This window comes from Triticum urartu, chromosome 4, assembly GCF_003073215.2.
Source record: "Triticum urartu cultivar G1812 chromosome 4, Tu2.1, whole genome shotgun sequence".
In the NCBI taxonomy this organism is placed as follows: Eukaryota; Viridiplantae; Streptophyta; class Magnoliopsida; order Poales; family Poaceae; genus Triticum; species Triticum urartu.
The window spans coordinates 613,328,133-613,400,221 of NC_053025.1; the positions used below are offsets into that span (position 1 = coordinate 613,328,133).

The window sequence follows — 72,089 nt, forward strand, 5'->3', positions numbered from 1 at the left end:
GGCATACTAGTGACACTCTGTTTGTCTATTTATTCACACATGTATTATGTTTCCGGTTAATACAATTCTAGCATGAATAATAAACATTTATCATGATATAAGGAAATTAATAATAACTTTATTATTGCCTCTAGGGCATATTTCCTTCACTTTAATTTGTAAATCTACAGTTCTAGCCACATTTAGGATAAGTTGTTGTATATATTGTCATAAAGTTCAGCAAAGGTCGTGATGATTTGTAAAGCTGGGTTTTATCTCCGACCATCGTGTCGTGATGATTTTGTAGGTACCCTGAGAGGCCCTTGAGTTTGCTGGAATGTCGATTAACTTCCGTTCCGGCATATTCGGGTACTCCATATGTCCTATTTTCAGCAAAGGTCATGCTGAAATTTTCCATGAATTTTAGCATGACTTTGCTAAAAATATGACATATGGGGTACTTGTGACTAATGCATGGGCCGGGGTCTTAGTACTTAATTAAGTAGGATCAACTGCCCCTTTATTCTTGCTGCATTAAACCATAGGTTTTGGGGTGCCTCAGTGTCAATAAGAACCTAAATGATGAAAGCTTAGGCTTTTAGGGTGCCTCGGCATCGACAAACCCTAAATGATAAAAGCTTAGCTTTTAGGATGCCTCGGTGTCGACAAACCCTAAATGATGAGACCATGATCTTGTTCCTTGACAATAACCAACTTTTTGACCAAACTTTTTTCCTATTTAGAGTGAAACATGGCCCACAACGATGAGGTCAGCGGTTCGGGCGACAAGCAATTCTGGGAGCTGTCCCAGGAGATGGAGGAACAACCTCACCTCTATGAGGACGCCGCGGAAGACACCGATCCTGACTACACAACCCCTAGTGGCGTCGAGGATGACACCACTGATGGTGCCATCGAGGATGCCACCACTGATGATGGCAGCGCACGCACATATGGCAGCCAATCGAAGAGGCAACGGAAGGACCGGCGCCAGAACATGCTCCGCACCGTCAAGGAGGAATTTACTCAAGTGAACTCCGACGGGCATCCAACGGCGCCCAAAGAATTAGTAAAGGGGTACTCGCTTCAGGTCGGGTGCATTCTCCGGAGCACCGTCTCGATCAACACCGAGAACCTAAGGCATAAGGACCGAGGGAATTTGCGCAACCTCCTCTTCACAAAGCTGCACGAACGATACAAGTTCCCCGCTGACTTTGTAAACACATGCCTCTCAGGGAATAAAGTGAACAGTGCCGCACTCACGACGATGAGCACGGCCATGTCTACTTGGAGAAGCGCGGTGAAGAGAATGATTGACAAAGGTGATAGTTATGAGAAGATCAAGGAGAAAAATCCTTCGATCAGCGAAGATGACTACAAGGAGTTCAAGATCAAGTGCGAGAGCAGCGCAACCTCCGAATCAAGTCAGTGGGGGAAAGAAATGCGGGAGTTGAACTTAGGGGAACACAAACTCGGTCCCGGCGGTTACAGAGTGGCGGAGCCTATATGGGACAAGGAGGACGCGGAGCGTGCCGAGCAAGGCCTACCGCCCCGCTTCGAGAAATACCGTGACAAGAAGACCAGGAACTATGTCAGGGCCCGGTACAAGGAGGGCCCGGTAGCAAAGGAGCTTTCCACGGATCCGAAGACCAGGGCGCTTGAGCTTGTTCTGGCGCAGGAGACTGAAAGCAGTAGCATGGGGTCGTCTCAGAGCACCCCTTGGGACAACACTCTAAATAGGGCGTTGAACGTAATGAAAAACAAGGATAAGCTCAGTAAGCCGTCGTCAGCTGGTCGTGTGGCCGGCAAAGGCTTGTCCACAAAATGGTCGTCATACTATAACGCTGGTGGGCGAAAGGAGAGAAAGACCAGCTCGGAAAGCCAGTCGCACGAGGTTCAAGAACTCAAGGCACAAGTGGCACGGATTCCAGAGATTGTCCAAGAGCAAGTGCAACAACAACTGGGATCGACGCTCACTGGCATTATGCCTACCTTGATTCATGGGCTGACGACGTGGATTGCAGGCGGCCCCCGATTCCCAGCTTCACGGCCAGCAACTCGCACAACGTGCAGGCGGCGCCATTGGTGTCTCCGGTGGAGGCGGTATTGGTGTCTCCGACGCCGGCACGGGCATTGGAGCTTAATGCACCCGGTGTACGCCGGCTGGCACCTCGGCAGCAAGCGGCCCCTCCGTCAGTTGCACGCCCGTCGTTGGTGGTGCCTCAACATTAGCCGAGCTCGACGCCATCATCACAGTAACTAATTAAGCCTCTTGGCCGAGGACTTCATCTCCTTGCCTTTGACTAGGCATCCCTGACGCCCTACATGTTTTTGCAGGGCGCCGCCGACATTCCGTGCACTCTCCTGCACTTCGTGAACGACGAGTTGATCGATGTCGCCAAGGGCAAAATCATTCAACCGGGCAACCCCGTGTTCCACAGTAATCTGATGCCACCCAACATGTATAGGGTTCAACTGGTTCGGGTGCTGCCAGGCTGCGACGAGTTGTTACCTCCGATTCGACCCACCGGGGCCTACGAAGATGATGTGATGACCCTCAGCGCCTGCCTAAGCTGGCCCCTGCTTTGGGCGAAGAGCTAGATTTGTTTGGGGGCAGGGGACACCACCCCAAAGACAACACGGCCAGTCGTGCCGGCGCCAAGCCATGGCAAGACCGCCGCAACGCTACCGGACATGCCGGACATCCCTATGGCACAGGATCCGAACATGCATATGGCACAGGATCCGGACGACGACGGTACATTTACCAACGTCGATAAGTACTTGCCGAACATGGGTACGATGAAAAATTCTTGGGGCCTCCTTCTCAAGGACCCAACCCTACAAAAGACGATCGCGATCTAGCTGGTACCGCAGAGAAACCCAATTGCAACAGGCGTCGGCTGGCGTTCAGTTCTTAGGAGACGCCTCCAGCTGCCGACTTCACCGAGCCTCAGATAGCCGAGGTGCGAAATATTATCAGCCCCAACACACTCAAGAAGGCGGTCTGTGAGCAGAACTCGGTCCCATTACAACAAAAGAAGAAGAAGGCACGGAAAATAAAGAGTAACAAGGGTGCGAGCCAGCCAACACCGAGTACGATCCGTGCTCAGGCGGGCCACCTTCACCTAAGGATATCTCGAGGAGGGTGCATGTGGCGGGTAGGCTGATGCTACCGACTAATATGCTCAATGCTGCAACCGGTGCTATGCGGAGTCTGCATGACAGTGTTCTTTCTTTGGAGAAGCGGCGTCTCAGAGAGAATGACATGGCATACCCGGTTTTCATGGCCAAGGTGCCAGAGGGCAAGGGCTTTGTGGATAACTCCACCGGGGGTACGATCGTCCTGCGGTTTGATGACATCTTCGCTATGTTTAACCTTCATCAGCTGCACTACACCTTCGTTCGCCTATTTCCGCTGAGTATGGAGATGCGGATCATTAGAGACAAGACCCTGGACATCGTGATAGTCGACCCATTCTACATGCGTGCCAAGATCTTGGGCAGCACTGGGGACTCGCAAGTCGCGAGTTCTTACCTCGAAGGCATCATTCTGGCAAACCCAGATAAGGATAACTTCCTTGTGCCTTACTTTCCCGAGTAAGTCGTCCCCTCAACCGCCCCATAACATATGATTTCTTAGATTTCGATCATTTTTTTCTAACATTCCGTGTTTTGTGCAGTGACACACATTGCACACTCATCCTCTTAAGCCCGAAATATTCCATGGCCACGTATTTCAACTCGGACCGTTAGTCGAAGAAAGACTACACAAATATCAAGAAAGTTCTTGATGATGTTCTCCCTGGCTACGCCAAATCTGGAGGCACCTTCACCAGGCCAGTTCGTAAGTACGGCAAGCATGCGTTCGCCCACAATACGATGTTCTGCTGCGTCAGGCAGCCGCCTGGCGGTCAGAAGGATGCCTACTACGCCCTCCATCACATGCGGGCGATCGTACGGGACCATAATCACCTTCTTCTACCAAATAATCTCAAAGATTGGGCCGCGAGCTTGTCGGCAATCCAGGACGCAGACATCAGACAAGAATTCTTTCGCATCCAGTCGGAGTTTCCGGAAATCATCCATCAAGATGTCCTTCGTACCTCGGGGCAGTTAAACCTCAGAAATCAACCGTCCAACAGTGAGATAGACACAACGCTACAAATGCAGGCTGACAACGCCCGCGATTTCATGACCATCACAAGAGACGGCGGCTTCATCCATGCTCCGGTCCCTTGAGTCGAGTCGAAAGTAGTGATGCTATGTGTAGTTCTGAAACATCGATTGGCTCATGTTGTAATTAAACTTTACTTGTATGTCTCTTTGGTTTGGACAGTCGTTCAACTTAGATGTAATCGATGCTATTAATGTGTTGCTTTTCTCTTTCGATCCTTTTGTTGCATACTTATATATTGCTTATGTATTGTCTGTGAATTGTTACTAACATTTTGTTTGGCAAGTGCATAGAGATGACGTCGTATGTCGTGTACAAGGGTATGGTTCCCGGAGTCTACGACGACTTGGAGGAGTGTCGGAGACAGGTTCACCGTTTCAGCGGTAACAGTTACAAAGGGTACACCACTAGGGCGGAGGCGGAAGTTAGATACGCTCCCTATCTAGCGGGAGAGAGGAGGGAGCGTTGGAGGAACCGGATGAAGACCAGTTTCATCGCGATTATGCTCAACGTGATGACCGCAGCTCTCTTCTATGTGATGGTAGTTTAGATCATCGATATCGACTTGTAATGTGAAGACAAACTCGCTACTCGCGGTTTTGAGACTTGTAATGTTCTAACTTTGTTCGGTATTTTAAATTCGGAGACTAATATGATGAATTGTATTCAGAGACTAATCTTCTATTGTATTCGATGAATCTGCTGTTGCTGTGTGGTGCTAGCTATATTCTGTCCAATAATATATTTTGTAACCTGTGAAAATATCAGAAAAGAAAAAATCCCTAATATTCATACTAGTGGCGCACCACCACATAGTGCGCCATTAGTAAGCCAGAGGATACTAATGGCACATCATCCACCAGTGCGCCATTAGTATGCCAAAACACATGGGTAAATATGGCCCCCTGGGAGGCATACTAATGGCGCACCATGGGCTATACTAATGGCGCACTGCATGGTGCGCCATTAGTATACCAGATACTAATGGCGCACCACAGGTGCGCCATTAGTAAAAAATACTAATGGCGTGATACTAGTGGCTCACCTGTAGTGCGCCATTAGTAGGCAAAACAGGTGCGCCACTAGTAGGCCTTTTCCTAGTAGTGTAAATCATACAAATAAGATTTTTTTTTTACAAAAAGGATAAGAACAAGAGGCTCAACAAGGTGGTGCCGGCGATGGGACTGCGCGGGCGATCGACGGCGGTGAGGACGGGGACGGGAAGGCACTAAGTAAACCACACTTACACATATGCAAACTAAGAAGTTAATTTAAACTCAAATTGCATATAAATCAAATAAACTCCCACATAATTACTCCCAAAATAAAACCTACAAATCACTATACTTATAGAGCATGAAACGAGCTAAACTAGCAATGAGAGATGGAAGGATGAAGTTGCTAACCTTCTAGTGCCGTTGGATAGATGGGTTGCCTCCAATCTTGACAAATCTTGGCAAAAATGGAGGAGAGCTCGAGCTAGGGGGAGGAAACAGAGAGAAGAGAAAGGAGTGCTTGCGCTCGGGCTGGACAAAGCATCTATATATAGGGAAATCTTTAGTCCCGGTTGGGGAAACTAACCGGGACTAAAGGTCCATCTCTTGTCCCGGTTGGTGATGCCAACTGGGACTAAAGGTGGTCGTAGGGGGCCCATCCTGCTGCCACCCCTTTAGTCCCGGTTGGTATCACCAATCGGGACTAGAGGTCCCATTTGAACCGGGACTAGAGGTGGTCGTGCCCCCGTCCGCTCCTAGCCGTTGGAACCGGGACTAATGATCACATTAGTCCCAGGCCCAAACCTGGCCAGGACTAACGCTCCGGATCAAAGGTATGTTTTCTACTAGTGATCAGATGGGCATGGTGGAAAATTAAGTAGGCATCAAATTAGCAATGTGTGATTTTTAACTAAATACCAATGAAAAAAATAGCATGCTATAAGATTTAGTGCCGCCCTTCTCCAAATGATATACAAGTTATAGCGTGCTAATAACATGCTATATTTCAAAATAGCAACATAAAAATATCAAAAATATCATAAAATTTAAGGCTTTTCGCATAATTTGCAAGGAAATGGAACACTCCAAATTAAACATAGAAGCATAGAGAGCTAGGTTCGGGGCATGTGCACTCCTAATTTGTAAGAAAGAGAACACTCCTAATTAAACAGAGAAGGATCGGTGGCTCACTTGTCAGCGTCGATGGCATGGATGACTTCAGTGCTGCCTTGCTGGAGTTGAAGCTATGGCCGACGCCGCTACTTGGAGGGAGGGAGGGGGAGAGAAGCTGCTGTCACTCACGAACTGCCACCGCTGCCTTCGCTCACAGGTTACGATCGCCCTCATCATCGCTGCACTCTGTCACGAGTTGGCGGGAAATTGATGACAAGTTGGCTAGGTTAATTGGGTTGTATGCATTACGTTTGCGTCTAAAAGAGTGAGTGTGAGTTCGGCCAATGCAATGTGGCGATGGCTAATGCGTTATTGTGTGGTACATGCTAAAACGCTACAACGTTATTTTGTTTAGCGTCAAAATAGGGTGCTATAGCGCGAATAGCACCATAGTAAGGAAATTAGCTAAAACGTAATGTAGCCATTCCAAATATGCTATAGCGATGCTATAACATCGAAATGGTGTGCTATTTTTTCATTGCTAAATACAGTAGACAGCAGCAACAACGATAATAGCTGTCTTGAGATAAAAATGATGGCAGAATCAGCAATGTAAATTAAAAAAGGTGATACAGACAGAAGGAACGATGAGGACGATGGCAGAAGGATGGGGGAAACCACGTGACACATTTGGTAAGAAATTAAAACTATTTATGAAAAAAGAAGGGTGGGGGAAAAGGGGACCTGGCTACCCGGGACACACGCCGGCGGACGACGGGACAGGGTACTAAGAGCATCTCCAGCTGGTTGCCCCCCAGGAGGCATAAAAATCGCCCCCTGGGGGCGAGCTGGCGATACAATCGGCGCTGGGGCGTTTGGGCATCCAGTCGTCGCCCCCAGGCGCCGAGTGATAACCCATAATTATAGGGGATCGCCACAGTTTTCGAGGGTAGAGTATTCAACCCAAATTTATTGATTCGACACAAGGGGAGCCAAAGAATATTCTTAAGTATTAGCAGCTAAGTTGCCAATTCAACCACACCTGGAAACTTAATATCTGCAGCAAAGCGTTTAGTAGCAAAGTAATATGATAGTAGTGGTAACGATAGAAAAAGGTAACAATAGTGAAAGTAATGTTTTTGGCATTTTGTAATGATGATAGCAATAGCAACGGGAAAGTAAATAAACGAAGAATAATATATGGAAAGCTCGTAGGAAATGGATCAGTGATGGATAATTATGCCGGATGCGGTTCATCATGTAACAGTCATAACCTAGGGTGACACAGAACTAGCTCCAGTTCATTGATATAATGTAGGCATGTATTCCGAACATAGTCATACGTGCTTATGGAAAAGAACTTGCATGACATCTTTTGTCCTACCCTCCCATGGCAGCGGGGTCCTTACGGAAACTAAGGGATATTAAGGCCTCCTTTTAATAGAGTACCGGAACAAAGCATTAATACATAGTGAATACATGAACTCCTCAAACTACGGTCATCATCGGTAAGTATCCCGATTATTGTCACTTCGGGGTTAACGGATCATAACACATAATAGGTGACTATAGACTTGCAAGATAGGATCAAGAACACTCATATATTGATGAAAACAAAATAGGTTCAGATCTCAAATCATGGCACTTGGGCCCTAGTGACAAGCATTAAGCATAGCAAAGTCATAGCAACATCAATCTCAGAACATAGTGGATACTAGGGATCAAACCCTAACAAAACTAACTCAATTACATGATAGATCCCATCTAGCCCATCACTGTCCAGCAAGCCTACGATGGAATTACTCACGCACGGCGGTGAGCATCATGAAATTGGTTGATGATGACGATGGCGATGGATTCCCCTCTTCGGAGCCCCGAACGGACTCCAGATCAGCCCTCCCGAGAGGTTTTAGGGCTTGGCGGTGGCTCCGTATCGTAAAACGTGATGATTTCTTCTCTCTGATTTTTTCTCTCCCCAAAACACAATATATAGAGTTGGAGTTGGAGTCGAAGAGGCAACAGGGGGCCCACGAGGTAGGGGGGCGCGCCCTAGGGGGGCAGGCGCGCCCCCCACCCTCGTGGAGAGGTGGAGGGCCCCCTGGCCTTCATCTTTTGCAGGTATTTTTCATATTTTCTGAAAAGTTGCTCCGTGAAGTTTCAGGTCATTTCGAGAACGTTTGCTCCTGCACATAAATAACACCATGGTAATTCTGCTGAAAACAGCGTCAGTACGGGTTAGCTCCATTCAAATCATGCAAGTTAGAGTCCAAAACAAGGGCAAAAGTATTTGGAAAAGTAGATACGACCGAGGCGTATCAACTCCCCCAAGCTTAAACCTTTGCTTGTCCTCAAGCAATTCAGTTGACAAACTGAAAGTGATAAAGAAAAACTTTTACAAACTTTGTTTGCTCTTGTTGTTGTAAATATGTAAAGCCAGCATTCAAGTTTTCAGCAAAGATTATAACTAACCACATTCGCAATAACGCTTAGGTCTCAAGTTTACTCATATCAATAGCATAATCAACTAGCCAGCCATAATAATAAATCTCAGATGACAACACTTTCTCAAAACAATCATAATATGATATAACAAGGTGGTATCTCGCTAGCCCTTTCTGAGACCGCCAAACATAAATGCAGAGCACCTTTAAAGACCAAGGACTGACTAGACATTGTAATTCATGGTAAAAGAGATCCAGTCAAGTCATACTTGATGTAAACTAACAGTAATGAATGCAAATGACAGCGGAGCTCTCCAACTGGTGCTTTTTTATAAGAGGATGATGACTCAGCATAAAAGTAAATAGATAGGCCCTTCGCAGAGGGAAGTAGGGATTTGTAGAGGTGCCAGAGCTCGGTTTTGAAATAGAGGTGAATAATATTTTGAGTGGTATACTTTCATTGTCAACATAACAACCAAGAGATGGCGATATCTTCCATGCTACACACATTATAGGCGGTTCCCAAACAGAATGGTAAAGTTTATACTCCCCCTTCCACCAACAAGCATCAATCCATGGCTTGCTCGAAACAACGAGTGCCTCCAACTAACAAGAGTCCCAGGGGGAGTTTTGTTTGCAATTATTTTGATTTAGTTTGCATAAAGCATGGGACTGGGCATCCCAGTGACCAGCCATTTATCTCGTGAGTGAGGAGCGGAGTCCACTCCTCTTGAGAATAACCCGCCTAACATGGAAGATACAGACAGCCCTAGTTGATACATGAGCTATTCGAGCATACAAAACAGGATATTTGTTTGAAGGTTTAGAGTTTGGCACATACAAATTTACTTGGAACGGCAGGTAGATACCGTATATAGGTAGGTATAGTGGACTCATGTGGAATAACTTTGGGGTTTAAGGTGTTTGGATACAGAAGCAGCATTCCCGCTTAGTACAAGTGAAGGCTAGCAAAAGACTAGGAAGCGACCAGCTAGAGAGCGACAACAGTCATGAACATGCATTAAAATTAATCAACACCGAATGCAAGCATGAGTAGGATATAATCCACCATGAACATAAATATCATGAAGGCTATGTTGATTTTGTTTCAACTACATGCGTGAACATGTGCCAAGTCAAGTCACTTAAATCATTCAGAGGAGGATACCACCCTATCATACCACATCATAACTATCTCAGTAGCATGTTGGCACGCAAGGTAAATCATTATAACTCATAGATAATCAAGCATGGCACAAGAAACTATGATCTCTAGTTGTCATTGCAAACATGTTTATTCATAATAGCCTGAATCATGAATGATGAACTAATCATATTTACAAAAACAAAATAGGTCGAGTTCATACCAGCTTTTCTCATCTCAGTCAGTCCATCATATATCGTCATAATTGCCTTTCACTTACACGACCGAATAGTGTGAATAATAATAATAGTGCACGTGCATTGGACTAAGCTGGAATCTGCAGGCATTCAATAAACGGGAGAAGACAAGGCAATATGGGCTCTTTTGTCAGATCAACAAGTATGCATATAAGAGCCACTTCAACAATTTAATTATGGTCTTCTCCTATCGACCCCCAAAGAAAAGAAAAGAAAAGAAATAAAACTATTTACACGGGAAAGCTCCCAACAAGCAAAAGAAGAACATGAAATCTTTTTGGGTTTTTTTTAATTACTACTACAAGCATGGAAATTAAACTGATTAAAAGCTACAACTAATTTTTTTGTTTTTTCTTAAGATTTATTAAACACACAAGAAGAAAGCATAAAAAGGGAAATAAACTAGCATGGATGATACAATGAAAAAGTATGAGCACCGACATCTAGCAATGAGTGTGTGAACATAAATGTAATGTCGGTGAGAAATACGTACTCCCCCAAGCTTAGGATTTTGGCCTAAGTTGGTCTATGGCCACGGATGGCCTGGCGGATATCCATAATAGTAGTTGGGGTCGTACTGAGAAGATGAAGAGGAAGACTCCGATTGCCACTGGCTGACAATCATCTTCGGACCCCACTGGTAATTAGACTGTCGTGAAGGATCAACTTGTGGTTCTAGCTCTGGCTCCACGGCTGGTGCAGGGTTCCGGTAGGCGTGAATAGCCTTCAACGGAACAAGGTACGTGCCTGAAGATATATCAAACAAAGGAGGAGCAGGCAGGGTAATAATCTCAGGATGATGTTTATTAAAGAACAATTGGTATTTAAGCTCTCCTTCCCTATTCTTAACAATAAAATCATGTGCCACCATGCTTTTATAATCTATATAAGCACGAGGCAGCACCTTTTCTTCCTTCTCATAATGCCTAACAGGTATGTTAAAATGTGCAGCTAGGCGTGAAGCATAGATGCCTCCAAAGATGGGGCCCTTGGTACGGTTCAAACTTACCCGCTTAGCAATAGTGCCGCCCATACTAAAAGTGTTATCACTGTATAAACCATGGAGCAAAATAATAATATCAGGGATACTAAGGTTTCCACAGTTCTCACGACCAATTAAACAACGACAAGCAAATAATGCAAAATAGCGTAAAACAGGAAAATGTATGCTAGTGATTCGTGCATCGGAAACCTTCCTTGTTTCCCCTACAGTGATAGTATCAATAAACCCATCCACATCATCGCGATGTGGTTCTTCTGTCTTGCCCTCAAAAGGGACTAAACAAATCCAACAAAAATCATAAAGTGACATCTCCTTATGATCATCATATAAATGAAACTCCACCGTAGGTGGCGAGTTCCTAGAATGGAAATGAAAGTTTTGCACAAAGGTATTTGTGAGTAAGAGATATTGATCGCATTGGTCGTGGAGGAAAGCGGTGAGGCCTGCATTCTTAGCCAACTCATGAAAATCTTCATAAATACCGGCTGCTCTCAAGAAATCATCGGAAGGCCATTCACACACCCGAACCTTCGTGGTGCGCGGCAGATTATACTTAGGCTTTGGTGCCTTTTCCTTCGAGCTTTGGCTCGATGAGCCCCTCAAAAGCCTCCACATCATTTTCTGAAAAAATCTGAAATTTTTAGTAACTTCAAAATAAAAGTAAACCAAACTCAATAATATTGATAGCAACTACTCCTACAAGTGCCTAGGGCCTCTATCATGCATCAAAACTACTTTTGACCATATAAATTTGACATGCAAGCTCAAGAATAGCGTCACCTAAGCAGCAAAAATTTGCAATGAATAAAGCACTAGAACAAAAACTAATTGGACCAATGGAGGAGTCACATACCAAGGAACAATCTCCCCAAGCAGTTTTGTGAGAGGTGATTTGAGCAAGGAGATCGAAAATGGCAGCAAAACGAGCTTGCGCTCGGGTTTGAGCTGGTTATTCGTGTTTGTGGGAGGAAGAAGAAGTGTGTGGGTGAAAGAATAAGTGGAGGAGGGACACCATGGGCCCACGAGGCAGGGGGCGCGCCCAGGGGGGTAGGGTGCGCCCTCCACCCTCGTGGGTAGGTGGTTGAACCCCCCCTGTTGTGTTCTCAGTGCCAAATATTCTCAAATATTCTAGAAAAAATCATATTTAAATTTCAGGGCATTTGGAGAACTTTTATTTTCGAGGTATTTTTATATTGCACGGATAATCAGATAACAGACAGAAAAATATTTATTTTTATTTTATTTAATATAACTAACAGAAAGTAAAAGTGGGGTACAGAGGGTTGTGTCTTCTAGTTTCACCCATCTCATGATCATCAAAAGGAATCCACTAACAAGGTTGATCAAGTCTTGTTAACGAACTCATTCCGAATAACATGGAACCGGAGAAATTTCGAATGACACTATGTTACCTCAACGGGGATATGCACATCCCCAATAATAAGGATATCATATTTCTTCTTGATAGTAGGAAGAGGAAATTCAAAACCTCCAAATATAATCGATGGAATTTTTCCAATAGAGTTGACACTATGAACTTGAGGTTGTTTCCTCGGAAAGTGTACCGTATGCTCATTGCCATTAACATGAAAAGTGACATTGCTTTAGTGCAATCAATAACAGCCCCTAGAGTATTCAAAAAGGGTCTTCCAAGAATGATATACATACTATCGTCCTCGGGAATATCAAGAATAACAACGTCTGTTAAAATAGTAACGTTTGCAACTATAACAGGCACATCCTCACAAATACCGACAGGTATAGCAGTTGATTTATCAGCCATTTGCAAAGATATTTCAGTAGGTGTCAACTTATTCAAATCAAGTCTACGATATAAAGAGAGGCATAACACTAACACCGGCTCCAAGATCATATAAAGCAGTTTTAACATAGTTTCTTTTAATAGAGCATGGTATAGTGGGTACTCCTGGATCTCCAGGTTTCTTTGGTATTCCACCCTTAAAAGTAAAATTAGCAAGCATGGTGGAAATTTCAGCTTCCGGTATCTTTCTTTTATTTGTAATAATATCTTTCATGTACTTAGCATAAGGATTGGTTTTGAGCATATCAGTTAATCGCATACGCAAAAAGATAGGTCTAATCATTTCAGCAAAGCGCTCAAAATCCTCATCATCCTTTTTCTTGGATGGTTTGGGAGGAAAAGGCATGGGTTTCTGAACCCATGGCTCTCTTTCTTTACCATGTTTCCTAGCAACAAAGTCCTTTTTATCATAACGTTGATTCTTTGATTATGGGTTATCAAGATCAACAGCTGGTTCAATTTCTATGTCATTATCATTACTAGGTTGAGCATCATTATGAACATTATCATTAACATTACCACTAGTTTCAGGTTCATTACCAGATTGTGTTTCAGCATCAGAAATAGAAATATGATTTGGATTCTCAGGTGTTTCAACAATAGGATCACTAGAAGCATGCAAAGTCCAATCATTTTTCTTTTTCTTCTTTTTAGAAGAACTAGGTACATCTATATTATTTCTCTGAGAATCTTGCTCAATTCTCTTAGGGTGGCCTTCAGGATACAAAGGTTCCTGAGTCATTCTACCAGTTCTAGTAGCCACTATAACAGCATTATCATTATCTTTACTATTCACTTCATTGAGGAAATCATTTTGAGCTTTAAGTACTTGTTCTACTTGAGTGGTAACCATAGAAGCATGTTTACTAATAATTTTAAGTTCACTTTTAACATTAGCCATATAATCACCCAAGTGTTCAAGCATATTTGAATTGTATTTCAATTGTCTACCAAAATAAGCATTAAAGTCTTCTTGCTTAGCCATAAATTTATCAAACTCATCTAAGCATGGGCTAGCAAATTTAGTAAATGGGATTTCAGCTTTATCATATCTATAGAGAGAATTTACATTTACTGCCTGTGTCGGGTTATCAAGACCATGAGTTTCTTCAATAGGAGAAGGATTTGGATTATATGTTTCTTCAACAGGCGGTAAATTAAGACCATGTATTTCTTCAATAGGAGGTAAATTCTTAACATCTTCAGCTTTAATACCCTTTTCTTTCATAGATTTCTTTGCCTCTTGCCTATCTTCAGGACTGAGAAATAGAATACCCCTCTTCTTCGGAGTTGCTTTAGGAATAGGCTCAAGAATTAGCTCTAGAGGTGTCCAATCATTTTCATTTGTCAACACATTATTCAATAAAATTTCAGCTTCATCCGGTGTTCTTTCCCTGAAAACAGAACCAGCACAATTATCCAGATAATCTCTGGAGGCATCGGTTTGTCCATTATAAAAGATATCAAGTATTTCATTTTTCTTAAGAGGATGATCAGGCAAAGCATTAAGTAATTGGAGAAGCCTCCCCCAAGCTTGTGGGAGACTCTCTTCTTCAATTTGCACAAAATTATATATATCCCTTAAAGCAGCTTGTTTCTTATGAGCAGGGAAATATTTACGAGAGAAGTAATAAATCATATCCTAGGTACTACGCACACAACCAGGATCAAGAGAATTAAACCATATCTTAGCATCACCCTTTAATGAGAACGGAAATATTTTAAGAATGTAAAAGTAACGAGTTCTCTCATCTTTAGTGAACAGGGTGGCTATATCATTCAACTTAGTAAGATGTGCCACAATAGTTTCCGATTCATAACCATGAAAAGGATCAGATTCAACCAAAGTAATTATATCAGGGTCAACAGAGAATTCATAATCCTTATCAGTAACAAAGATAGGTGAAGTAGCAAAAGCAGGGTCAGGTTTCATTCTAGCATTTAGAGATTGCTTACTCCATTTAGCTAATAACCTTTTGAGTTCATTTCTATTTTTGCAAGCTAAAATAGCGAAAGAAGCTTCTTGATCAAAAACATAACCCTTAGGAAAACAAGTGATTCTTCATCATCACTTTCATCAGTATCATCAGATTCAATATTTTTAATTTCTCTAGCCCTAGCAAGTTGTTCATCAAGAAAATCACTAAGTGGCATAGTAGTATCAGGCATAGAGGTAGTTTCATCATAAGTATCATGCATAGCAGAAGTGGCATCATCAATAACATGCGACATATCAGAACGAATAGCAGAAGCAGGTGTAGGTGTCGCAAGCTTACTCAAAACAGAAGGTGAATCAAGTGCAGAGCTAGATGGCAGTTCCTTACCTCCCCTCGTAGTTGAGGGATAGATCTTGGTTTTTGAATCTCTTAAGTTCTTCATAATGATAAGCAGATATATATCCCAAGTGACTCAAAGAATAGAGCTATGCTCCCCGGCAACGGCGCCAGAAAATAGTCTTGATAACCCACAAGTATAGGGGATCGCAACAGTTTTCGATGGTAGAGTATTCAACCCAAATTTATTGATCCGACACATGGGGAGCCAAAGAATATTCTCAAGTATTAGCAGTTGAGTTGTCAATTCAACCACACCTGAAAACTTAATATCTGTAGAAAAGTGTTTAGTAGCAAAGTAATATGATAGTAGTGGTAACGGTAGCAAAAGGTAACAATAGTGAAAGTAATGTTTTGGGTATTTTGTAATGATGATAGCAATAGCAACAGGAAAGTAAATAAGCGAAGAACAATATATGGAAAGCTCGTAGAAAATGGGTCAGTGATGGAGAATTATGCCGGATGCGGTTCATCATGTAACAGTCATAACCTAGGGTGACACAGAACTAGCTCCAGTTCATTGATATAATGTAGGCATGTATTCCGAACAGTCATACGTGCTTATGAAAAAGAACTTGCATGACATCTTTTATCCTACCCTCCCGTGGCAGCGGGATCCTTACGGAAACTAAGGGATATTAAGGCCTCCTTTTAATAGAGAACCGGAACAAAGCATTAACACATAGTGAATACATGAACTCCTCAAACTACGGTCATCACCGGTAAGTATCCCGATTATTGTCACTTCGGGGTTAACGGATCATAACACATAATAGGTGACTATAGACTTGCAAGATAGGATCAAGAACACTCATATATTGATGAAAACATAATATGTTCATATCTGAAATCATGGCACTCGGGCCCTAGTGACAAGCATTAAGCATAGTAAAGTCATAGCAACATCAATCTCAGAACATAGTGGATATTAGGGACCAAACCCTAACAAAACTAACTCGATTACATGATAGATCCCATCCAACACATCACCGTCCAGCAAGGCTACAATGGAATTACTCACGTACGGCGGTGAGCATCATGAAATTGGTGATGGAGAATGGTTGATGATGACGATGGCGACGAATTCCCCTCTCCGGAGCCCCGAACGGACTCCAGATCAGCCCTCCCGAGAGGTTTTAGGGCTTGGCGGCGGCTCCGTATCGTAAAATGCGATGATTTCTTCTCTCTAATTTTTTTCTCCTCGAAACACAATATATAGAGTTGGAGTTAGAGTCGGAGAGGCAACAGGGGGCCCACGAGGTAGGGGGGCGCGCCCCCCACCCTCGTGGAGAGGTGGTGGGCCTCCTGGCCTTCATCTTTTGCAGGTATTTTTCATATTTTCTGAAAAGTTGCTCCGTGAAGTTTCAGGTCATTCCGAGAACGTTTGCTCCTGCACATAAATAACACCATGGTAATTCTACTGAAAACAACGTCAGTTCGGATTAGTTCCATTCAAATCATGCAAGTTAGAGTTCAAAACAAGGGCGAAAGTGTTTGAAAAAGTAGATACGACGGAGGCGTATCACCAAGATTGGCCCAGTTTTCGGGCCACTTTCGGCGAATAAAGGCTCCATATGGGCGAAAATCGGCCCATGTTCGGCGTGGTTCATCGTGGCTCGGCGTTCAATTATGAACATAAATATTTTTTATCACATAGTTAATCACAGAAAATCAAATAGTTCAACAAAATAGTGCAACAACAAATAGTTCAATACAAATTATATAGTTCAACAAATAAAAACTCATATTTCGTCACACATCGAGCCCGATGTCGCCCTTGAGCCTCCATAGGTGCTCAACCAGATCCTGCTGCGGTTTATGATGCACCTGCGGGTTTCGGATCTCCTGACGCATACTAAGGTAGGCAGTCCAGGTTGCCGGTTGTTCGACGAGTTTATGTGCAATATTGCATAAAATATATATATATATATATTGATGCAGGCTATGCGAGGAAAGACAAGTTATAATCCAAAGACAAATTTTATTATCGTGGCGCATGCACGCATGGCAAATGCCCACGTACTCAGCACATAGCTTATGCATGCACGTTAAAAAAAGGGTTTTTCATGCCCGTGACAAGCTTTGCCTTGCCTTGGTATGTGTACATTATGTGTGCGTATTCGGGTGTCTCGGCCGGCAAGCTAGCGTGCGTATATACCCAAATACCTGCAAACTGAAATATATACGTACATGAAATATAGGCATGTATTAGCATTGGGTGTGAGCTACACCTACACACGTACGAGCCTGGGAGCTGGCAAGTAAACCCCATCAGGTATGTTTCCTTTTGTTGGTTTTGTTTTGCAGGCCTTCCAGATCAAGTAGTCGATCAACCAGGACGAGGCGCAATATCAAATTGGAAAAAATTGTAACCAACCGGCAAGCATTAAACTTGGAAAGAAATACAACACATAATAGGCAAGTATCAAGATTGGAAAGAGATGCAACCGTCGTTGGATCCAGAATCAACTTGGAGGAGGGGTTGATGCGTGACCAGGCTCCCCTATATAAATACATGAGACCACGCACCGAAAGAACAGAGGAAGGGGGCCAGGCAAAGACCGGAGGCAGACGAAACGAGGATAGCCGACGCAACAACAAACACAGCCGAGGAGACGACGGCGCGTCCACGACCGCGCGTTTGCAAACCATGCACCAGATGTGATGAGCCCAGAAGGAAGAGACGCCGGTCACAGTGGCGGCCTGCCCACGGCGAGGATGCAGGCGCCCGAGGAGATAAAGAAACACGAGCTGATCAAGCCTCACTGACTAATTTTATTTGCTATTGTGTATTTTATCTATCAGGTGATGAACATCCATCCAAGGACCTCACGCACGAAGGAGAGCCGCCCTTGGTGGCTGCTTCAAGAAAAAGACGACGCGCCTAGTGGTGCAAACCAGGGGAGCGCGACGGCGCCCTCGCACACACGCGTATGGATGAGGAGGAAGCAGCCCGTCCTTTTCTTCTTTTTTATGTACAGGTGTGGAGGTGGTGGACAACACATCCAACAGAGATGGCAGCGGACGACGCGATGATCGTCTTCTACCAAGTGCAACGGAGGCGGTGGATGGCGCGCCCAGTGGAGATAACTCGGGAGCAGCCGGAGCTTGCCAACAACATAGCCCAGCCTCTAGCTCCTTTGCAGGTCTACGATGTAAGTGCACAGGACCACGACGAACAGGTCCATGGTGAACAGGTTCATGGTGAACGGGACGCCGGCGTATAGGTTTTGCACCATGCTTCTAGGAGGAGACGACGTGGCGGAACCGGAGCTCGCGATGATGTAGCCCGAGTCAAGTCCATGGCGAACAAGTCTTCCGGTGCACAAGTCCTTGGCGTCCCGATCGCGGCGAACAGGTCATTGGTCTTGCTTATTGAAGGAGACGGCGTAGCAGAACCGGAGCTCGCGACGATGTAGCCCGAGTCAAGTCCATGGCGAACAAGTCTCTCCGGTGCACAAGTCCTTGGCGTCCCGATCACGGCGAATAGGTCATTGGTCTTGCTTACTGAAGGAGACGGCGTGGCGGAACCGGAGCTCGCGACGACGTAGCCCGAGTCAAGTCCATGGCGAACAGGTCTCTTCGGTGCACAAGTCCTTGGCGTCCTGATCATGGCAAACAGGTCTCTTCGGTGTAGTCTTTGGCATCCCGATCGCAACGAATAGGTCTCTTTGATGCACAACTCTTTGGCGTCCCGATCGCGGCGAACAGGTCGGTGGTCTTGCTTACCGGAGGAGACGGCGCGGAGTAGTCAGAGTTCACCAACGACGCAGCCCAACCGCTGGCCCCGGTGCTCTACCACGGCGGCCTACATGCCCCCGACGAACAGGTCGCGACGCACAGGTCATGGCGAACATGTCTCTGATGCACAGGTCTATGATGTTCCAATCATGGTGCACAGGTCACGACGCACAGGTCCTTGGCGAAAAGGGTCCAGTCTACAGGTCCATCGGTCGCTGGCGTACAGGTCACCCCTTTTGGTGTTGCACCCACACAAGGTGATGCGGCCACCATTCGTTGACCCCTTAGGGGGGGTGCCCTTGTCCTAGCAGACCAACCAATACGGGGTCCAACTGATACAAGGCGCCGCAACCAGTTTGATCATCTATCCACAAGTTCGCCAAGTGGTGCCCTCGGATATAGCAAACTGTCATAAACTTGGCGTTCAATCAAGTGAGGCGCACTTATCACGGCGGCCAGATTCTTGGCGTACGGTCCATGGCGTCGCCGGCGTTCAAGTCACCCTTTGGCATAACACCAACCAAGGCGACGCGGTCTCCGCGACACCACTTTCCACGGTCCTCTGAGGCGGCGCCATTGTCTTGGCGGACCGTCGTAAACTCGGCGTCTAGCCGGGACGAGGCGCTAACCACACCGGTCATGCCGATGTGAGCGTGCGACGGTTTTACACCGACGCCGGTCTCCTAAACAACTTACTCCCGCGAGGCATACCCCTTGCATACCCCGACGAGTCCGCTAGGTCGTCTAGAACTCCAAGTCGAGCAGGACCCATGCAAATTCAACCCCAACTACATCATTGCCGCCAAGATCGGCGAGGCGTGACGGCGAGGGAAGATGTGGCTAGCACAAAGCCATGTTTTGAGCGGCGCGTGTACCGACGAGGACACGGGCTCTGCCGCTACCCACACACCACTATCATCATGCATGGAGAACGCAAAGCGAAGATGAAGAAAACGACCACACGGCTTAATCGGAGGTATCCCGTGGAGTAGCCCACAGGAGTAATTAACCGGGAGCCTTCCGAGGCCCTGGGAACTAGAGACCGCAATCGTTACAGTCAGGCTGGCCGCGCTAGTAGGCCACGGAGCGCGTATGTAAAGGGAACTTGTACTACTATTTTGTTTCTCCGATGAGAGATTAACACTGGTAGAAAAAGGGCCTTTAGTCCCGGTTCTGGAACCGGGACTAAAGGGTCGGTACTAATGCCCTGACCCTTTAGTCCCGGTTCAATCCACAACCGGGACTAAAGGAAATTTTTTGATTTTTTTTTTTGAAATTTTTTTTTGAATTTTTTTATTTTCAAATTTCTGAATTATTTTAACCTCTAATCTCTAATCACCCCTCATCACTGCTCAATTTAATCTCTAATCACTCCTCATCATTCCAAATCATCTAACTTCCCGAACGGTCACCCATCCTCTCACTACTCCAGCCTGAGCACGCTTAACTTCCGGGTTTTATTCTCCCTTGTTTCCAAGTCTGCACTTGTTGTTTTCCTGACAATAGTAAGATTTCAATCCTATTAACCATCAGGAATTTAGCTTGAGCATGAAGTCACATATTTCACTGTTTGAGTTTGAAACTATTGTTCTAAAAAATAATAATTTTTTAGTAACACTAATATTTCTTGAATAAGTAGTTTGACCATTGTTTGACCACAGTTTGACCATAGTTTGACCAGATTTGACCAAAATTCAAAAAAGATGAAATAATTATTTAATAACACTAATATTCTTGAATAATTATTTAGTAACACTAATACTTCTTGAATAAGTAGTTTGACCATAGTTTGACCAGATTTACTGAAAATTTAAAAAAACTGAAATTTGAGCATAACTTTTTTCCTTTTGGAATTTGAGGATTCTACAAATTTGCAAACAGGCCGTAGGCGGTCTCCATCGGATGTAACTTTTTGACTAGATGATTTTTCATATAAAAAACTTTTTAATCCGAGTTCGTATGCAAAAGTTATGCCCATTTTACAAATTCTAGAGAGATTTTGTAAATAAAGTCAAAATTCATATTTGTAAATTTTCCCAACAACTAGACCACATATCACATGGGAAACTTATTTTATTTTATTTTTATTGACATTTCCATCATTTTATTTTGTTTTTTTTAAAACTGAAAAGGTGGTCCACGGTGGGGGGTGGGGGGGGGGGGGGGAGAGTTTGAAAATGGGACCTTTAGTACCGGTTCGTGCCATGAACCGGTACTAATGCCTCAAAGCCCATTAGTCCCGGTTGGTGGCACCAACCGGGACTAAAGGTCTAACCTTTAGTACCGGTTGGTGCCATCAACCGGGACCAATGGGCATCGCACCCTTTAGTCCCGGTTCGTGGCACGAACCGGGACTAAAGGGCCCAGGTGAACCGGGACTAATGCCTTAGCCGCAAAACCGGGATAAATGCACCAATTGGTCCCGGTTCTGGACTGAACCGGGACTAATGGGCTTACCCGGCCTGGACCAAAGCCCCCTTTTCTACTAGTGTAATAAAACTAGTCGTCAACCCGTGCGTCTGCACGGGCTAGCATTAAAAAAGATGCATAATAGTTAGACTTCAAGTATGTTCCTTTTTACAAATGTTTTTCCGTAAGAATATAGGAAAATATATTCAAACATTTATTATTGAGACATATTAAGTTATCAAGTACTTTCCATGGGACAAAATGACTATAGTCTTTCACGAAGTTCCTTATTACCGACATTATATAGCGTAACTTGGTGACCTTTGAATTACATTGTACTATGCACAAATTGACAAAAATAGCGGTTACACTTTAGTATTTATGACAAACTACAACTTGACAACTTACTGATTTGACGTTGATAGAAATATATGAAAATTTGGATCCTAAAATACAATACTAAAAGTTAAGTATTGGCCGATAAACAAATAATTTTCATAAGTGTTAGAACTTATTACCACTTTGCTCCTGCAGATATGTTTTCAAATTTATAATTAACAATATGTAAATATATGAATATTATTTAAAACCATCACAACCTCAAGGCTTTTGATTTCTTCTACGATCACAAAAATACATATAGCCATAAATGAAATCCATGTACAGATATATTAATGTGAGATATAACACGTACAATTGTACTTACAAAACAAAAACAAATATGTGTATAGTTTTGCCTTGTCATATTTAGTTATAACGGTGAACCATCAAGCAAAAGGTAGTGTGATTTTATTTGCTCTGCACTATTCTTCTCACATGTGATAATTTCTTATTTTGAACCAAATACAATTCCATTCCACAAACAGCAAGAGCAGATGGGTGCTGAAGAAGCAAAACATGTTGTATGAAGTTACATTAGATGGCATGTACGGCATGAAATGTTTGATCACATCGAAAATAGTATGTTGGAGAAGCTAAGCAACCTCTAGTTGTGGTAATGACAAAAAAATAAATTATTAAAGACGTATTATAATGAATATGCAAAGATGACATATAGTGTTGTACGCTTATGAGGATTATTACAATTTGGCAGAGTATAGATTTGTGTCCTCTTAGTGAAGTATGACTAGGAAAATAGTAGTACATGAACTATTTGTCATAGCTAGGTCTGAACATTAGGATTTCCACAGATTTTCTCGAAATGGATAGAACAGTATAAAACCCGAGGCATAGGGCATGAAGATTTAATTTACGTAGTTGACAAAATCAACCTATAAGATATAGGAGAAAGAAGCATGGTCCTTTCTGGAACAAAGTTCTTGTCAAGATTCTAAAGATTTCTTATATTGCATTAGATATGTATAATATACGTATATAATGAATGACACACGTATGCAGAGAACATGATTAATTAGTTGTTCCTAGTTCGATCAAACTTTCATTAAGAAAAGTATATATTAGGCCTAAAAGTTGCAGGTTTCCACCTGAAATATACATATAGAGAAATATTCTTTCATATATCTAAGATGAAGTTTTCACAAAAGCGGTACATTCCTCAGATTAAAGCTAGTAGTTGGCAAAAAATTCAGTGGCTGCCATGGCCTTTCCCCATTTTGTCTGTTCTCCACAAAGGAAATAATATTTTCAAGTACTGTAGGCTTATCACTTCATTTTATCCCCAATAAAATGGCTGTAAAGCTCTAATGGTACAAAGACAAACCAGTGATTAGGCACATACTCCAATTCGGAAAATAGTCAATATGTTATGACCGGCTTGGTCTATTTTAGGAAGAGGCCCACCGGGCATTAGTATTAGGGGCTTGGCCCACAAGTTATTTTAGGCAAGTTATCTTAGAAAAGTTATCTTAGGCTAAAATTATAAATACTCATGTAAGACATCGTTTTGAGGCAAGCAATAAAGACTATTATTATCTTTTGTTGCCCGGCTCCTAGAGGAGCCGGAAACCCTAGCCGCCGCAGCCAAGCCGCCGCCGCCCTCAACCCTAGCCGTGACGGCGCCCTGCCGCCGGCGTGCCCGTTCCTCGCCGCGTCCACTCCCTCCTTGCCCCTACAACCTACGCAGTAGAGCCGGTAGGAACCCTAGTCCTACCAATTTGGTATCCAGAGACACCAGGTCGATCATGTCACAATCTCAAAACCGCCGCCACTACCATCCACCTCCACCCCGCTCTCGCTGCCGCCGGCCACTTCCACCGCGATGGCGGAGATCGCATCCGGCACCACCATCACCACCGCGACAGCGCCCATCACCATCACGGCGGACCCGCCTCCGCTCCTCTCGCCCGAGGAGGTGTCGGGCACCCTACGGGAGCTTGTCCAGGCAGTCAGGGCTATTACCCTCTACCTCGCCGGGAACCAGCCCCCACCACCGAGGCCGGCACCACCGCCTACGGACCGCCGCCGCTACAGTGGCCCGCCCCGGCCTTCTAGGCGCCCTACGGAGGGGCGTCCCAGCCGCCGCACTACTCGGTTGCGGGACAGCCGTGGCCAGCATGGCCGTCCTCCACCGCGCCGCTGGGGGGCCCGATCCAGCAGCTTCTTCCGGCGCCCCGCCGGCCCCCACGCCACAGGCGCCGGTGCAGCAGCTCCACCAGGCGCCGCCGCCATCGACAGTACCACCACCCGCGCCTAGGGCTACGGGTCGGCCCCTGCACCAGGTGCAGTTTCCACCGTCACCATCGCCGATCCCCGCTTGGGCGACCGGCTCGTCTCCGGGCCCGGTCTACTCCACGGCGCCGGAACACCCGACGCCCTCCCTGCGGTTTGATCACCCCTCCAGCTCGGCGAACTACGCCCCGGCGCTTCCCGACCCAGCATACGCGCCGGCGGCGACTGCGGCCGCCCCCGGGCACGGCGGGCCGACACCCCCTCGCTTCGCCAAACTGGACTTCGCCACCTACGAGGGCACGGAGGACCCCCTCAACTGGCTCAACCAGTGCGAGCAATTCTTTCGAGGGCAGCGGACGCTCGCTTCAGATCATACCTGGCTTGCGTCCTATCATCTTCAGGCGCAACGCAGACCTGGTACTACGCCCTCGAGCGGGACGAGGGCGGCATGCCACCTTGGGAGCGCTTCCGGGAGCTCTGTCTCCTCCGTTTTGGGCCTCCTATCCGCGGGAGCCGACTGGCGGCCCTCGGCCGTTTACCGTTCACATCTATGGTGCAGGACTACGCCGACCGCTTCCAGGCCCTGGCGTGCCACGCGCCGGGCGTCTCCGCGACCCAGCGCGCCGAGCTCTTTGTGCGCGGTCTGCCGGACCATATCCGCGTGGACGTCGAGCTCCAGGATCCCCCCGACCTCCAGACGGCCATGTACTACGCCCGGGCCTTCGAGCAGCGGGCCCAGGCACTGCAGCAGCCACTCGGACGGAGCAGCCGCCAGCCCATTCGGCCAGCACCGACTTCCTCAACCCCGGGTCGGCCTCTTCCAGCCGCGACGGCCACACCCCCGGCCGCCACACGACCCTTCCGTCGGCTGTCACCGGCCGAGCAGCAGGAGCGTCACCGTCAGGGTCTCTGCTTCAACTGCGATGAGCCCTACACGCCGACCCATGTCTGCCCCCGCCTCTTTTATTTAGAGACGGTCGACTACATCGAGGAGGACGACTCGCACGACCCGTTACATCCGCCTGCGGCAACCGAGGACGCGGCCGCGGATTCCGCAGCGACGACGTGTGTCGTCTCCCTTCACGCCCTGGCCGGCATCCGGGGCGAGCGGACCATGCTGCTGCCCGTGACGATCCATGGCGAGCGACTGGTGGCCCTGCTAGATATGGGCTCCACACACAACTTTCTGCCCGAGTCGACCATGTGTCGGCTAGCCCTCCCGACGACGGGCGGGGAGCGCCTGCGGATCACAGTGGCGAACGGCGATCTCCTCCGGTGCCATGGGCTAGCCCGCGACGTTCCCATCTCCATCGGCGGCGAACACTTTTCCATCACCTGTGCAGGGATCGATCTGGGCTGCTTCGACTTCATCCTCAGGGTGGAATTTCTCCGGACCCTCGGCCCCATCCTGTGGGATTTCGACGCGCTAACGATGACATTCTGGCGGCAGGGCCGCCGCATCCGGTGGGAGGGCATTGGGGGCGCCGCGCCTGCCGTGCCACACCTCCAGCTGGCTGCCGCGTCCTTGGAGGCCGAGCACCCCCTGCTGGATTCTCTTCTGCAGTAGCACAGCGACATCTTCGACGATCCGCGGGGTGTTCCGCCTGCCCGGGTGTACGACCATCATATTCACCTCGTACCAGGTTCCACTCCGGTGGCGGTGCGGCCCTACCGCTACCCCCAGCTGCAGAAGGATGAGTTGGAGCGCCAGTGTTCCCTGATGCTCGCCGCAGGCATCATCCGGATCTCCACGTCGCCCTTCACGGCGCCGGTGCTTCTCGTCCGTAAGTCAGACGACACATGGCGCTTCTGCATCGACTACCGCGCCCTCAACGCACTCACGCTCAAGGACAAGTTCCCTATACCGGTGGTCGATGAGCTCTTGGATGAGCTCCATGGGGCACGCTTCTTCACCAAGCTCGATCTCCGGTCGGGCTATCATCAGGTGCGCATGCATCCGGACGACATCGCCAAGACGGTGTTTCGCACCCACCATGGCCACTTCGAGTTCTTGGTGATGCCTTTCGGCCTCGCCAACGCCCCAGCGACGTTCCAGGCCCTGATGAACGACGTCCTTCGACCCTACTTATGGCGGATTGTGCTTGTTTTCTTTGATGACATTCTTATCTACAGCGCCACCTGGGCCGAACATCTCCAGCACATCGCCATCGTCTTCAACGAGCTTCGGGCGCACCACCTCCACCTTAAGCGCTCGAAGTGCTCGTTCGGGACACCTATCGTCGCCTACCTCGGCCATGTCATATCGGCCGACGGGGTGGCTATGGACGCCGATAAGGTGGCGGCCATCTCCGCCTGTCCGACGCCTCACTCGCCGCGGGCTCTCCGCGGGTTCCTCGGACTCGCCGGCTACTACCAGAAATTTATCCGGGAGTTCGGACTCATCGCGGCGCCCCTCACGCGGTTGCTTCGCCGCGACGCCTTCGCCTGGGACGACGAGGCGACGACGGCGTTCGAGGCCCTCAAGGGGGCCCTCACGACAGGCCCCGTCCTCCAGATGCCCGACTTCGACCGCCCGATCGTGGTGGACTGCGACGCCTCGGGCGCCGGGTTCGGCACCGTACTTCATCAGGGCGATGGGCCCCTCCCTTTATTCAACCGGCCTTTCGCTCCGCGCCATCTTAAGTTGGCAGCTTACGAGCGGGAGCTCATTGGCCTCGTCTAGGCCGTGCGTCATTGGCGGCCATACTTGTGGGGGCGGACCTTCCACATTCGCACGGACCACTACAGCCTGAAGTTCTTGCTGTATCAACGGCTGTCGACCGTCCCGCAGCACTAGTGGATCAGCAAGCTCTTCGGCTTCGACTTCTCTGTCGAGTATCGGCCAGGCCGTCTTAACACCGTGGCCGACACGCTGTCCCGTCGCGATTCCGACCTCGCGCCACCCGCCGACGCGTCCGCCAGGACGGCCCTGTGCATCCGCTCCGGGCCATCGTTCGGTCTCTTCACCGACATTCGATGCGCCACTGCGACGGCAGATGACGCCGCACTTCTTCAGCAGCAGCTCGCGGCCGGCGACTTGGAGGAGCCCTGGCGCTTCTCTGACGGACTGCTCCTCCATGGGCGCCGGATCTTTGTTCCGGCGCATGATGATCTCCGTCACCAGGTGTTGCAGCTCGCCCACTCGGCGGGCCATGAGGGTGTGCAGAAAACCCTCCATCGTCTTCGCGCCGACTTCTACATCCCTGGCGATCGTGCCCTGGTCCGCGACTGGGTTCGGTCTTGTCAGACTTGCCAGCGCAACAAGACAGAGACCCTGAGGCCGGCGGGGCTCCTTCAGCCCTTGGAGGTGCCGTCTCAGGTTTGGGCGGATATCTCCTTGGACTTCATCGAGGGCCTTCCCAAGGTGGGGGGCAAGTCGGTCATCCTCACGGTGGTCGATCGCTTCTCTAAGTACGCCCACTTCATCACGCTGGGCCATCCGTACACGGCGACGTCCGTGGCCCGGGCCTTCTTCGACGGCATAGTCCGTCTACACGGGTTCCCGACATCGATCGTCAATGATCGGGACCCAGTCTTCACGGGCCATGTCTGGCGCGACCTCTTCAGGATGGCGGGTGTCCAGCTCCGCCTGAGTATGGCGTTCCATCCTCAGACGAACGGTCAGTCTGAGGTGGTTAACAAGGTCATTGCCATGTATTTGTGTTGTGTGACAGGTGATCGGCCTCGCGCTTGGGTGGACTGGCTCTCTTGGGCGGAGTACTGCTACAACACTTCTTATCACTCCGCCCTGCGCGCGACGCCATTTGAGGTGGTCTATGGTCGACCACCCCCTCCTATACTTCCGGTCGACCCGGAGACGGCTCGGACGGCGGTTGTGGGTGACCTTATCCGCACCCGTGATGAGATGCTGGCTGAGGTCCGTCAGCGTCTCCTTCAGGCCCAGCAGACGGCCAAGCACTACTACGACGATCATCATCGTGAGGCGGAGTTCGCAGTGGGTGACTGGGTGTGGCTGCGTCTTCTCCACCGCTCTACGCAGTGACTGGACCCGCGCGCGAAGCACAAGCTTGGCCCTCGCTACGCCGGGCCCTTCCCTGTCGTGGAGCGCATTGGGAAGGTGGCCTATCGTCTTCAGCTTCCAGCCCGCGCCCGCATCCACGACGTGTTCCATGTGGGGCTGCTCAAGCCTTTCCGTGGCGAGCCACCAGCGGCTCCTCCGGCGCTTCCTCCAACCGCCGATGGTCGCATTCTTCCAGAGCCAGCAAAGGTGTTGCAGGCCCAGCTCCGTCGTGCTGTCTGGTTCGTCCTAATTCAGTGGGCGGGCCTTCCGGAGGCCCACCAGGCATTAGTATTAGGGGCTTGGCCCACAAGTTATCTTAGGCAAGTTATCTTAGGAAAGTTATCTTAGGCTAAAATTATAAATACTCATGTAAGACATCGTTTTGAGACAAGCAATAAAGACTATTATTATCTTTTGTTGCCCGGCTCCTAGAGGAGCCGGAAACCATAGCCGCCGCAGCCAAGCCGCCGCCGCCCTCAACCCTAGCCGCGACGGCGCCCTGCCGCCGGCGCGCCCGTTCCTCGCCGCGTCCACTCCCTCCTTGCCCCTACAACCTACGCAGTAGAGCCGGTAGGAACCCTAGTCCTACAATAGCAGGGAATTGATGAGTTTCTGTTACAATGATCAGAATAAATTTCCAATAGTCACCTCATATTTTCTACCAACAACCCTGATCTCTGATGAAGCATCCCCTTGTAGCCGTAACCCCACAACAAAGTGTGCCTGACCCAAGTAAATCCATCCTTATATCCACATAGAATATGAAGTCGGTAACTCCACATGCCAAATAAAAAAGGTAAAGAATAGGATCCATGCACTTCTGATATATTCTTTTTATAGAGCTTAAAATTCATCTTGTAGCTGTCATGGTTTTGCCTAGCAACCTAATACATGAGAAAGGAAATGTTGTGGTGTAAACCCATAGTTTGACGATGTGATGAATGTACCGTTTCATAAAAAAAGTGCAGTTAAAATGCAAAGACTATAGTAGAAAGTAAAGAAACAGTGGAAGAAGAAACAGTTCAGTTCTTTCTAATTGGTAAGAAATTGTTAGCTAATCACTATGTTGAAATGCAAAGACAATCAAGAAAAGTTGGTGGGTTGAAAGCCATACAACATTCGCATTATCTCGTGATGTTCAGGACATAGTACACAGATTTATCCGCTGGAGGAAGCATTCTCAGCCGAAAAATAAATGCTATTTAGTGTGCTTACCAAGTTCTGTCATCAACGAAAGGCGAGGATGCCAATAGTAAGCACACTATGATTTCTGTACAAATTATGTAATGGAAGCTTTTTTTTATGACTTCAGCAGAAGTACTATGATATTTCTACACATTATGCAATGGACGGGAAGCAATTTTCAACCAAAGAAGAAAACACATTGAATACCATAGTGGATTATTAGATGCTATCGTATTTCTCTTCAATGTAGTAACAATTGAACTCCAGAAGTAATTCACTTGTGTGTAGGAAGTTGATCCTGCAAGGCATGAGATATATTCAATATAAAGGAAAAATTTATCTGAACATAAGGTACATTTGATACTTGGAAGTGGAACTACCCCTCTACAATATGCTACAAATAGGCATACTTCTAATTTCAGTCATTTACTGAACAACATTTTCAAATGCTCTGTACACAGAATGATTATGATCAACTTCAGTTATAAAGATCACATAATTTGAACTAACACTATGAAATTTAGAAATCATCTTAAGGGCTTGAACTTACTCGACGGCAAAAAATCTGTGTGCTGGCCCGTAACATATATATACATAGCAGCCAACTCTTGCAGATCGCTCCTCTCTAGTGAAGTACCTAAATAAAAAAATCTCAGCTAAAAAACAAACAGTAGAGACCTTTTGGAAATAGGAAGCAAACAAACCGAAGGATACTCTTTGGAAATTTTTAATGATTAGGACAACTGTTGCATATATCATACTGCACTATATTATTAAGATAAGTAGAGTTCTACTTCATCTTCCTGGTGGAATGCGAACAACATAAAAACTTATGGTGAAATAACTCATTTTTAGATGAGAGGGTAGAGTTAGAAGAAAGACACAATTTGAAACTTGAAATTGTGTTATACTTCGACTGTCCACGTGCAATTAGTATGCAGTTTAGTTGCAAACCGTACCTCATACAACGAAAGCGCCAGTGCTGGTTCAAAATATGAATGTCCTTAGTGAATACAAATGCAGTTTTGGAACACAGTACATGAAAGACTTAACAAATTCGTTAGGAAAAGTCTTCTATATGAATTCAACTATTGGCAACTTAACAATTCATCAAACACTTCCAACGCATTGTAAAATAGAAAGAAATAATTCAGATTCAGACTCGTGGAGGAAAGGCCATGCGAAGAGAAAAGACATTGTTTGCTGGACAGAGTTCCATAACACCAGTTCGATCTCACCATTGTCGACCGATACGCCTAGGTCCGGCCACTTGCAGGACATGTGTGTGCTGCTTGTCTCACAATGTAGCTCCTCATTGATCGGCACCGCCCCAACACCGCATCTGTTTGACTATTTCCTCTAAAGAATAAACGACCTCGCATTTAGAGAAAGAAGTGGTGACAATCTTAGAAGAAAGACACAATTTGAAACTTGAAATTGTGTTATACTTCGACTGTCCAGGTGCAATCAGTATGCAGTTTAGTTACAAACCGTACGTCATACAACTAAAGCGCTAGTGCTGGTTGAAAACATGAATGTCCTTAGTGAATACAAATGCAGTTTTGAAACACAGTACATGAAAGACTTAACAAATTCGTTAGTAAGACTCTTCTATATGAATTCAACTATTGGCAACTTAACAATTCATCAAACACTTCCAACGCATTGTAAAATAGAAAGACATAATTCAGATGCGAAGAGAAAATACGTTGTTTGCTGGACAGAGTTCCATAACACCAGTTTGATCTCACCATTGTCGACCGATACGCATAGGTCCGGTCACTTGCAGGACATGTGTGTGCTGCGTGTCTCACACCATGTAGCTCCTCATTGATCAGCACCGCCCCAACACCGCATCTGTTTGACTATTTCCTCTAAAGAATAAACGACCTCGCATTTAGAGAAAGAAGTGGCGACAATCACGCGACGGAGAAGCAAAATAGGTCACGGTACATGAAGCTACCAGGCACTCTCCCAGGATTTCCATCCAAACACGCTTGGGCTGTTGGACCTCCAAAATATCAGAAGGTCTCAATAGATTGAACGTGGAGTTTGTTATGTGAGAATAAAATAGATTGGACGTGCGGGCCGTAAATTGAACATGTAGTTCTCCCTTGATTGAACGTGGAGAAGTTTTCCATAGATTTAACATGGAGTTTGTAAGAAAAAAAAAAGGTTGGATCTTGCGGGCGATAAATTGGACGTCGAGTTCTCCCTGGACGTGGGGAACTTTTTTATAGATTGAACGTGGACTTTTTCTAAAAAAACAAAAGATTGGGCATGATTTAACATGGAGTTTGTAAGAAAAAAAAAAGGTTGGATCTTGCGGGCCATAAATTGGACGTGGAGTTCTCCCTAGACGTGGGGAACTTTTTTATAGATTGAACGTGGAGTTTTTCTAAAAAAACAAAAGATTGGGCATGCGGGTCATAAATTGAACGTGGAGTCATCCTGAGATTGAACGTGGAGTTTGTCAAAAAAAGATTATACATGGAGTTTGTGTAAAAAAAAGATTCTACATGGAGTTTGTTCCAAAAAAAATATTGAACCTGGAGTTAATCTACACCGTAATTATTAGGTCCCACCAGATTAACGGCTTGTAAAATCTAATTAGCGTGGGAATTTTTAGGAAGTCTAGAATTAGTATAGGTATAGGTATAGATAGATAGATATAGATAGATAGATAGATAGATAGATAGATAGATATAGATATAGATAGATAGATAGATAGATGCATGTTTCCCTATGTTTATTCGTGTACTTAGTACACTGGCACGCCCGCAATATTTTATTTTCCCTGGTGCGTAGAGAGATAATAATACAATAACCTACGTTATTTTTATTATTTCTCGTGTCAAACAAATTGGCACGCCCGGTGGGACATGGTTCTCCTCCCATCTCTGCTTAACTGTGGTCGTCAGAATCGTCTTCGCCCGTCTCCCAGTCCACACAGCATGCTGCATGACAAGGCATCGATGAGGATTTCCGTTGATCGAGATCCCTTTCTTGGAGGTGGACTCTCACACGGAAGCAACTCGGAGCTAGCGATGATCCATTTTGGATCATTCCCGCCCCTAGTCGTCATCGAGCTTGGTGACAAGGTTTACATGCACGAAGCTCAAGATCATGCGCAGTTCCAAACTATGCAGTCGAAGAAGGCGCAAAGGCGGGAGGCCGCCAAGGCGAAGAAGGAGCGTCGCGAGCTAATGCTCGAGGCATGTGCCCTGTTGAAGGAGTCAACAAGGGCGGATATGAAAGGAGACGTGGAAGCTGCTCAACGTCTTCGCGCTAAGGGCGCCAACAGACACGAAGGAGCGGCGTCCCATCACGCCCCTACCCCATTTCCGCACCCTGAGCCTTCACGACCAACTCCATGACGCACTGAGGTTGAGTTGCTCGAGGGTTTGGAGGCCATCTCCCAGAACCTGCAGAAGCTCATGGCGAACTCGCGTTTGCCGGAAAGCCCACATCCTCTTCGGAACTACAGGAGGAAGTATCGCAAGGTACAACTACTCCACCAATAGATTACCTCCCACATTGCACAGAGCACGATGCCGGAGGAGGATTGGTCCCTTGGGGCATGGGAGTTCACTTACCGGAGCACCTTGACCTCTCCATATGACTTGTTCCCCAACGATTGGGCATACGAGCCAACCAAGGTCAAGCTCCTGGTGAGGCGAGCTATTATGAAGGATTTTTGGAAGCGGCGTTCACACAAGGAGCCTGTTCTACAAAGCCCTACGTTCTCCATCAACCTTGAAGATACTCGGTGGGGTGTGTGGGCTCCATGCCTTCATACTTCAGCGGTCGACGACCGGTCTCTCCCCAACGACAGCAGGTTTTTTGTCCTTCGCCATGAAGCACCCGCCCCACATGATGAAGACCTGCGGCGAGAATTTCGTCAACTCCAAGAGCAGATGAACAACATCTAGAGGCGGCTGCATGATCCATTGGCGCCAAGTACATCATCAACACAAGCTTCATGTAGGATGAAGCATCAAGCCCCAAATCATCGTCCTAAACATGGGCGCCAGACTTTGGCGCCTCGTCGAAAAACTTCACCAACCCGACACTTCCAGCAATGGGGGCATCCTAACATGCCTCACATTGGAACTGGTGGTCAAGACAGCAAGACGAAGAAAGGAACCCTCGGCCTACTCAACGGTGGTGACCATGGGAGCCACCATGGCCGACACTTCACCCAACATTTCTTGTTAACAACACTCTGTGAACAGCAAGCCAAGTGAGTAGAAGAGCTCGTCAACATGTCAGCATCACAAGAGCTAGAAGACGGGGGGATGGACCAAGCCAGGAGAGGACGCGCCTGCGGTGTGGCAGCGTCAAGCAAGGGAAATCGAGGAGGCGATAGTGCGCCAGCTACGACGTGCACGACGCGTGCGCCCGAGACGGCAACACAAGCGATGAGGTGGAGAACTCCCTCGTGGCCGTTCTAAGGATGCCAAGTCTGGTGCAAGACGCTCGCAGAAGCACCGTGCCAGAGCCGTCGCTGGCCACGTCCTGGATGGGTGCTTGAAGACACGCCTGTGTCGGTAGCAAGGACACAAATACACTATGGCACCACAGAAGAAGAGCGCGCTGGTTGTAACCGTGCCGGCGACAGCAAGTTGCCGATGATCCGACGTTGGCCTGCGCAAGGCAAGCAGACGCCCGGCGAGCCCAAGAAAGGGGAGCAATGCAAGCCCCACTAACTAACTTTTCATGATATATGTATATCTTCCATCTATCAGGAGACAAAATTCAATGCGTAAGGGAAGGGCCACCCAGCCAAGAGAAGATGCGCCTGCGGCGGCAGTGTTGAGGACGGTGACGAAAGCCATACACAAGGGCAGAGGGGGCACCCGCTCGGCCAGGGGACCGAGGTAGAAGGAAGGACGCACCCTTGACGGTGGCGCACTCACCGTTCAGCACACGCGTGCTCTGTCCTGTCCGGCGGCTGCGCTTGCACCAAGGAGGACGTGCAGCATCAAGGCAGAACATGCTAGTGGCGTCCCGGCATGCGTGCAGTAACGCCAGCATGCACCACCAGTTTCGTGGAGCCAAGCATGCATCACTAGCTTCATGGAGATGAGCATACTATCGTAGGTCAGCACAATATTTAACATCCATCCATCTCTCGTGTGTATCCTGGCATGATAATTACAAGTATCATGAGCATCCGGGAGCATCATCATCCGGTACATGGAGAAGGTAAACGCGTGGGCGCCATTGCAGCAGCGCCTCCATCCTACGAGTCTAGTCCAGCCGACCGGTGGGCTGGTCACAAAAACGATACGTGAGAACTCACACACATAGAAGACCCGAAGGGCCTGTGAGATGCAAGACGCAGATCATCTGGCCGGAGCCGTGGGCGGCGGCGACGGCGACTCACTTGAAGCAAATCCATCCAACAAGGCCACATATCCATAAAACTCCCAAGCCCGAGCGAGGAGGAGAGACCCAGGTGGAGACGCACCCACGGCGGTAGTGTCAACGAGGAAAGGGAGCCGCACTCGCACTTGGTGCACTTGCACCCAAGGCAGCCGTGGACGACGTGCCGATGATTGCAACTCCATGGACGTATCACGACAGCAACGACCGGTCACCGGACAGCTCGCCAGTGGTGTCTTCTTCCATTTATGCTTCCATGATGACAGCGGCGAGGCTGCAGGTGAGTAGCACGGCACCAAACTCCGCCTTGGCGATGACATCGGAAGGGTTGCCGGCGTGCGGCCCCAGTGCCATCTACACCGCCGCGACAACGTCGGAGCTGCTAGCCTGCAGCCCGGCGCCATCTTCGCCATGCCGGTGTGCGGCCCGACGCCATCTACACCACTTACGGCCATGTTGGAGCCGTCGCCCTCGACCTCCGGCTCGACCAGGAAGACTGCTTCGTCGATAGGATGCCAAGACCTTCATCGGCTTCTCACCCGGCAAGGTAGCTAACTACCTCGACCACGCTGATGCCATCGCCACCAATCTCCGGCTCGGCAAGGAAGCTGCTTCATCGAGACAATGTCGACACCTTCATCGACTTCACATCCGCTCGCGGGTGCTAACTACCTCGACAAGCCACCTTGTACCTACATGGACATAACGTCGACACCTTCATCAACTTCTCATCCGGCAAGGACGCTGACCACCTCGGTGCACCGCACCTACACCGACATGGGATCGCCGACTTCATCAACTCTTCATCTGCCGAGGACGCGGTCTATAGCATCTCTTCCGAACGCCTACATGATTTCGCCATCTTCACTGGCTTATTACCCGGCAACGACACAGACTGCACCGGCACACCGCCATTCTTCTACATCAACTGTCTACACCGAGCGAAGGTTGTCCCTGTAACTGTGACGCCCCAAGGTCTACATCGACGAGATAGTATTATCGTCATCTTTAAGCACCGCTATCATGCGGCGACACGCAAGTCTTCTCCAACTTTTACATCAACACGCTTCCCCGACATCGTCCAAGCTCCGACGAGGCAAAGCTATACTCTATCGGCATGTCTTTTTCCAATGAAGCAATCCATATCTTGTCAGGCACCGACGAGGCGAAGGCAAGTCATCCAGTCCGACACCGACAAGGCGGACACCACCAGGCCAGGCACCGATGAGGCGAAGGCCGCCCACTTCATCAAGGACAATTGATAAGACGAAAGTATATGGCTAAGCATGGCCGGAGCGATGGGCGTACCGCTCTCCCCTTCACTTCATCACCACATCCCCACCATCTACACCAAGCCAACGGTGCAATCGGAGCCTTCGACAAGACACTCGGCAGATACTCAAGAAGACGGTGACAAGGCACAAGGGAGACTCACATGATCGTTTCTTCGAGTCCTTATAGGCGTAATGTGTTACAGTCTGTACCCCCAACAAAGGCGACTTGGTTTTCTCTCGTTTACGGGAGTGAGGCGGTCCTTCCACTGGAGGTCCAGCTACCCTCTTTGAGGGTGGCTATCCAAGATGAGATCGCCCAAGACGAACAGGTGCAACTGCAGTTTCAGGAGCTCGACACCCTTGAAGAGGGGCGACTTCGTGCCCTACAGAACCTAGAGCTTTACCGCCAGAATATGGTGAGAGCTTACGACAAGCTCATCAAGCAACGCGTCTTCTGAAAAGGAGAGTTGGTTCTCGTGCTCAGGCGACCCATCTTCGTGACGCACAAGACGAAGGGCAAGTTCGATCAAAAGTGGGAAGGGCCATACGTCATCGAGCAAGTCTACGACGGGGGAGCATACCGTCTTGTAGATTCCCAGGAGTCCGACCTATGCCCCCAATCAACGGAAGGTTCCCCAAAAAATATTTTTCTTAAAATTTTGCCTCTTTTGTTGCCTTTTGGTTCTTCATTGGGGAAATTTTTCCCGTGGGCTTTTGGATCCATGATGCATTATCCTTTGCATTTCCGGGATATATCTAGTTTTCCCCAATTTTTACGGACTAAGTCCAACAAAAAAATGGCTTTCCCCTATCGCACTACGCTGTTGGTTGAAATTTCGGCTACCCTAGGACTTGTTGGAGGGCGGCACAATGTGTCGATTTGCAGGTGGAGCGGCTCCTACACCCACAATGCACGACACGTACCAGGTGTATGCTTCCGGAGGCAGCTGAGATGATTACTTGGGCACTTCTGAGTATTGAGACCCCGCACTCTTCATGTTTCCCGGCGTGCCTCGTGTTCACAGAGGCTCGCACTCCAGGGAAGACTATAGGAAAAGATCATGGAGGGCTACCTGACCCAACACAAGTTGGTTTGGTGCATAGTCACATGGCAACCCTGGGGTGCGCTACCAGAAGCCCCAGATAAAGTGCTAGAGGGTTTTTCCTAGTCCATAGAGGTGAACAGTTCCCTTCCAAGTTCCCAAGGTGGTGTTGGAAATATGCCCCTAGAGGCAATAAGAAATTGGTTATTATTATATTTCCTTGTTCATGATAATCGTTTATTATCCATGCTAGAATTGTATTGATAGGAAACTCAGATACATGTGTGGATACATAGACAACACCATGTACCTAGTAAGCCTCTAGTTGACTAGCTCGTTAATCAATAGATGGTAACGCTTTCCTGACCATGGACATTGGATGTCGTTGATAACGGGATCACATCATTAGGAGAATGATGTGATGGACAAGACCCAATCCTAAGCCTAGCACAAGATCATGTAGTTCGTATGCTAAAGCTTTTCTAATGCCAAGTATCATTTCCTTAAACCATGAGATTGTGCAACTCCCGGATACCGTAGGAGTGCTTTGGGTGTGCCAAACGTCACAACGTAACTGGGTGGCTATAAAGGTACACTACAGGTATCTCCGAAAGTGTCTGTTGGGTTGGCACGAATCGAGACTGGGATTTGTCACTCCGTGTAAACGGAGAGGTATCTCTGGGCCCACTCGGTAGGACATCATCATAATGTGCACAGTGTGATCAAGGAGTTGATCACGGGATGATGTGTTACGAAATGAGTAAAGAGACTTGCCGGTAACGAGATTGAACAAGGTATCGGGATACCGACGATCGAATCTCGGGCAAGTATCGTACCGCTAGACAAAGGGAATTGTATACAGGATTGATTAAGTCCTTGACATCGTGGTTCATCCGATGAGATCATCGTGGAACATGTGGGAGCCAACATGGGTATCCAGATCCCGCTGTTGGTTATTGACCGGAGAGTCATCTCGGTCATGTCTGCATGTCTCCCGAACCCGTAGGGTCTACACACTTAACGTTCGGTGACGCTAGGGTTAAAGAGATATTAGTATGCGGTAACCTGAAAGTTGTTCGGAGTCCCGGATGAGATCCCGGACGTCAGAGGAGTTCCGGAATGGTCCGGAGGTAAAGATTTATATATAGGAAGTGCTATTTCGGCTATCGGGACAAGTTTCGGGGTCACCAGTATTGTACCGGGACCACCGGAAGGGTCCCGGGGGTCCACCGGGTGGGGCCACCTACCCCGGGGGGGCACATGGGCTGTAGGGGGTGCGCCTTGGCCTGTATGGGCCAAGGGCACCAGCCCCAAGAGGCCCATGCGCCAAGAGATAAGGGAAAGAAAGAGTCCTAAAGGGGGAAGGCACCTCCTAGGTGCCTTGGGGAGGATGGACTCCTCCCTGGCCGCACCCTTCCTTGGAGGAAGGGCCAAGGCTGCGCCCCCCCTCCTCTCCCTTGGCCCTATATATAGTGGGGGGAAGGGAGGGCAGCAACACCTAAGCCCTGGCGCCTCCCTCTCCCTCCCATGACACATCTCCCTCCTCCCGCAGCGCTTGGCGAAGCCCTGTTGGAATCCCGCTACTTCCACCACCACGCCGTCGTGCTGCTGGATCTCCATCAACCTCTCCTTCCCCTTGCTGGATCAAGAAGGAGGAGACGTCACTGCTCCGTACGTGTGTTGAACGCGGAGGTGCCGTCCGTTCGGCGCTAGGATCATCGGTGATTTGGATCACGACGAGTACGACTCCATCAACCCCGTTCTCTTGAACGCTTCCGCGCGTGATCTACAAGGGTATGTAGATCCACTCCTCCCTCGTTGCTAGATGACTCCATAGATTGATCTTGGTGATACGTAGAAAATTTTGAATTATTGCTACGTTCCCCTACAGTGGCATCATGATCTAGGTCTATGCGTAGTTTCTATGCACGAGTAGAACACAAAGTAGTTATGGGCATTGATTTTGTTCAATATCCTTACCGTTACTAGTCCAATCCTGATTCGGCGGCATTGTGGGATGAAGCGGCCCGGACCGACCTTACACGTACTCTTACGTGAGACTGGTTCCACCGACTGACATGCACTAGTTGCATAAGGTGGCTAGCGGGTGTCTGTCTCTCCCACTTTAGTCGGATCGGATTCGATGAAAAGGGTCCTTATGAAGGGTAAATAGCAATTGGCATATCACGTTGTGGTTTTTGCGTAGGTAAGAAACGTTCTTGCTAGAAACCCATAGCAGCCACGTAAAACATGCAAACAACAATTAGAGGACGTCTAACTTGTTTTTGCAGGGTACGCTATGTGATGTGATATGGCCAAAAGGATGTGATGAATGATATATGTGATGTATGAGATTGATCATGTTCTTGTAATAGGAATCACGACTTGCATGTCGATGAGTATGACAACCGGCAGGAGCCATAGGAGTTGTCTTAATTTATTTATGACCTGCGTGTCAACATAAACGTCATGTAATTACTTTACTTTATTGCTAACCGTTAGCTGTAGTAGTAGAAGTAATAGTTGACGAGACAACTTCATGAAGACACGATGATAGAGATCATGATGATGGAGATCATGGTGTCATGCCGGTGACGATGATGATCATGGAGCCCCGAAGATGGAGATCAAGAGGAGCAAAGTGATGATGGCCATATCATGTCACTATTTGATTGCATGTGATGTTTATCATGTTTATGCATCTTGTTTACTTAGAACGACGGTAGTAAATAAGATGATCCCTCATAATAATTTCAAGAAAGTGTTCCCCCTAACTGTGCACCGTTGCGACAGTTCGTTGTTTCGAAGCACCACGTGATGATCGGGTGTTAGATTCTAACGTTCACATGCAACGGGTGTAAGACAGATTTACACACGCGAAATACTTAGGTTGACTTGACGAGCCTAGCATGTACAGACATGGCCTCAGAACACAAGAGACCGAAAGGTTGAGCATGAGTCGTATGGTAGATACGATCAATATGAAGATGTTCACCGATGATGACTAGTCCGTCTCACGTGATGATCGGACACGGCCTAGTTGACTCGGATGATGTAATCACTTAGATGACTAGAGGGATGTCTATCTGAGTGGGAGTTCACAAGATGAACTTAATTATCCTGAACATAGTCAAAAGGTCTTCGCAAATTATGTCGTAGCTCGCGCTTCAGTTCTACTGTTTAGATATGTTCCTAGAGAAAATTTAGTTGAAAGTTGATAGTAGTAATTATGCGGACTAGGTCCGTAAACTGAGGTTTGTCCTCATTGCTTCATAGAAGGCTTATGTCCTTAATGCACCGCTCAGTGTGCTGAACCTCGAACGTCGTCTGTGGATGTTACGAACATATGACATACACGTTTTGATGACTACATGATAGTTCAGTGCGTAATGCTAAATGGTTTAGAATTGAGGCACCAAAGACGTTTTTGAAACATCGCAGAACATATGAGATGTTCCAAGGACTGAAATTGGGATTTCAGGCTCGTGCCCACGTCAAGAGGTATAAGACCTCTGACGATTTTCTTAGCCTGCAAACTAATGGAGAAAAGCTCAATTGTTGAGCTTCTGCTCAGATTGTCTGAGTACAACAATCATTTGAATCGAGTGGGAGTTGATCTTCCAGATGAGATAGTGATGTTTCTCCGAAGTCATTACCACCAAGCTGCTAGAGCTTCGTGATGAACTATAATATATCAGGGACATATATGATGATCCTTGAGATATTCGCGATGTTTGACACCACAAAAGTAGAAATCAAGAAGGAGCATCAATTGTTGATGGTTGGTGAAACCACTAGTTTCAAGAAGGGCAAGGGCAAGAAGGGATACTTCATGAAACGGCAAATCAGCTGCTGCTCTAGTGAAGAAACCCAAGGTTGAACCCAAACCCGAGACTAAGTACTTCTGTAATAAGGGGAACAGCCACTGGAGCAGAATTACCCTAGATACTTGGTAGATGAGAAGGCTGGCAAGGTCGATAGAAGTATATTGGATATACATTGTGTTAATGTGTACTTTACTAGTACTCCTAGTAGCACCAGGGTATTAGATACTGGTTCGTTTGCTAAGTGTTAGTAACTCGAAATAAAAGCTACGGAATAAATGGAGACTAGCTAAAGGTGAGATGACGATATGTGTTGGAAGTATTTCCAAGGTTGATCAAATATCGTACGTTCCCTCTACCATCGAGATTGGTGTTTGCGTTGACCATAGACATGATTGGATTATGTCTATCGCAATACGGTTATTCATTTAAAGAGAATAATGGTTATTCTGTTTATTTGAATAATACCTTCAATGGTCTTACACCTGAAATGAATGGTTTATTGAATCTCGATCGTAGTGATACACATGTTCATGCCAAAAGATAGTAATGATAGTACCACCTACTTGTGGCACTACCACGTAAGTCATATCGGTATAAAACGCATGAAGAAGCTCCATGTTGATGGATCTTTGGGCTCACTTGTTTTGAAAGGTTTGAGACATGCGAACCATGTCTATTGGTGTATATGCATGAAGAAACTCCATGCAAATGGACCGTTTGGACTCACTTGATTTTGAATCACTTGAGACATGCAAATCATACCACATGGGCAAGATGACTGAAAGCCTCGTTTTCAGTAAAATGGAACTAGAAAGCAACTTGTTGGAAGTAATACATTTTGATGTGTGCAATCCAATGAGTGCTGAGGCATGTAGTGGATATCGTTATCTTCTTACTTCACAGATGATTTTGAGTAGTTGTTGAGTATATTTACTTGATGAATCACGAGTCTGAATTATTGAAAGGTTCAAGTAATTTCAGGGTGAAGTTGAAAGATCGTCGTGACAGGAGGATAAAATATCTATGATATGATCATAGAGATGAATATCTGAATTACGAGTTTGGCACAGAATTAAGACATTGCGGAAATTGTTTCACAACTAATACAGCCTGGAACAGCATAGTGTGATGGTGTGTCCAAACATCATAACTGCACCCTATTGGATATGATGCATACCATGATGTCTCTTATCGAATTACCACGATAGTTTATGGGTTAGGCATTAAAGACAACCACATTCACTTTAAATAGGGCACCACGTAATTCCAATGAGATGACACTGTATGAACTATGGTTTAGAGAAACCTAAGCTGTCATTTCTTAAAAGTTTGGGGCTGCGACGCTTATGTGAAAAAGTTTCAGGCTGATAAGCTCGAACCCAAAGCGGATAAATGCATCTTCATAGGACACCCAAAACAGTTGGGTATACCTCCTGTCTCAGATCCGAAAGCAATAAGGGATTGTTTCTAGAATCGGGTCCTTTCTCGAGGAAAAGTTTCTCTCGAAAGAATTGAGTGGGAGGATGGTGGAGACTTGATGAGGTTATTGAACCGTCTCTTCAACTAGTGTGTGGCAGGGCACAGGAGTTGTTCCTGTGGCACCCACACCAATTGAAGTGGAAGCTTATGATAGTGATCATGAAACTTCAGATCAAGTCACTACCAAACCTCGTGGGATGACAAGACTGCGTACTACTTCAGAGTGGTACGTAATCCTGTCTTGGAAGTCATGTTGCTGGACAACAATGAACCTACGAGCCATGGAGAAGCGATGGTGGGCCCGGATTCCGATAAATGGCTCGAGGCCATAAAATCCGAGATAGGATCCATGTATGAAAACAAAGTGTAGACTTTGGAAGAACTACTTGATGGTCGTAAGGCTGTTAGGTACATATGGATTTTAAAAGGAAGACGGACAATGATGGTAAGTATCACCATTAAGAAAGCTCGACTTGTCGTTAAGATGTTTTCCGACAAGTTCAAGGAGTTGACTACGATGAGACTTTCTCACTCGTAGCGATGCTAAGAGTCAGTTGGAATTATATTAGCGATTACTGCATTATTTATGAAATCTTGCAGATAGGATGTCAAAACATTGTTTCCTAGACGTTTTTTTGAGGAAAGGTTGTATGTGATACAAACCGGAAGGTTTTGTCAATCCTGAAAGATGCTAATAAGTATGCAAAGCTCCAGCAATCCTTCTAAGGACTGGAGTAAGCATCTCGGAGTTGGAATGTACGCTTTGATGAGATGATCAAAGATTTTGGGTTTATACAAAGTTTATGAGAAACTTGTATTTCCAAAGAAGTGAGTGGGAGCACTATAGAATTTCTGATGAGTATATGTTGTTGACATATTATGGATCAGAAATGACGTAGAATTTCTGGAAAGCATATAGGGTTATTTGGAAAGTGTTTTTCAATGGAAAGCCTGGATTAAGCTACTTGAACATTGAGCATCAAGATCTATAAGGATAGATCAAAACGCTTAATGGTACTTTCAAATGAGCACATACCTTGACATGATCTTGAAGGTGTTCAAGATGGATCAGTCAAAGAAGGAGTTCTTGCCTGAGTTGTAAGGTATGAAGTTAAGACTTAAAGCTCGACCACGGCAGAATAGAGAGAAAGGACGAAGGTCGTCCCCTATGCTTAAGACATAGGCCCTACAGTATGCTATGCTGTGTACCGCACCTGAAATGTGCCTTGCCATGAGTCAGTCAAGGGGTACAAGAGTGATCCAAGAATGGATCACAAGACAGCGGTCAAAGTTATCCTTAGTAACTAGTGGACTAAGGAATTTTCTCGATTATGGAGGTGGTAAAAGAGTTCGTCGTAAAGGGTTACGCCGATGCAAACTTTGACACTAATCCAGATTATTCTGAGTAGTAAACTGGATTCGTATAGTAGAACAGTTATTTGGAATAGCTCCAAATGTAGCGTAGTAGTTGCATCTACAAGATGACATAGAAATTTGTGAAGTACATACAGATCTGAAAGATTCAGACCCGTTGACTATAACATCTCTCACAAGCATAACATGATCAAACCCAGAACTCATCGAGTGTTAATCACATGGTAATGTGAACTAGATTATTGATTCTAGTAAACTCTTTGGGTGTTAGTCACATGGGGATGTGACCTTGAGTGTTAGTCACATAGCGATGTGAACTGGATTATTGACTCTAGTGCAAGTGGGAGACTGTTGGAAATATGCCCTAGAGGCAATAATAAATTGGTTATTATTATATTTCCTTGTTCATGATAATCGTTTATTATCCATGCTAGAATTGTATTGATAGGAAACTCAGATACATGTGTGGATACATGGACAACACCATGTCCCTAGTAAGCCTCTAGTTGACTAGCTCATTGATCAATAGATGGTTACGGTTTCCTGACCATGGACATTGGATGTCGTTGATAACGGGATCACATCATTAGGAGAATGATGTGATGGACAAGACCCAATCCTAAGCCTAGCACAATATCATGTAGTTCGTATGCTAAAGCTTTTCTAATGTCAAGTATCATTTCCTTAGACCATAAGATTGTGCAACTCCCGGATACCGTAGGAGTGCTTTGGGTGTGCCAAACGTCACAACATAACTGGGTGGCTATAAAGGTACACTACAGGTATCTCCGAAAGTGTCTGTTGGGTTGGCACGAATCGAGACTGGGATTTGTCACTCCGTGTAAACGGAGAGGTATCTCTGGGCCCACTCGGTAGGACATCATCATAATGTGCACAGTGTGATCAAGGAGTTGATCACGGGATGATGTGTTACGAAACGAGTAAGAAATGAGTAAAGAGACTTGCTGCTAACGAGATTGAACAAGGTATCGGGATACCGACGATCGAATCTCGGGCAAGTATCGTACCGCTAGACAAAGGGAATTGTATACGGGATTGATTAAGTCCTTGACATCGTGGTTCATCCGATGAGATCATCGTGGAACATGTGGGAGCCAACATGGGTATCCAGATCCCGCTGTTGGTTATTGACCGGAGAGTCATCTCGGTCATGTCTGCATGTCTCCCGAACCCGTAGGGTCTACACACTTGAGGTTCGGTGACGCTAGGGTTATAGAGATATTAGTATGCGGTAACCCGAAAGTTGTTGGGAGTCCCGGATGAGATCCTGGACGTCACGAGGAGTTCCGGAATGGTCCGGAGGTAAAGATTTATATATAGGAAGTGCTATTTCGGCTATCGGGACAAGTTTCGGGGTCACCGGTATTGTACCGGGACCACCGGAAGGGTCCCGGGGGTCCACCGGGTGGGGCCACCTGCCCCGGGGGGCCACATGGGCTGTAGGGGGTGCGCCTTGGCCTGTATGGTCCAAGGGCACCAGCCCCAAGAGGCCCATGCGCCAAGAGATAAGGGAAAGAAAGAGTCCTAAAGGGGGAAGGCACCTCCTAGGTGCCTTGGGGAGGATGGACTCCTCCCTGGCCGCACCCTTCCTTGGAGGAAGGGCCAAGGCTGCGCCCCCCCCCTCTCCCTTGGCCCTATATATAGTGGGGGAAAGGGAGGGCAGCAACACCTAAGCCCTGGCGCCTCCCTCTCCCTCCCATGACACATCTCCCTCCTCCCGCAGCGCTTGGCGAAGCCCTGTTGGAATCCCGCTACTTCCACCACCACGCCGTCGTGCTGCTGGATCTCCATCAACCTCTTCTTCCCCTTGCTAGATCAAGAAGGAGGAGACGCCGCTGCTCCGTACGTGTGTTGAACGCGGAGGTGCCGTCCGTTCGGCGCTAGGATCATCGGTGATTTGGATCACGACGAGTACGACTCCATCAACCCCGTTCTCTTGAACGCTTCCGCGCGCGATCTACAAGGGTATGTAGATCCACTCCTCCCTCGTTGCTATATGACTCCATAGATTGATCTTGGTGATACGTAGAAAATTTTGAATTATTGCTACGTTCCCCTATCAGCATCATCGTTAGCCCTTTCCATGTGCGCGACAGGTCTCATGGGCAACGAACGCATTCTTGGTGGCAAGATTTCGAGTGCGATTAACATCCACCAAGAGGCTTTTCATCTGACCGCTTCAGCCAGCATGATGCCTATCTTGTTTCTGATGTAGGGCCACAAGAAGCTCTCGGTCGTGAGAACTCGAGTGCGCTTCTTGGGTCTTGAAGAATGGCACTGTCAGTGGCTTCAGTTGAAGCAGGGTGTGGTGCACGTGTAGTGCCAGCCAAAGGATACACCCGAGAAACTGCTTGAACGCCTTCAACGTTCTGTGTAAAACTCTGATGTTCTGCATTGAAGACTTAGAGGTTGCTTGGCAGGCTCAGAATATATGGCTTCAGTTGACATGTCCACGTCAGGCAAGAAAGATCCGATGGTTGCGGGCTGAGGGCTGATAAGAGAGCGGAGTGTAGCTTGATCAGCCGCATGACCCAAGGGGCGTAGAACTTCAAACCAAACAGATCCAATGCCTGATGCAGCAAGTTGGCGTATGAAGAAGTCCTGTGCATTGAAGCATTTGCCATGAAGTATATAGAAGACCAAAGTCTTCATTGCACCCTGAAGCTTGGCATTTGGAGAGTGCCCTTTGATAGGCCAAAGATTTCGCCTGATGATGTGATAGATGGTTCTGGGCAGGTACTCTAGGTCTTCAACGAAGAACTCTGTGGGATACGCAGCATCTTGAGGCAAAGGCTTCATCATGCTGAGCATTTGACTCATATTAGGTTCTGGTCGCTGAAAGATGCTCTTAGTAGCTTCAGCATGCAGCTGACAGCCTTGCTCGAAGAGATCGCCAGGAGTGGGCAAGCCAGTGAGCTCAATGATGTCAAATGCATTGGCTTCGTGATGAACGTTGCCAGTCATCCACTCCAGGACCCAAGTCTTCGGATCTCTGCTATACCCTTTGATGTGAAGTGTGGCATAGAATTGTAGCAGCAGCTCTTCATTCCAATGCTCTTCATCAGTAACAAACTGCAGCAGACCCACTTGCTTGAAGCAATCCAACGCTTCTTCTAGACAGGGCAGACCAGCTATAGCTTCAACGTCAAGGCGCTTGTGTGGGAAGATGCGACCTTGGTTGTAAAGAATGCAAGAGTAATAGCTTCGCTGAGGATAGCTCCAGAACCGATCAGATGATATCCTTTCCCTTGAGTAGGGGTTCCTGGAGCTATCGAAGAATGTGTTGTCTGCCCTGAAGCCATTGATGTTGAAGGAGCCAGGTGCTGATGCAGGACCTGGAAACCTTGGCAGTCTTGGGATTGGCTTCTGGACCTGAGGCCTGTGCTGAACATGATAATTAAATTGGGGACCGGGAGCTGACTCAGGAACAGAAGTGGCGGGATCAGTGGCTTCGTTGTCTTCTGAAGCTTTTGCTGGGGAGGGCTCCTCATTAGCTTCGTTGTTGGTTGTGGCAGCCTCAAGATTTGCATCCTCCACTTGACGAGCTGGAGGGTCGGTCACAGGCACGTTCTCCTGGAGAACTGCTTCTTGGTGGAGCAGAGGAGTGGGATCTTGTGGTACTTCTTCTGCGGCTGATGCAGCCGGAATGTCTTCAGCAGAGACTTGAGGCCTTGGACCTTTGCGAAGCCTACGGAATGCAGACGACGCCTGTGGAGTTGAAGTGGGCTAGGCCTCATAGTCTTCTTCCTCTTGTGGGCGATCCGCCCATGAAGCATCCTATGCAATTGGCGTCAGTGGACGGCCAATGCTGATGAGTTTGCTGTTTTCTAACTAAGGAAGGACTGCATCATCTTCTACATTGTCATGATGACCAATGTCTTCAGCAGCGATGGGATCAGCTGCTGGAATGTCTTCAGCTTCAGGAGGCTCTGTGGAAGCAGGCTCATGAACTGTCAGTTGACGTTCTGCATCAGGATGAACCATAGAAATGGGTTCAACTATCAAGGGCTCTGTGGGAGCAGCCCGAGCTTTCTTGATCTTTCTCTTTTTCTTGGTGGGGGCAGTAGGAGAGGCTTCAGAGTGTTTCCTCTTCCTGGCTTCAGCCTCAGCAGTTCTTGTCTTCTTGAGCTCTGAAGCTGTTGACCGGCTCTTTGGCTTCGATCCAGTCATCCTTGTTGGGAAGACAATCGGAACTGCTTCTTGCCTTGGTGCATCAGATTCAGCCTTAGCAGGCTTCTTCTTCTTCTTTGCGGCCATCCTGGGGTCGATGCTAGGACGCCCAAGTGCCTTGTGCTTCTCAGCCTCATTATAGGCTTGCACACATCTGTCAGCCAGAGTCTTCATGCGCTCACGCGAACCCTGAGCTTCTGCACGCTTCTTCACAAAGGCTTCCTTGAGCTCGTGCATCATTGTCTTGAAGTTCTTCACTTCTTGCACGCTGAGCTTGGCCATATGCTTCTTGAACTGAGCCTTTTCATAGTCAATCTTCTGCTTCAGCTCAACAATGCGCTGGGCAATAGCAAGTTCTGAAGTAATGGCGCCTTGGAAGGCGACACTGAGGCCAATAGGAAGCTGCAGATCTTCAAAGCTGATGTTTGGCGTGTCAAACCACTCGTCAATGAAGTTGTGGATGATGGTGACATCAAACAGAGGCAGATCATTGAATATTTCTTCTTCTTCTTTGCTCTTGATCAGTTGCTCAAGAGCGTCATCTACAAGATCTTCATCACTTGACAGATCAATGTCGTCATTGCGCAGTATGGCAGCAGCTGTTAGCTCTTTGCCAGTGTGAGACAGAGGCATCTTGGCCTTCTGGGGCTTGGAGACGCGTGATAAGTCTTCAAACTGCACACTGTCTTCAGGAGGTGCAGTTGCCAATGGCTTTGCCTTTGAGATTTTTGGTGAAGGGGCCGGCTTTTAAGCTTTTGGCTTCTTCAACTGCTTTGGCTTCGGCACTGCAGGCGCGTCATCAAACTCAGTGTCAGCTGCAGGCTCATTCACTGCAGTCCCTTGAACCAAGATGTAGGTGATGAGGCCTTCAAGGTTGGCATACAGACCGATGACATTGGGTTCTGCTTCTCGTGTGCCATCTGCCCTTGGTGCTGAGGGACCAGTTGAAGTCTAACCCAAATTTCTTCTTGTTCTGCTTCGGTGAGTTTTGGGCAAACTGGAAGTTGCGCTTGAACAGATTGTCGTTCACGACACCAGAGTAGTGACGACGGATGTGCATCATCAGGCTGTGGCCCACGGACCATGCATGGATAGAAGCTTTGGGCAATAGCTTCATCTCTGGACCTGGGTTGAAGATTCTTGTATAAGATGTCTTCCCACGGCCTTTTGATGGCACTTTTCTCAGCATACTCTTGGGTTGTGAAGTGGTATTTGAACCATTGTTCTTCCCAATAGCGTCGAATCCATTGGATTCGGGTCTTGCGCTGACCATAATCCTCTTCAGGATCTGTCTTATACATTTCTGCGAGTTCATCAGGCAGATCTCTGGATGTTCCGCCACGACGTTGTCTGCCCCCCTTCCTTGCTGCTTTCTCTGAAGCCATAAACTTTAACTTGAAAGGCTTCAAGACGTTCAAAGGCTTCAAAGGCTTTCTCTTGCTGGACCAACAGGAACTGGCTTCAGGAGAATTGATGTGATGCTGTAAGAATTCTGCAAATGAATGCAGACTATGAGAACCAAAGGATTCTCCCACGGACATGTACCTGTGACAACATTAAGGTGCGAGGGAAGGGGAAGAGGTCATATGCATTCTCAGAAGATTTTGAAGATAAATCAGTTTAGAAGACATTGACCTCATTGTGCGAAGACATTCACTCATAGATAAGAAGTTGGTTCCAGATTTGTACGAACCCACATATCAGTACAAGTGAGTAATCTAACTACTTTGTGAACATAAGTGAATATACTAGGCATGTTATGAGATGCAGTATGAGAGAGATCTATCTTGTGTGAACAAAAAGCTTGTGGTAGAAAGTGACAGATCAATAGGATCAACGTGCTGTAAAAGAAGTTTTATTTACCACACTAAGAACTGCTAGACGGAGTGGGAGATGAGGCCGAGCAGTTCACTCTTCCGTCCCTAACTTGGCGACGGAGGATACCTACGCGACGGCGGAGAGGACGATGTTCGTCGGCGTGAAGACGGCGTCGGAGAGGTTGCGGCAGCGAAGCGCTTCGTCGTCGGCGTCGTCGAAAGCTAGCAGTAGCGCTAGGGTTCGTGCGAGGGTGGAAGAAGAGATAATTACCGCTGTGAGTGTGTATTTATAGACACAGGGGCGGCACTATGCTATTACATAGGTGCCCCTGGTGATTCGCATCTGAGGAACACGTGGCCAGTATGCGGAATTTTGGGGTTTGTTCCACGTCCCACACACGCCTGGATTGTCGGGTGGTCGTTCCTACTTCTTTGGATTTCATGTGGAGGAATGAGCATTGAAAACGGACTTAATGGTTGTCTCTGTATCTTCTGCTGACAAGGACGCAGAGAAGACATTCGACAGTTTCAATAGAATGCATATGACTTGGAGAGATGGAGTTTGAGATAGAAAGCATAGAGAAGTTGGGGTCCGATCACATTCACTTAGTTCAAAAGATTCAACACGAAGACATAGCTATAAGTGAATGCTGTAGAGGACAGAACAATAGCATATATATATATGTATATATCTATAATCAACATAGTGAAGATAATCATGAAAATATGTTGAGTTCAAAGCCAAACCAAATGTGAATACATTGCAAGGTAACGCCATGAGTGAAACACTTCAAAATAGAACGTTTGGTGGTGGCGTTACCCACCGTATAGGAAGTATTAGACCCAGACACGGCGCACAATTATCGTGGCGCTCCGAAGTCAAATTCCACATTAATGTATTCACACTTAGAATGTATGTCTTCATTGATTGAAGATATACTTCACTTCGTGTGTTGCACATCTAAGTCATCAATATGCATAAGGGTTAGGATGTGTGCCTGATCACAGGACATTTGAGGATTCCAGGATATTTAGCTCACACCGTAACTTGCAAAACCTTTTCTCATCCAAGGGCTTGGTGAAGATATCTGCCAATTGCTCTTCAGTGTTGACATGTATGATATCAATGTCTTCCTTCACAACATGATCTCTGAGAAAGTGATGACGAATTTCAATGTGCTTTGTCTTCGAGTGCTGAACTGGGTTGTTGGCAATCTTGATGGCGCTTTCGTTGTCGCAGTAAAGTGGCACTTGCTTCAGATGAATGCCATAGTCCTTGAGTGTTTGCTTCATCCACAGAAGCTGAGCGCAGCAAGATCCAGCAGCAATGTATTCAGATTCAGCAGTGGAGAGAGATACACAGTTCTGCTTCTTTGAAGACCAACATACAAGTGATCGTCCCAGAAAGTGACATGTGCCTGATGTAGACTTGCGATCACCTTTGTCACCAGCATAATCAGCATCCGAGAATCCAACCAAATCAAACTCTGAACCCTTTGGATACCATAATCCTAGAGTTGGGGTGTGAGCCAAATATCGAAGAATTCGCTTCACAGCTAAGTGATGCGACTCCTTTGGTGCCGCTTGAAATCGAGCACACATGCAAAAACTAAGCATAATATATGGCCTAGATGCACATAGATAAATTAAAGAACCAATCATGGAGCGGTATACCTTTTGATCGAACTCTTTACCATTGTCGTCAGGACCCAGATGATGTTTGGCTGGCATTGGTGTTGTGAAGCCTTTGCAGTCTTGCATACCGAACTTCTTCAGGCAATCTTTGAGATACTTCTCTTGAGATATGAAGATGCCATTGCGTTGTTGTCGTATTTGAAGACCAAGGAAGAACTTCAACTCCTCCATCATGGACATCTGATATTGCTCTTGCATCATATATCCAAACTATTCACTGTACTTCTGATTGGTGCAGCCGAAGATAATTGTTGGGAACGTAGTAATTTCAAAAAAATTCCTACGCACACGCAAGATCATGGTGATGTATAGCAACAAGAGGGGAGAGTGTTGATCTACGTACCCTTGTAGATCGACAACGGAAGCGTTAGCACAACGTGGTGATGTAGTCGTACGTCTTCACGGTTCGACCGATCCAAGCACCGTTACTCCGGCACCTCCGAGTTCTTGGCACACGTTCAGCTCGATGAAGATCCCCGGGCTCCGATCCAGCAAAGCGTCGGGGAGGAGTTCCGTCAGCACGACGGCGTGGTGACGATCTTGATGTTCTACCGTCGCAGGGCTTCGCCTAAGCACCGCTACAATATGACCGAGGTGGAATATGGTGGAGGGGGGCACCGCACACGGCTAAGGAACGATCACGAAGATCAACTTGTGTGTCTATGGGGTGCCCCCTGCCCCCGTATATAAAGGAGTGGAGGAGGGGAGGGCCGGCCCTCTCTATGGCGCACCCTAGGGAGTCCTACTCCCACCGGGAGTAGGATTCCCCCTTTCCTAGTCCAACTAGGAGTCCTTCCATGTAGTAGGAGTAGGAAACAAGGAAGGGGTGCAGCCCCTCCCCCTAGTCCAATTCGGACTAGGCCTTGGGGGGGGGCGCGGCCTGCCCTAGGCAGCCCCTCTCTCTTTCCCGTATGGCCCAATAAGGCCCAATACTTCTCCCAGCAATTCCCGTAACTCTCCGGTACTCCGAAAAATACCCGAATCACTCGGAACCTTTCCGAAGTCCGAATATAGTCGTCCAATATATCGATCTTTACGTCTCGACCATTTCGAGACTCCTCGTCATGTCCCCGATCTCATCCGGGACTCCGAACTCCTTCGGTACATCAAAACTCATAAACTCAATAATATAACTGTCATCGAAACTTAAGCGTGCGGACCCTACGGTTCGAGAAAATGTAGACATGACCGAGACACGTCTCCGGTCAATAACCAATAGCGGAACCTGGATGCTCATATTGGCTCCTACATATTCTACGAAGATCTTTATCGGTCAGACCGCATAACAACATACGTTGTTCCCTTTGTCATCGGTATGTTACTTGCCCGAGATTCGATCGTCGGTATCCAATACCTAGTTCAATCTCGTTACCGGCAAGTCTCTTTACTCGTTCTGTAATACATCATCTCACAACTAACATATTAGTTGTAATGCTTGCAAGGCTTATGTGATGTGTATTACCGAGAGGGCCCAGGGATACCTCTCCGACAATCGGAGTGACAAATCCTAATCTCGAAATACGCCAACCCAACATCTACCTTTGGAGACACCTGTAATGCTCCTTTATAATCACCCAATTACGTTGTGACATTTGGTAGCACCCAAAGTGTTCCTCCGGCAAACGGGAGTTGCATAATCTCATAGTCATAGGAACATGTATAAGTCATGAAGAAAGCAATTAGCAACATACTAAACGATCGGGTGCTAAGCTAATGGAATGGGTCATGTCAATCAGATCATTCAACTAATGATGTGACCTCGTTAATCAAATAACAACTCTTTGTTCATGGTTAGGAAACATAACCATCTTTGATTAACGAGCTAGTCAAGTAGAGGCATACTAGTGACACTCTGTTTGTCTATGTATTCACACATGTATTATGTTTCCGTTAATACAATTCTAGCATGAATAATAAACATTTATCATGAATAAGGAAATAAATAATAACTTTATTATTGCCTCTAGGGCATATTTCCTTCAGTCTCCCACTTGCACTAGAGTCAATAATCTAGATCACATCGCCATGTGATTTAACATTAATAGTTCACATCATCATATGATTAACACCCATAGTTCACATTATCATGTGACCAACACCCAAAGGGTTTACTAGAGTCAGTAATAGTTCACATCGCTATGTGATTAACACCCAAAGAGTACTAAGGTGTGATCATGTTTTGCTTGTGAGATAATTTCAGTCAACGGGTCTGTCACATTCAGATCCGTAAGTATTTTGCAAATTCTATGTCTACAATGCTCTGTACGGAGCTACTCTAGCTAATAGCTCCCACTTTCAATATGTATCCAGTTTGAGACTTAGAGTTATCTGGATCAGTGCTAAAACTTGTATCGACGTAACCCTTTTACGACGAACCTTTTGTCACCTCCATAATCGAGAAACATATCCTTATTCTACTAAGGATAATTTTGACCGCTGTCCAGTGATCTACTCCCAGATCACTATTGTACTCCCTTGCCAAACTCAGTGATAGGGTATGCAATAGATCTGGTATACAGCATGGCATACTTTATAGAACCTATGGCTGAGGCATAGGGAATGACTTTCATTCTCTTTCTATCTTCTGCCGTGGTCGGGCTTTGAGTCTTACTCAATTTCAAACCTTGTAACACAGGCAAAAACTCTTTCTTTGACTGTTCCATTTTGAACTACTTCAAAATCTTGTCAAGGTATGTACTCATTGAAAACTTATCAAGCGTCTTGATCTATCTCTATAGATCTTGATGCTCAATATGTAAGCAGCTTCACTGAGGTCTTTCTTTGAAAAACTCCTTTCAAATACTCCTTTATGCTTTGCAGAATAATTCTACATTATTTCCGATCAACAATATGTCATTCACATATACTTATCAGAAATGCTGTAGTGCTCCCACTCACTTTCTTGTAAATACATGCTTCACGGCAAGTCTGTATAAAACTATATGCTTTGATCAACTTATCAAAGCGTATATTCCAACTCCGAGATGCTTGCACCAGTCCATAGATGGATCGCTGGAGCTTGTGTATTTTGTTAGCGCCTTTAGGATTGACAAAACCTTCTAGTTGCATCATATACAACTCTTCTTTAATAAATCCATTAAGGAATGCAGTTTTGTTTATCCATTTGCCAGATTTCATAAAATGCGGCAAATGCTAACATGATTCGGACAGACTTAAGCATAGATACGAGTGAGAAAATCTCATCGTAGTCAACACCTTGAACTTGTCAAAAACCTTTTGCGACAATTCTAGCTTTGTAGATAGTAACACTACTATCAGCGTCCGTCTTCCTCTTGAAGATCCATTTTTTCTATGGCTTGCCGATCATCGGGCAAGTCAATCAAAGTCCATACTTTGTTCTCATACATGGATCATATCTCAGATTTCATGGCCTCAAACCATTTCGCGGAATCTGGGCTCATCATCGCTTCCTCATAGTTCGCAAGTTCGTCATGGTCTAGTAACATGACTTCCAGAACAGGATTACCGTACCACTCTGTGCGGATCTCACTCTGGTTTACCTACGAGATTTAGTAACTTGATCTGAAGTTACATGATCATCATCATTAGCTTCCTCACTAATTGGTGTAGTAGTCACAGGAACAGATTTCTGTGATGAACTACTTTCCAATAAGGGAGCAGGTACAGTTACCTCATCAAGTTCTACTTTCCTCCCACTCACTTCTTTCGAGAGAAACTCCTTCTCTAGAAAAACTCCGAATTTAGCAACAAAAGTCTTGCCTTCGGATTTGTGATAGAAGGTGTACCCAACAGTCTCCTTTGGGTATCCTATGAAGACATATTTCTCCGATTTGGGTTTGAGCTTATTAGGATGAAACTTTTTCATATAAGCATCACAACCCCAAACTTTAAGAAACGATAACTTTGGTTTCTTGCCAAACCACAGTTCAGATTGTGTCGTCTCAACGGACTTAGATGGTGCCCTATTTAACGTGAATGCAGCTGTCTCTAATGCATAACCCCAAAACGATAGTGGTAGATCGGTAAGAGACATCATAGATTGCACTATATCCAATAAAGTACGGTTATAACGTTCGGACACACCATTATGCTGTGGTGTTCCATGTGGCATGAGTTTGTGAAACTATTCCACATTGTTTTAATGGAAGACCAAACTCGTAACTCAAATATTTGTCTCCGGGATCAGATCGTAGAAACTTTATTTTCTTGTCACGATGATTTTCCACTTCACTCTGAAATTCTTTGAACTTTTCAAATGTTTCAGACTTATGTTTCATCAAGTAGATATACCCATATCTGCTCGAATCATCTGTGAAGTTCAGAAAATAATGATACTTGCCGTGAGCCTTAACACTCATCGGACCGCATACATCAGTATGTATTATTTCCAATAAGTCAGTTGCTTGCTCCGGAGAACGGAGTCTTAGTCATCTTGCCCATGAGGCATGGTTCGCTAGCATCAAGTGATTCATAATCAAGTGATTCCAAAATCCCATCAGCATGGAGTTTCTTCATGCGCTTTACACCAATATGACCTAAACGGCAGTGCTACAAATAAGTTGCACTATCATTATTAACTTTGCATCTTTTGGTTTCAATATTATGATTATGTGTATCACTACGATCGAGATCCAACGAACTATTTTCATTGGGTGTGTAACCATATAAGGTTTTATTCATGTAAACAGAACAACAATTTATTCTCTTACTTAAATGAATAACCGTATTACAATAAACATGATCAAATCATATTCATGCTTAGCGCAAACACCAAATAACACTTATTCAGGTTCAACACTAATCCCGAAAGTATAGGGAGCGTGTGATGATGATCATATCAATCTTGGAACCACTTCCAACACACATCGTCACTTTACCCTTAACTAGTCTCTGTTTATTCTGCAACTCCCGTTTCGAGTTACTAATCTTAGCAACTGAACTAGTATCAAATACTGAGGGGTTGCTATAAACACTAGTAAAGTACACATCAATAACATGTATATCAAATATACTTATGTTCACTTTGCCATCCTTCTTATCTGCCAATCACTTGGGGTAGTTCCGCTTCCAGTGACCAGTCCCTTTGCAGTAGAAACACTTAGTCTCAGGCTTAGGACCAGACTTGGGCTTCTTCACTTGAGCAGCAACTTGCTTGCTGTTCTTCTTGAAGTTCCCCTTCTTCCCTCTGCCCTTTTCTTGAAACTAGTGGTCTTGTCTACCATCAACACTTGATGTTTTTCTCGATTTCTACCTTCGTCAATTTCCGCATTACGAAGAGCTTGGGAATCATTTCCGTTATCCCTTGCATATCATAGTTCATCACAAAGTTCTACTAACTTGGTGATGGTGACTAGAGAATTCTGTCAATCACTATCTTATCTGGAAGATTAACTCCCACTTGATTCAAGCGATTGTTGTACTCAGACAATCTGGGCACATGCTCACTAGTTGAGCGATTCTCCTCCATCTTTTAGCTATAGAACTTGTTGGAGACTTTCATATCTCTCAACTCGGGTATTTGCTTGAAATATTAACTTCAACTCCTGGAACATCTCATATGCTCCATGATGTTCAAAACGTCTTTGAAGTCCCGATTTTAAGCCATTAAGCATGGTGCACTAAACTATCAAGTAGTCATCATATTGAGCTAGCCAAACGTTTATAATGTCTGCATCTGCTCCTGCAATAGGTCCGTCACCTAGCGGTGCATCAAGGACATAATTCTTCTGTGCAGCAATGAGGATAAACCTCAGATCACGGATCCAATCCGCATCATTGCTACTAACATCTTTCAACACAATTTTCTCTAGGAACATATCAAAATAAACACAGGGAAGCAACAACGCGAGCTATTGATCTATAACATAATTTGCAAAATACTACCAGGACTAAGTTCATGATAAATTTAAGTTCAATTAATCATATTACTTAAGAACTCCCACTTAGATGGACATCCCTCTAATCCTCTAAGTGATCACGTGATCCAAATCAACTAAACCATGTCCGATCATCACGTGAGATGGAGCAGTTTCATTGGTGAACATCACTATGTTGATCATATCTACTATATGATTCACGCTCGACCTTTCGGTCTCCGTGTTCCGAGGCCATATCTGTATATGCTTGGCTCGTCAAGTATAACCTGAGTATTCCGCGTGTGCAACTGTTTTGCACCCGTTGTATTTGAACGTAGAGCCTATCACACCCGATCATCACGTGGTGTCTCAGCACGAAGAACTTTCGCAACGGTGCATACTCAGGGAGAACACTTCTTGATAATTAGTGAGAGATCATCTTAAAATGCTACCGTCAAACTAAGCAAAAATAAGATGTATAAAAGATAAACATCATATGCAATCAAAATATGTGACATGATATGGCCATCATCATCTTGCTTCTTGATCTCCATCTCCAAAGTACTGTCATGGTCTATATCATCACCGGCATGACACCATGATCTCCATCATCTTGATCTATATCAATGTGTCGTCACATGGTCGTCTCGCCAACTAATTGCTCTTGCAACTATTGCTATCGCATAGCGATAAAGTAAAGCAATATTTGGCGCTTGCATCTTATGCAATAAAGAGACGACCATAAGGCGTTTGCCAGTTGCCGATAACTTCCAAAAAACATGATCATCTCATACAACAACTTATATCTCATCACGTCTTGACCATATCACATCACAACATGCCCTGCAAAAACAAGTTAGACGTCCTCTACTTTGTTTGTTGCAAGTTTTACGTGGCTGCTACGGGCTTAAGCAAGAACCAATCTTACCTACGCATCAAAACCACAACGATAGTTTGTCAAGTTGGTGCTGTTTTAACCTTCGCAAGGACCGGGCGTAGCCACACTCGGTTCAACTAAAGTTGGAGAAACTGTCACCCGCTAGCCACCTTTGTGCAAAGCACGTCGGGAGAACCGGTCTCGCGTAAGCGTACGCGTAATGTCGGTCCGGGCCGCTTCGTCCAACAATACCGCCGAACCAAAGTATGACATGCTGGTAAGCAGTATGACTTATATCGCCCACAACTCACTTGTGTTCTGCTCGTGCATATAACATCAACACATAAAACCTAGGCTCGGATGCCACTGTTGGGAACATAGTAATTTCAAAAAAATTCCTACGCACACGCAAGATCATGGTGATGTATAGCAACAAGAGGGGAGAGTGTGATCTACGTACCCTTGTAGATCGACAACGGAAGTGTTAGCACAACGTGGTTGATGTAGTCGTACGTCTTCACGGTTCGACCGATCCAAGCACCGTTACTCCGGCACCTCCGAGTTCTTGGCACACGTTCAGCTCGATGACGATCCCCGGGCTCCGATCCAGCAAAGCGTCGGGGAGGAGTTCCGTCAGCACGACGGCGTGGTGACGATCTTGATGTTCTACCGTCGCAGGGCTTCGCCTAAGCACCGCTATAATATGACCGAGGTGGAATATGGTGGAGGGGGGCACCGCACACGGCTAAGGAACGATCACGAAGATCAACTTGTGTGTATATGGGGTGCCCCCTGCCCCCCGTATATAAAGGAGTGGAGGAGGGGAGGGCCGGCCCTCTCTATGGCACGCCCTAGGGGAGTCCTACTCCCACCGGGAGTAGGATTCCCCCTTTCCTAGTCCAACTAGGAGTCCTTCCATGTAGTAGGAGTAGGAAACAAGGAAGGGGTGCAGCCCCTCCCCCTAGTCCAATTCGGACTAGGCCTTGGGGGGGCGCGCGGCCTGCCCTAGGCAGCCCCTCTCTCTTTCCCGTATGGCCCAATAAGGCCCAATACTTCTCCCGGCGAATTCCCGTAACTCTCCGGTACTCCGAAAAAATACCCGAATCACTCGGAACCTTTCCGATGTCCGAATATAGTCGTCCAATATATCGATCTTTATGTCTTGACCATTTCGAGACTCCTCGTCATGTCCCCGATCTCATCCGGGACTCCGAACTCCTTCGGTACATCAAAACTCATAAACTCATAATATAACTGTCATCGAAACCTTAAGCGTGCGGACCCTACGGGTTCGAGAACAATGTAGACATGACCGAGACACGTCTCCGGTCAATAACCAATAGCGGAACCTGGATGCTCATATTGGCTCCTACATATTCTACGAAGATCTTTATCGGTCAGACCGCATAACAACATACGTTGTTCCCTTTGTCATCGGTATGTTACTTGCCCGAGATTCGATCGTCGGTATCTCAATACCTAGTTCAATCTCGTTACCGGCAAGTCTCTTTACTCGTTCCGTAATACATCATCTCGCAACTAACTCATTAGTTGCAATGCTTGCAAGGCTTATGTGATGTGCATTACCGAGAGGGCCCAGAGATACCTCTCCGACAAACGGAGTGACAAATCCTAATCTCGAAATACGCCAACCCAACATGTACCTTTGGAGACACCTGTAGAGCTCCTTTATAATCACCCAGTTACGTTGTGACGTTTGGTAGCACACAAAGTGTTCCTCCGGCAAACGGGAGTTGCATAATCTCATAGTCATAGGAACATGTATAAGTCATGAAGAAAGCAATAGCAACATACTAAACGATCGGGTGCTAAGCTAATGGAATGGGTCATGTCAATCACATCATTCTTCTAATGATGTGATCCCGTTAATCAAATAACAACTCTTTTTTTCATGGTTAGGAAACATAACCATCTTCGATTAACGAGCTAGTCAAGTAGAGACATACTAGTGACACTCTGTTTGTCTATGTATTCACACATGTATTATGTTTCCGGTTAATACAATTCTAGCATGAATAATAAACATTTATCATGATATAAGGAAATAAATAACAACTTTATTATTGCCTCTAGGGCATATTTCCTTCAGATGGATGTTTGTACGTGTTGTTGCATAGTTCCTTTATGCTAGATGTCAAATAAAATACCTTGTTGTTTGGAAATGAGTGCATTATAGTTTGTTGCGTAGAATATAATTCCCAAGTTGTTCCTCTTCTTTCTAGATGTTTGTTATCCATGATTTCATGGGTGGATGCTTTATGTCATTCATATTTGTATTGCTATATAGAATCATTCTGATGGAATAAAACTAGTTTATTGCATATTGATAATTATCATGTGTGTTTATTTATATTAGTTTATTACCATGTCGTGTTAACAATTGCTTACAATAGAATGCATGTTTGGTTGTATGCGTACCATGTACTATATCATTTCTAGTTTGCATTGTATGACTACACATATGGTTAGCTTTGATTTACATTATAGTAGTTTGTTGATCTTGTATATTCTTTTATTGAGCAACTTCTTGCTTGATCAATACTATGCCATATTGTTGGGATTGTATAAATAGATTGCATAACATGTGTGTAATGATCCATGTGTTCTATGATGCCTAGGTTGTCCAGTTATGGATTAGCAAGTCTAGGTTGTACTAGGTAGAAATACATGCCTTCATGTCATTCATGCTAGTAGAGCACATTGCTTGATGTGATTGATGCCATGACCTAGATGTGTACCTGCTTATTATGCTTTTCCCTTTTGCTTATAAGTCACAACTAGCATGATAGTGTTGTGTGCTAATGCCATTCCGGATAGTCATGTTAGTTGATATCAACTAAGTTATGTCGTACTTATAAGTTGTATTCTACTGATAGCATAGTTTGGCATCTTGTGTCATGATCATCCATGCTTAGCATTATATCTAGTCTACCGCACTATTACATTGGTGTATGCCTAGACTTCTTCATATCTACTTTATCTAGTTGAAGCATTGTTATATGTCTAGTTGTTACTCATGCAAGTGATCTTTCATGTCTTATTTTTTGTATGTCCTATAATTGAGTACTTAGTCTCTTGTGCATTCTTATGGATAATCACTTTGGTCTTATGATAGCCTTGGGAGTGTTGGGTCTTGTTGCGATAGTTTAGCACATGCTTAAGATAGTTTGCCTTTCATGTTAGTTGAGTTGTATCTTCCTCATATGCTTAGTGTGCATAGTTTGATCTATTATGTAAGCATGAAGTGGTAATATTATTGCTAGTGGTTACTTGAGTATTAGTTGTTCTTTAGTAGTAAGACCAGATTCTAGTTTAGTATCTTATCATGATCACTCGTATGTGTCATGCTTGTGTTATTTGCTTAGACATCTAGTGAATCTATACTCACATGTATTGTGTGAGATGTGTGTTATTATTAAGTTGTTTAATTAGTTTCTACCTTAATTAGTATTGGTTTGTCTTCTTTTATAGATATGCTTGCTAATAGTTTTTATCATTTATGTTTAGTCTTTGGTTGTTGTTAACCATTATAAGTATTTGGATTCATCCAAATATTTATTCTCAGTTGATTGTTACTCTTAATCATATCATGCCTAGGATAGATGTGCATCCATTTGTTCAATGTGTTGTGTAGTTCTTGTTAATTCTTTGACAAATGAATTAGTTTGATATGATGTAGTTGATTCTATTTCCTTTTAATAACATTTTAGGACTAGACTGAGATCATTTCATTTCATATTGTTGTATGATGTTTCATTGCTTGACTGGAATGGTTTGTAATGTTGGTTTACTTGTCTTATAGAATACTTGCTTTTGTTTGATTATATAGTTGTTGTATATGTTTGGTTGCAATTAACCATTATATCATGTCATGTAATGATTGAGTAGTTGAAATGCATCGGATGGATTATTTCATGTATGTTCTTGCAATTTGGTTTGTTTGTAAAAGTTTCCTATATAGTAAGCTAAGATGTGTAGTAGGCACTGCTAATTGTCAGTACCATAGTTTGTATTAGAACATTAGTATTGTTGGCAAGCCTTGATTATCCATCATCAACTAAACCCTGTCAATTCATCGATTCCTCTACTTACCTTCCAGTCATGTTATCTCCTTTTGGAATCTCCATCTTGATCAGTATCTTGCTATCCATCCACTCTTAATTTGTTTTGGATGTTATTTGGATTTACTTTTGCTTTGGTATTTATTGTTTGTCTTTTGCTATCGTTACGACGAGTAGGGAGTGACGACGATGTTGGACATGGACAGAAACAGGTTACCGAAGAAGGACTCAACAACGAAGGCATGCCTCCTTCTTTGATCATATTTATCCTATGTTTACAAAATTGCATTCTGTTTTATGGTTACTATATGCATGCTATTTTAATTCTTGTAGCTAGCATGTCGATTGCCACATTATCTTGATCCGCTTGTCGCCTATTCAATTGACACCTGAGTAGAATTATAGTATTCTGGTAGAGTAGAAATGCTTTGCCATGCTTATTACCCTATAGGTGCTTTGTTGAATGACCTTTGAGTCATTGACACTTGAAACTTATCGCTGAGCTAGGCCGGTTGGCCCTTGTTGATCTCCTCTACTCTCTTCTACTCTGGGTGAAACTTACCATCTGAATACTGGCGCGGGCGACAGCTGAATCAAGGGTTGAAGGAGCGATTGGCTGCCCTTCACAGGTTGAAGGGGGCAATCAGTCGTCCGTGCCGCATGAGGCCTAATAAGTCTTGGATCTGAAGATTGTGATAACAGCATAGCCACATGCTATATGGGCACTGGCTTGGTTAATTAGTTAGTTCACTCTTATTGTAGTCATCGCCGTACCGCAGATGGGATAGCTGCCTTGCGAGGAGTATCCTCGGCACAAAAGGGGGGCCCGGACTGTGAACTGCAGTTACTTCCGTGTTGAAACCTAGTGGGCTTGGCACAGTAAGTTTGGTCTAATGAAAGACCTCGTCACAATCTCCCTGCCGGTATAACAAATGGTGTACTACGCTAGCAACGGCTAGTGGCAACAAGTCGGGATTGTGTCGTGTGGGTAAAGTGTACAACCTCTGTAGAGTGTAAAACTATTCGAATAACCGTGTCCACGGTCATGGACAACACATGAATCTTTCTTGATGTACAGGACATGTCTTGCTTATTCCCTCTTTGCCCCTTTTCTTGGAACCTATGAAGAGTGTGAGTTGATCGAGGATCCTCACTTTGATGAAAGTTATTCTGGAGATAAAACTTGTTTTCATCAAAAACTGCTTTATTTGTCAAACAAAATTAGCTTTATGCAAATGAGCCATATAGCCTTCCTTTGAAGCCACATGTAGCTATTAGGTCCTTCCCCGTGGAGGCATGTTGAGTACGTAATGTACTCATGGCAATAATTTTGTTGACAACAGAGTTCCATGAAGACGAAGGTGATGAGTACGACTACTATGGCGATCTGTAGGAGTGAGGTCACGTGGACTACATCAGCTGCCTGTGGCTGAGATGGAGTCGCTACGCATTTTTACTTTCCGCTGTTATCTCTATGTAATAAGTGTCATGAGACATTTATCTAGGTATGCCCTATGGCAAGATATATTTAAAATTGTAATACCTTTTATGCATTGTGCAATGATATCATTTCATTGTGTTGTCAACAATGATCCTGGGGTTGACAAATATACACATGAGGGTCCGGAAGTTAATTCCGGGTTCTCACAACGATGAACTAATCATATTTTTTTTTAAAAGAGGTCGAGTTCATACCAGCCTTTCTTATCTCAGTCAGTCCATCATACATCGTCATAATTGCCTTTTACTTGCATGACCGAACGATGTGAATAATAATAATAGTGCGCGTGCATTGGACTAAGCTGGAATCTGCAAGCATTCAATAAACATGAGAAGACAAGGCAATATGGGCTCTTTTGTCAGATCAACAATAATGTATATAAGAGCCACTTCAGCAATTTAATTATGATCTTCTCCTATCGACCCCCAAAGAAAAGAAAAGAAATAAAACTATTTACACGGGAGAGCTCCCAACAAGTAAAAGAGGAACAGGAAATCTTTTTGGGTTTTCTTTTTAATTACTACTACAGGCATGAAAAGTAAACTAATTAAAAGCTACAACTATTTTTTTTGGTTTTTCTTATGGTTTATTAAACACACAAGAAGAAAGCATAAAAAGGAAATTAAAGTAGCATGGATGATACAATGAAAAAGTATGAGCACCGACATCTAGCAATGAGTGTGTGAACATAAATGTAATGTCGGTGAGAAATACGTACTCCCCCAAGCTTAGGCTTTTGGCCTAAGTTGGTCTATGGCCACGGATGGCCTGGCGGATATCCATAATAATAGCAGGGGTCGTACTGAGATGAAGAAGAAGACTCCGATTGCCACTGGCTGGCAATCATCTCCGGATCCCACTAGTAATTAGACTGTCATGAAGGATCAACTTGTGGTTCCGGCTCTGGCTCCATGGATGGTGCAGGGTTCCGGTAGGCATGAATAGCCTCTAATGGAACAAGGTACTGGCCAGCAGATAAATCAAACAAAGAAGGAGCAGGCAGGGCAATAGTCTCAGGATGATGTTTATCAAAGAACAATTTGTATTTAAGCTCTCCTTCCCTATTCTTAACAATAAAATCATGTGCCACCATACTTTTATAATCTAAATAAACATGAGGCAGCACCTTTTCTTCCTTCTCATAATGCCTAATAGGTATGTTGAAATGTGCACCTAGGCGTGAAGCATAGATGCCTCCAACGATGGGGCCCTTGGTACGGTTCAGACTTAACCGTTTAGCAATAATGCCACCCATACTAACAGAGTTATCACCGTATAAACCATGGAGCAAAATAATAATATCAGGGACACTAAGGTTTCCACAGTTTCCTCGACCAATTAAACAACGACTAGCAAATAATGCAAAATAGCGTAAAACAGGAAAATGTATGCTAGTGATTCGTGCATCGGAAATCTTCCTTGTTTCCCCTATAGTGATAGTATCAATAAACCCATCCACATCCTCGAGATGTGGTTCCTCTGTCTTGCCCTTGAAAGGGACTAAACAAACCCAACAAAAATCATAAAGTGACATCTCCTTATGCTCATCATATAAATGAAACTCCATCGTAGGTGGTGAGCTCCTAGAATGGAAATGAAAGTTTTGCACAAAAATTTTATGAGTAAGATATACTGATCGCGTTGGTCGTGGAGGAAAGCGGTGAGGCCTGCATTCTTAGCCAATTCATGAAAATCTTCATAAATCTCGGCTGCTCTCAAGAAATCATCGGAAGGCCATTCACACGACCGAACCTCCGCGGTGCGAGGCGGATTATACTTAGGCTTCGGTGCCTTTTCCTCTGAGCTTCGGCTCGATGAGCCCCTCAAAAGTCCCTTCATCATTTTCTGAAAAATTCTGAAATTTTTAGTAACTTCAAAATAAAAGTAAACCAAACTCAATAATATTGATAGCAACTACTCCTACAAGTGCCTAGGGCCTATATCATGCATCAAAACTACTTTTGCCCATATAAATTTGACATGCAAGCTCAAGAACAAGGTCACCTAAGCAGCAAAAATTTGCAATGAATAAAGCACTAGAACAAAAACTAATTGGACCAATGGAGGAGTCACATACCAAGGAACAATCTCCCCAAGCAGTTTTGTGAGAGGTGCTTTGAGCAAGGAGATCAAAAATGGCAGCAAAACGAGCTTGGACTCGGGTTTGAGCTGGTTATTCGTGTTTGTGGGAGGAAGAAGAAGTGTGTGGGTGCAGGAATAAGTGGAGGAGGGCCACCGTGGGCCCACGAGATAGGGAGGCGCGCCTAGGGGGGTAGGGCGCGCCCTCCACCCTCGTGGGCAAGTGGTTGACCCCCCTGCTGTGTCTCAGTGCCAAATATTCTCAAATATTCCAAAAAAATCATATTTAAATTTCAGGGCATTTGGAGAACTTTTATATTCAGGGTATTTTTATATTGCATGGATAATCAGATAACAGACAAAAAATACTATTTTATTTTATTTAATATAAATAACAGAAAGTAAAAGGAAGGTACAGAAGGTTGTGCTTTCTAGTTTCATCCATCTCATGATCATCAAAAGGAATCCACTAACAAGGTTGATCAAGTCTTGTTAACGAACTCATTCCGAATAACATGGAACCGGAGAAATTTCGAATAACACTATGTTACCTCAACGGGGATATGCACATCCCCAATAATAAGAATATCATATTTCTTCTTGACAGTAGGAAGAGGAAATTCAAAACCTCCAAATATAATCGATGAAAATTTTCCAATAGATTTGATACTATGAACTTGAGGTTGTTTCCTTGAAAAGTGTACCGTGTGCTCATTACCATTAACATGAAAAGTGACATTGCCTTTAGTGCAATCAACAACAGCCCCTGCAGTATTCAAGAAGGGTCTTCCAAGAATAATAGACATACTATCGTCCTCAGGAATATCAAGAATAACAAAGTCCGTTAAAATAGTAACGTTTGCAACTACAACAGGCACATCCTCACAAATACCGACAGGTATAGCAGTTGATTTATCAGCCATTTGCAAAGATATTTCAGTAGGTGTCAACTTATTCAAATCAAGTCTACGATATAAAGAGAGATGCATAACACTAACACCGGCTCCAAGATCACATAAAGCAGTTTTAACATAGTTTCTTTTAGTGGAGCATGGTATAGTTGGTACACCGGGATCTCCAAGTTCCTTTGGTATTCCACCCTTAAAAGTATAATTAGCAAGCATGGTGGAAATTTCAGCTTCCGGTATCTTTCTCTTATTTGTAACAATATCATTCATATACTTAGCATAAGGATTCATTTTGAGCATATCAGTTAATCGCATACGCAAAAAGATAGGTCTAATCATTTCAGCAAAGCACTCAAAATCCTCATCATCCTTTTTCTTGGATGGTTTGGGAGGAAAGGCATGGGTTTCTGAACCCATGGTTTTCTTTCTTTACCGTGTTTCCTAGCAACAAAGTCTTTCTTATCATAACGTTGATTCTTTGATTGTGGGTTATCAAGATCAACAGCAGGTTCAATTTCTATATCATTATCATTACTAGGTTGAGCATCATCATGAACACTATTATTAGCATTATCACTAGTTTCAGGTTCATTACCAGATTGTGTTTCAGCATCAGAAATAGAAATATCATTTGGATTCTCAGGTGGTTCAATAGCAGGTTCACTAGAAGCATGCAAAGTCCTATCATTTTTCTTTTTCTTCCTTTTTGAAGGACTAGGTGCACCTACATTATTTCTCTGAGAATCTTGCTCAATTCTCTTAGGATGGCCTACAGGATACAAAGGTTCCTCAGTCATTCTACCACCTCTAGTCATAACTCTAACAACATTATCATTATTCTTACTATTCAATTCATTGAGCAAATCATTTTGAGCTTTAAGTACTTGTTCTACTTGAGTGGTAACCATAGAAGCATGTTTACTAATAAGTTTAAGTTCACCTTTGACATTAGCCATATAATCACCCAAGTGTTCAAGCATATTTGAATTCTATTTCAATTGTCTACCAAAATAAGCATTAAAATCTTCTTGCTTAGCCATAAATTAATCAAACTCATCTAAGCATGGGCTAGCAAACTTAGTAAATGGGATTTCAGCTTTATCATATCTATAGAGAGTATTTACCTTTACTACATGTGTCGGGTTATCAAGACCATGAGTTTCTTCAATAGGTAAAGGATTAAGATCATATGTTTCTTCAACAGGCGGTAAATTAAGACCATGTATTTCTTCAATAGGATGTAAATTCTTAATATCTTCAGCTTTAATACCTTTTTCTTTCATAGATTTCTTTGCCTCTTGCATATCTTCAGGACTGAGAAATAGAATACCCCTCTTCTTCAGAGTTGGTTTAGGAATAGGCTCAGGAATTGGCTCCGGAGGTGTCCAATTATTTTCATTTGTCAACATATTATATAATAGAATTTCAACTTCATCCAGTGTTCTTTCCCTGAAAACAGAACCAACACAACTATCCAGGTAATCTCTGGTGGCATCGGTTAGTCCATTATAAAAGATATCAAGTATTTCATTTTTCTTAAGAGGATGATCAGACAAAGCATTAAGTAACTTGAGAAGCCTCCCCCAAGCTTGTGGGAGACTCTCTTCTTCAATTTGCACAAAATTATATATATCCCTTAAAGCAGCTTGTTTCTTATGAGCAGGGAAATATTTAGCAGAGAAGTAATAAATCATATCCTGGGGACTACGCACACAACAAGGATCAAGAGAATTAAACCATATCTTAGCATCACCCTTTAATGAGAACGGAAATATTTTAAGGATATAAAAGTAGAGAGTTCTCTCATCATTAGTGAACAGGGTAGCTGTATCATTTAATTTAGTAAGATGTGCCACAACAGTTTCAGATTCATAGCCATGAAAAGGATCAAATTCAACCAAAGTAATTATATCAGGATCAACAGAGAATTCATAATCCTTATCAGTAACAAAGATAGGTGAAGTAGCAAAAGCAGGGTCAGGTTCCATCCTAGCATTTAGAGATTACTTATTCCATTTAGCTAATAACCTCTTAAGTTCGTATCTATCTTTGCAAGCTAAAATAGCTAAAGAAGCTTCTTTATCAAAAACATAACCCTCAGGAATAACAGGCAAGTCTTCATCATCAATTTCATCAGTATTATCATATTCAATATTTTCAATCTCTCTAGCCCTAGCAAGTTGTTCATCAAGAAATTCACCAAGTGGCACAGTAGTATCAAGCATAGAAGTAGTTTCATCATAAGTATCATGTATAGCAGAAGTACTATCATCAATAACATGCGACATATCAGAACAAATAGCAGAAGCAGGTTTAGGTGTCACAAGCTTACTCAAAACAGAAGGTGAATCAAGTGCAGAGCTAGATGGCAGTTCCTTACATCCCCTCGTAGTTGAGGGATAAATCTTGGTTCTTGGATCTTTCAAGTTCTTCATAATGATAAGCATATATAAATGCCAAGTGACTCAAAGAATAGAGTTATGCTCCCCGGCAACGGCGCCAGAAAATAGTCTTGATAACCCACAAGTATAGGGGATCGCAACAATTTTTGAGGGTAAAGTATTCAACCCAAATTTATTGATTCGACACATGGGGAGCCAAATAATATTCTCAAGTATTAGCAGCTGAGTTGTCAATTCAACCACAATTGGAAACTTAGTATCTGCAGCAAAGTATTTAGTAGCAAAGTAATATGATAGTAGTGGTAATGGTAGCAAAAGGTAACAGTAGTAAAAGTAATATTTTTGATATTTTTGTAGTGCTGATAGAAATAGCAACGGGAAAGTAAATAAGCGAAGAACAATATATGGAAAGCTCGTAGGCAATGGATCGATGATGGAGAATTATGCTGGATGCGGTTCATCATGTAACAGTCATAACCTAGGGTGACACAGAACTAGCTGCAGTTCATCAATGTAATGTAGGCATGTATTCTGAATATAGTCATACGTGCTTATGGAAAAGAACTTGCATGACATCTTTTATCCTACCCTCCCGTGGCAGCGGGGTCCTTACGGAAACTAAGGGATATTAAGGCCTCCTTTTAATAGAGTACCGGAACAAAGCATTAACACATAGTGAATACATGAACTCCTCAAACTACGGTCATCACCGGTAAGTATCCCGATTATTGTCACTTTGGGGTTAACGAATCATAATACATAATAGTTGAATATAGACTTGCAAGATAGGATCAAGAACTCTCATATATTGATGAAAACATAATAGGTTCAGATCTGAAATCATGGCACTCGGGCCCTAGTGACAATCATTAAGCATAGAAAAGTCATAGCAACATCAATCTCGGAACATAGTGGATACTAGGGATCAAACCCTAACAAAACTAACTCGATTACATGATAGATCTCATCCAACCCATCATCATCCAGCAAGCCTACGACGGAATTACTCACACACGGCGGTGAGCATCATGAAATTGGTGATGGAGGATGGTTGATGATGACGATGGTGACGGATTCCCCTCTCCGGAGCCTCGAACGGACTCCAGATCAGCCCTCCCGAGAGGTGCTACGTCTTGAGCTTGCGTTGGTTTTCCCCGAAGAGGAAGGGATGATGCAGCAGAGTAGCATAAGTATTTCCCTCAGTTTTTGAGAACCAAGGTATCAATCAAGTAGGAGCCCATGCTCAAGTCCCTCGTACCTGCACAAAGCGATAGCTACTCGCAACCAACGCGATTAGGGGTTGTCAATCCCTTCACGGTCACTTACGAGAGTGAGATCTGATAGATATAATATTTTTGGTATTTTTGGTATAAAGATGCAAAGTAAAAAGTAAAAGCAAAGTAAAAAGCAATAATTTTGGTAACAACGCGTATAGAATCCTAATGATATGCCTTTTTCTACTTTGATTGAGAATAATAATGAATCTATGGATGTGAATTTTGTTGGTAGGAATAATTTTGGTAACAACGCGTATAGAGGAAACTTTAATCCTAGGCCGTATCCTAGTCATTCCTCTAATAATTATGGTAATTCCTACAACAATTCTTATGGAAATTTTAATAAGATGCCCTCTGAATTTGAGACTAGTGTTAAGGAGTTTATGAACTCGCAAAAGAATTTCAATGCTTTGCTTGAAGAAAAATTCCTTAAAGTTGATGAATTGGCTAGGAACGTTGATAGAATTTCTCTTGATGTTGATTATTTGAAACTTAGATCTATTCCACCTAAGCATGATATCAATGAGTCTCTCAAGGCCATGAGAATTTCCATTGATGAGTGCAAAGAAAGAACCGCTAGGATGCGTGCTAAGAAAGATTGTTTTGTGAAAGCGTGTTCTTCTAGTTTCTATGAAAATAAAGATGAAGATCTAAAAGTTATTGATGTGTCTCCTATTAAATCTTTGTTTTGCAATATGAATCTTGATAATGATGGGGCTGAATATGATCCACCTTTACCAAGAAGGCGTTCCAAAAATTCGGAGTTCTTAGATCTTAATGCAAAATTTGGTAAAAGTGGGATTGAAGAGATCAAAACTTTAAATATCAATGAACCGACTATTTTAGATTTCAAGGAATTTAATTATGATAATTTCTCTTTGATAGATTGTATTTCCTTGTTTCAATCCGTGCTAAATTCTCCACATGCTTATAGTCAAAATAAAGCCTTTACCAAACACATCGTTGATGCTTTGATACAATCTTATGAAGAAAAACTTGAGTTGGAAGTTTCTATCCCTAGAAAACTTTATGATGAGTGGGAACCTACTATTAACATTAAAATTAAAGATCATGAATGCTATGCTTTGTGTGATTTGGGTGCTAGTGTTTCCACGATTCCAAAGACTTTGTGTGATTTGCTAGTTTTCTGTGATTTTTATGATTGCTCTTTAAACTTGCACCTTGTGGATTCCACCATTAAGAAACCTATGGGAAGAATTAATGATGTTCTTATTGTTGAAAATAGGAATTACGTTCCCGTAGATTTTATTGTTCTTGATATAGATTGCAATCCTTCATGTCCTATTATTCTTGATAGACCTTTCCTTAGAACGACTGGTGCAATTATTGATATGAAGGAAGGGAATATTATATACCAATTTCCGTTAAGGAAAGGCATGTAACACTTCCCTAGAAAGAAAATTAAATTACCATATGAATCTATTATGAGAGCCACTTATGGATTCCCTACAAAAGATGGCAATACCTAGATATATCCTCTGTTTTATGCCTAGCTAGGGGCGTTAAACGACAGCGCTTTTTGGGAGGCAACCCAATTTTATTTTTATTCCTTGCCTTTTTCTCATGTTTAGTAATAAATGATTTATCTAGCCTCTGTTTTGGTTGTGTTTTTTTGTGTTTAATTAGTGTTTGTGCCAAGTAGAACCGTTGGGAAGACTTGGGGAAAGTCTTTTTAATCTTGCTGTAAAAAAACAGAAACTTTAGCACTCATGAGAACTGCTGCCATTTTTATTTGGAAAGTGCTATTTAGTTAATTCTTTTTGCAGATG

General features: G+C 44.9%; 1 long non-coding RNA gene and 1 pseudogene across 1 annotated transcript; one reads left to right on the forward strand and one right to left on the reverse strand.

Annotated features, from left to right (window-relative positions):
• The first annotated feature begins 23,927 nt into the window (after positions 1 to 23,927).
• Positions 23,928 to 25,609, forward strand: LOC125555008 (annotated as a pseudogene).
• Positions 25,610 to 29,457: 3,848 nt separating this feature from the next.
• Positions 29,458 to 30,904, reverse strand: LOC125554433. Its single transcript, XR_007304416.1, has 3 exons — positions 30,487 to 30,904; positions 29,799 to 29,885; positions 29,458 to 29,546 (listed from the first exon to the last, which is right to left on the reverse strand). It is a non-coding gene; the product is annotated as an uncharacterized LOC125554433 (long non-coding RNA).
• Positions 30,905 to 72,089: the final 41,185 nt, after the last annotated feature.